The sequence below is a fragment of the Nilaparvata lugens genome, chromosome 4 (genome assembly GCF_014356525.2).
Source record: "Nilaparvata lugens isolate BPH chromosome 4, ASM1435652v1, whole genome shotgun sequence".
Classification (NCBI taxonomy): domain Eukaryota; kingdom Metazoa; phylum Arthropoda; class Insecta; order Hemiptera; family Delphacidae; genus Nilaparvata; species Nilaparvata lugens.
Window position 1 is genome coordinate 75,411,469 of NC_052507.1, and position 66,980 is coordinate 75,478,448.

A 66,980-nucleotide genomic window follows, 5' to 3' on the forward strand; every position below is an offset into this window, starting at 1 on the left:
GAAACGGGGCGTAGTCGCAGTTTTCTGATAAGCTTTATTTTCTCATTCCTATAATTGAAAACGTTTTTCTTAGATGAAATGAAACATTTCTGAATAATTCAAAATAGCTGAAACTTTACACTATTTTCTCTTTATTTTTTTTTGTGTTCAATTTTATAGTGTTTCGAAATTTAATTTAAACGTGGACAGCGACTGCGCCCCGTTTTGGAAAGCCAATTTTCTGACTCCAGCTGATTAAAGTCTAGAACTTCCCGAGCTCAGAAAACGGTCCTTAATGTCAGAGCTTAATTTGTGCCGTTCCGGTACCTCCCAGGACGACCGGAACGTAACATAGTTGCAGCTAAAAATATCAAAACTCACGTCCACACGCATGCGAATGAGTAAATATGACTGGCAATTTAAAGTATTATCCTTTACCATTTAATTTGATCAAATCCGTATTTGTTTCACGTTTGAAACTGGATTTTAAGGCTAAATTTAGTGAATTTTTCCGGGGGTGGTCCCCCGGACCCCCTTCTCCTGGGGGGTATTCCAAACCCCCTGTAGTCGGGCCATCCAGAGATCTGGCACCTCAAAATTTACAAATTAAGCACTGCTTAATGTCTACTTTGAAAATACAGTAATAATGAAAGTATCGTGTTATCTGTTTCATTTCTCTTGTTTATCTGAAGTAATTCTAAATTTGTAATAATTGATCCGGCACCTCAAAATTTACAAATCAAGCACTGCTTAATGTCTACTTTGAAAATACAGTAATAATGAAAGTATCGTGTTTATCTGTTTCATTTCTCTTGTATAGCTGAAGAAATTCTAAATTTTAAATAATTAAGTTCACATAAATTCAATGAGTTGAATTGATTCAGAATTTATAGATTATTCTTCCTATAGTAAGGTCCACGTTATAATGGCATTGAACAAAGATAGGAGAGAAACGTTGCCGATCCTCAGTCTTGTCAATGCCTTGTATAGATGGTAGCTGATTTCTATAAATTACCGTCTATACTGTACAGGTTTATTAATGTAATATTATCTGTTCATTCTCGTTTAAAATAATCAATTATATTTTATTAAGCAAGAAATTCTATTTTTCAATGATTTCATAATGAATTTTCATAACAAGATGACATAATTTGTTAATTATAATTATTAATTCTACATTGTTAAAAGATGATCTGGTAACAGAGCAAAGCGAGAAAGAGCTAGCGCTATCCGCTTTGTTGAATGATAGACAAGGATAGCAATACCATTGCTAATCAAACACTGCCATTATAACGTGGACCTCACTACAGTAGACATCTCTTCATAAATCACATCAATCTGAAATGATCGATGCTACAAATACCACTTTAAACCCAAAGTTAAACTTAATCAATCAAATAAAAAAATAACTATAGATACAAGAATTTAGCCTAAAAAATAATAAGTTAGAATTAAAGACAAATTAAATATGTGAAAATAATATACCTAAAAAAAATAATAATCTAATCTTAGTCATCTATTGGTTGTACTTCTTCAAGTTGAAGTTCAAGTTCAAACTTCAATATAACTATTGTATTTAAATATAACTTTAAAGTGAAAAAACACTCACATTCTTTAGTGTGGCGACGACCGTTTCGTGCTGGTGTTGCACATTCTCAAGCCCACACCAAAGAATGTGAGTGTTTTTTTAACTTTAAAGTTATATTAAAATACAATAGTTATAATAATAGTGAAAACAAGATGGATAACCAACAAGGGCAAACTTCAAGTTCGAGAACTTGACTTGAAGTTTAAACTTCGAGAACTTCAAAATTCAAGTTCGATATTGTGTGGCTCCTTTGAAAAGTTAAGCAAAATATTTATATAGAGAAATAGCACAACGTTACCTTATTTTTTCTCTCCCTATCATTTTAATAATGTACTTATTGTATGAATCAATAAAGAATGATTAATGGGAAAAGAATATTCTAATTATGATTTTTGTTTCTGCAATTGCAGGTGGTGTTTTAAGCCCAGAGGCTCATGACTTCTCTTTGGACGAAGGCTTCGATTCTGAAGATGACAGCGACCATTATGAGGACTTCTCGTCTGATGCTGGTAAGATTATTGCATCGCCTTAGTTCATTTAGTTCTTCAGTTATAGATCAGATATATTCAAAATTTTCTTGTAAAATTAGGCTTTAGCTGAGACTGGAAAATCATGCTAGCCCTGTAACATACCGTACATTTACAGCCAAGTAATGTAAGATATTTTTTGTCACACAATTAGTAAATAATATGCTAATGAGTTAACATCAACACATAAATGAATACTGACTAGAACATAATCTACATTAAATTCAAAATCCCCAGGTCTGGTAGCACAAAAGAATGTTAGTTTGTCTAAACTAGTAGTTCTGTGAACAGTAGACCTCACGCAGTATTCGCATCCACAAGTACCTGATGTCACTTGTTTTAAATGTTAACAAACTCAGTTCACGTTTGAATTTGTATTCATATGATATCATTCATCCAATCTTAAACCTCACTTCGTTCGGTCAATTAAAGTCTTGAATTTTAACGGTGATTTAGGGCCGGACCCGAACTTGGGATTTAGCTAAGTTCAAGACTTTAAACTTAGAAGTCAGAAAATTGAAGCTTGTAATCGATTTCCAACACCAGATTAATTGGCGAAATTTGGGCGAATTAATTCCTGCGCACCTCTCCTCTGAACAAAATTGAGACAAACAAATTGATACGACGTTTTGTCAAATTGTATAAAATTTCAATCTTTTCATGATAGGCCATATGACTGGATATAATTCAATTTGACATCACCAGTCGATACAGTTCCCAAAATCAATACATCCAATCCTATGGACTTGAACGATAAAATGAAGATATTTTGCATAATTTGGCAATACAGATATAGGGCCGGTTTCCGAGCTCGGGATTTAGCTAAGTTCTAGACTTCAAACAGCTGGAGTCGGAAAATTGGCTTTCCGAAACGGGGCGTAGTAGCAGTTTTTACTTTCCTACGTAAGGAAAGTATTGCTTTCCGAAAAAATTAAGGTACCCCAATTTCTAAATTTCTATACGTTTCAAGGTCCCCTGAGTCCAAAAAAGTGGTTTTTGGGTATGTGTGTGTGTATTAGTGTATGTGCGTCTGTGTACACGATATCTCATCTCCCAATTAACGGAATGACTTGGAACTTAAGGTCCTTCCCCTATAAGGATCCGACACGAACAATTTCGAACAAATGCAATTCAAGATGGCGGCTAAAATGGCGAAAATATTGTCAAAAACAGTGTTTTTCGCGATTTTCTCGAAAACGGCTCCAACCATTTTGATCAAACTCATACCCAAAACAGTCATTGAAAAGCTCTATCAACTGCCACTAGTCCCATATCTAAAAAGTTCAGGAGCTCCGCCACATCTATGCAAAGTGTGATTTTGGATTCACAATTAATAGGCTTCAGATACAATTTAAACAAAAAATTTCAAGTGGAAAAGATCTTTGTTTATAAGTAGACTTATAACACGTCAGGTGATCAATTTTCATAACGGCAAGGAAAGTTGTGTGAGTGCGCCACACCAGATTTTTATGATAATCTTTATTTTCTCATTTCTATTATTGGAAACTTTTTTCCTTGACGAAATTAAACATTCCCAAATAATTCAAAGTAGCTAAAACTTTACACTATTTTCTCTTTATTTTGTGTTCAATTTTCTAGTTTTTCGAAATTTAACTCAAACATGGACTACGCCTCGTTTCGGAAAGCCAATTTTCTGACTCCAGCTGTTTAAAGTCTAGAGCTTAGCTAAATCCCGAGCTCGAAAACCGGCCCTAAATGACAGTTAAATGCCAAGACAATCAATCAGACAAACGGATAACTTTAATTAACTCTTAATCACAGTTGAAATTCAACTAACTTCTGTTCTAAGTTTTTGATACTGTGAAGTTTTTTCAAATGTTTGGCTACGGTATTCAGTATGTTCTGTTTCTATCTGTTTTCATTGATTCCGATTGAGTGGCTTGTGAATGAATGTCGTTGACCTTGGAAAGATGTCTATACGACATATTTATAGTAAATTGTGTTAGGAAAGATAAGAAGAACAGTAGTGAGTGTTGTTAAAGGGACTCGATTGCGCGTCTAAATTAGTCGAAAGTAAGCGTGCCATTGTTTCGATGCGGGGGCTAACAGTCCATTGACATCTTTCTAGACTCAACATAATTACTTTGATTGAATGAGCTGCTGATAATAAATGAACAACTCTTTCTAATTAAATGAATTCGAGAGATAGGCTAGTCACATTCTTTCAGCTCACTTCTGATTCACTCTGCCTAAATTTAATTACTTTCTAACTATCACTGCGATTTGGAAATAACTAGTCCAGTCACTATATACATTGGTGCATGCAATTTATATTGTAGTTCTGATTTTTCAATATATTATTTGGGTACATAAGAGAAGTCCAGAACCAATTTCTTCATGCAAAATTTCCTTGTGCTTGATACAGAGTGGCCCAAAAACCTCGTATTTTCGGCTCATTTTCCAGTTTTCAGATTCATTAAGCGCGCCTCTCCACTAGGAAATACTGAAATGAAGTGCATCTAACGGGTGATTCTCATAGGACATAATCTCATGAACTTATGTCATTGTGTGAAATATCAATGTGAGGACAATGTAGTTGGTGATTATGGTTGAAGCTGAAAATTAGGTGTTTTTCACAATACAAGGAGCATTGTTGTCAGGTGTACCTGGAAATCTATATGAGATAGAGCGCTCTATCTAATCTCAGATTGTAGAACACAAGAATACGTCCAGAGGGATTTTGAATTATACATCTAAATGGTAACAATCGGAAAATATTGTTGATCAAAAACTAAAATTCATCAAAATTGATTTTTTCTTCAAATTTCACTCATTTTTGAAAAATCATAACTCAGTACTCATTGGAGATAAAGAGTTCCGAATGATCTCATTTTATTCAGAATTTTATAATCTAAAAAAAGCCGAGAACAAATTTTATTGTCCGATTACGAGATTTGGCAGAAATAGCTGAAAACTGGAAAATGAGCCGAAAATACGAGGTTATTGGGCCACTCTGTATCTAGCATAAGGAAATTTTGCATGAAGAAATTGGTTCTGGACTTCTATTATGTACCCAAATAATATATTAAAAAATCAGAACTACAATATAAATTGCAAGCACACCCCGGTTTTATGTCTATATTGACTGTACTATATAGTAATGCTCTTGTCTATAGTGAGGTCCACGTTATAATGGCAGTGTTTGATTAGCAATGGTATTGTTATCCTTGTCTATCATTCAACAAAGCGGATAGCCCTATCTCTTCCTCGCTTTGCTCTGTTGCCAGATCGTCTTTTAACAATGTAGAATTAATATCGAATTAACAAAATATTTTATCCTTATTATGAAATTATTGAAAAATATAATTTCTTCCATAATAAAATATAATTGATTATTTTTACCGAGATGAACAGTTAATATTACATCAATAAACCTGTATCAGCTACCGTCTATAGAAGGCATTGACAAGACAGAGGCAACGGCAACGTTGATATCCTATCTTTCTCCACTGCCATTAAAACGTGGACCTCATTATAAAAATTAAATTCGCATTTAACATGATAAATATTTTCATTTGGTTGATCTTAAAATCAATTATATTATTTGTTAGATATTGAATAAATAATTCTCTTCATATCAATCATCTTTATTTTAATACATTCAAGACTAAACTGTTATTAACGTCCTGGGAACTAGTGTATTGAAATCATATTATAATAATAATTATCATCTGTAACATTATTCAATTATGCATCTACGTAATTTTATTGTTCTTCTAATATAAAACAAAATAAAATCTTCGTAGAACAAATGTATGATTTCATTTATTTGAAGTGATACATTTCCACAATCAACTCATAATCTATTACTGTATTATTTTCAATGAAGATAATACTTCTTAAACTTGATAGCCTACGGCACGACTCTACTCTACTAGCTCGAGACTGTTTTCATTAGCATAGTAGTGGTAGAGTAGAGTGTGAAGCTGTGGTGGGGCAAGGCAAGTGGTAGAGAACCATCCCACTCTACTCTACCAAGAACTAGTACTCTACCATGAGCGTTTTCATTGGGAGAGTTCACAGGATAAGTTGAGCCTGGTTTTCATTAGTAGAGTCAATGGTAGAGCTCCCTGGTCAAGTACTAACTATCTTGTGAACCTCCCAATGAAAACGTTCATAGTAGAGTACTAGATTTTAGTAAAGTGGGATAGCACCGTGATATAGTACTCTTACCTTTTCCCACCACCGCTTCTTACTCCACTCTACCATTACTATGCTAATGAAAACAGTCACGAGCTAGTAGAGTAGAGTCTAATTCCATTTTCTTCTTAATAATAATTTTTATTGCCAAAGTTAATTTAATTTGAATTTTGAAAGTATTTATTGCCAAAATCAAAAGTACATACAAGCAGCAATATCTGTAACCTAGAATTAAAACATAAAAAACTAAGTACAATATGTGTGTTTATAAATCATTAATCCTAACTCATCAATTTGGCAGACTAGCATAAGATAAACTTGTTCGCTAGTGCCGGTTGCATTAAACAAAATAGGTAACCAAAAATAAATACAAAAGACAGCAAGACAGTGCTGGCCCATCTTCAACTAACAGCTTACCAAAACAATAAATCCAAAATCAACAATCCATATTGTAGGTAATTAACAAAATTAAATAAACTCTAATTTGAAACAGTAATTATCTTTTATCCAGTTGTTAACCAGAATTTTCTTTTTCTTGTTATTTAGATTATATCTGTTAAACACAAACTCCCCCGGTACTATATTAATTAATCTTGTGCTGATATAAATCAATTGCCTTCGAACTATTTTCAAGTTAGCCGGATAGGTCCAGTACCTATTTAAGGTTCCAGGACGAAGGGCATAAGGATTATCCTGAACAACAAAATAACCTTCATATTTATTTATATATTCAAGAAGCCTGAATATATATAATTGTCTCACAGTTTTTACTTCTAATTCCTTAAAAATTAGCTCCGTGCTGTAAATTCTTGGCTTCATTAAAAGCGTTTTTATTATTAGTTTTTGTACTACAAAAATTTGATTTAGATGTGAATCTAATGCACCACCCCATATAGTTATCCCATAGCTCAGAATTGACTCAACAAACGCATAATAAACAGTCTTTATATAATTCATATCAAGTATCCTTCTTAGTTGGTAAAATTTATAAGAGATATATTTTAGTTTTTTACTAATAAAATCTATATGACTATCCCACCTAAAGCAATCATCAATCATCACACCCAAGTATTTGACACTTAGGCTATGTATTAGCTTACATACATGTCACAATTCATTATAGATATAGTATAAATCATTCTATTAATTCCTTAGAAATAATTCGATAATGGATATCAAATTTAAACAAAACAATAGTTATCTCTGCAAGCAAAAGAGCAGCCGCATGTATCAATGCTTTTTGTAAAGCTTTTGTGGCTGGAGGGCGTTAATGAATGTTCTGTATTGACATTTTAAGGTTAGTTCTGTTCACTAGACAACACACTTTACCTACTATTCTCAACTGTAGTGAAAACAGTTACTCGACCAAGTAAGTAGAGTTAGTATACCAGTTACACGACCACTAACTCTACTAATGAAAACCAGGCACTATAATTCTATTTTATAAATTCATTTATTTATTTATTGCAGAGTCAGGCAGTGACGGTGAGGGCGGAGTCGGTGGCGGCGGTCGCTCGAAGAAGGAGCGCTTCTTCTGGCAGTACAACGTGCAGGCGAAGGGACCGAAGGGCCAGCGGCTGGTGCTCAAGACCCGCAGTGAAGATCCGCATTTCCTCAATCAGGTCACTGACCCCGTATTCAGTCCCGAATGCTCTGTGCAGGGCATCAAACACAGGTAAATAAATCTATCTATATAATGAAGTCGGCTCCAGACATGCGTAATTCGCCAAGCACCGAATGTTGAGCGAACTATTCTTCTCGCTATTTGCCGATTAACGAGCAGACAACTACAAACATGCGTGGTTTGCCGAGCACTTGCTCGTTTTGGGAATAGCAAATATTTGTCAACTAAATGTCATCTACCGTCAATAAATTACTTGATAGTTTTCCATTTTTATAGACAGTTTTGTTGTACATTGTGCATTTTCATCTGTTGTAATAATAATGTTTGTGTAAATAGTGGGAAGGCGCGGAAGGGCGACGGAAACGACCTGACGCCGAATCCGAGGAAGCTGCATGCCATTGGCAAAGAGCTGGATAAAAATAAATATTTTTATTGCATAAAAACTGTACATTACAGATATGGCAAACGTCAAATTATATAAAAACAAATAAAATACATGAAAATGATCAATGTCACAAAGTACAAAACACAAAAGTACAATAAGTTCACAGCTATTAATTGATAAGTACACAATATTATTGAAATGTATCCACTATTATCCATGTTTCCTTTATGGAATAGAAGCCACCATTCAATAAATATTTCTTCAAGTGGGCTTTAAATACATTTTTATTTGTTTTAACAGATTTATTTCATTTGGGAGCCTATTGTAAAAAAATATTCCTTGATAAAATGGATTTTTCTTTGCTATTGCTAAATTAACATTAGGTAAATGATAGTTATTAGCTGTTCTTGTTCTATGACTGTGGATATTGCTATTAGTGGGTAGAAAATTATTATCAACGGTGCTAAGGATAGTCTTAAATATGAACAAAGATGGAAATGTGAGAATACTTTCAATTTTAAAATAATCTCGGCAGGACTGATATCTCGTCAGTTTACACATACATCTAATGGCTTTTTTTTGTAAAGTGAATATTTTTCTACATTTCTTTCAGAAGAATTGCCCCAAACTGTTACTCCATATCTCAGATGACATTCAAATAAAGCAAAATATATGCATTTAAGTATATTGAAAGTACAATAGCGGGATAGTGTTCTTAAAATAAAAATCACTGAACTTAGTTTAGAACAAGTATGATCCACATGAGATTGCCAGTTAGACTAGAATCCAGATGAATACCTAAAAATTTACACACTTCAACCTCTGAAACGAACTCATCATCCAGCAATAAACCAATACAACATACACTATTTGAAAAGGTCATTCTAACAGTTTTACTAACATTAAGATGCAGATTGATGCTGTTGAACCACTGACAAATGTTATTGACTGATACATAAGCATTCAACTCCAGCCGCTCACAGTCATTCTCAGCATTTAGGATGCTAGTGTCATCCGCATATAAAGTAATATCAGCTCCTAATCCAAAATTATCAATAATTCTATTCACAAAGGTAACAACTGCTGTTTCTGTGGATTTTCCTTTTATGAATCCATGCTGGTCAACACAAAGAAGTTTGTACTTATTAAAGAAAGACACTATTCTATTTTCTAATACTTTTTCAAATATTTTTGAGAATGTGGATATAATAGACTGGCTTCTCCACACATCTGTCAGCTGATCACTTGTCAGCTGATTTATGATGAATAATTCTAGTCAGATTTTTACGGTAATATTGGCGTATGAAGGAGACTCCTTTTTCCTTTTATATTATCCTTGAAATGCAAAATTACCAAAAACCTTGTATATACGTCGACGCGCAATTAAAAAAGGAACATACCTGTCAAATTTCATGAAAATCTATTACCGCGTTTCGCCGTAAATGCGCAACATATAAACATATAAACGTTTAAACATCCAAACATTTAAACATTAAGAGAAATGCCAAACCGTCGACTTGAATCTTAGACCTCACTTCGCTTGGTCAATCATATTCGAATTCGTTGCTAGGAAACCGGAAATAAAAACAAAGTCTTTTACACACGCTCGCTTTTCTTTTTATTTTAACCTGATATCGTGATTATCTGTTTAAAAATCGTCCATGTCAAAATCATATGGTCAATTCATTTCTGTTGGTTCACTGGAGCATTTTTTCTCAATGAATAGTTTTGCTAATAAAATATGAAGATAAATTAAAACTCAGGGAGAATTTTTGATTATTTTATCTTTCCATGAAAATTACATGATTTCATTAATGGAAAGAAGAGATGAACGTTATGTACCATGTGTCCAAAATTAATGTAATCCGAAATAAACTATTCAAATAGTTCACAATAAATTTTTAATTAACTTGAAAATTTTGTTGTTCAAGAAATCACATCTTACTATTTTAACACTAGGGGCCTGTTTCATAAAAGTTACAAGTCCTGTGATACAGGAGAATCACCATCCCAATTACAAGCTCAATATAGCCGATAAAATCAGCTGTTCCTGTATTACAGGACTTCTAAGTCCTGGGGCCTGTTTCATAAAAGTTACAAGTCCTGTAATACAGGAGAATCACCATTCCAATTACATGTTCAATATAGTCGATAAAAACAGCTGTTCCTATATTACAGGACTTCTAAATTTTTATGAAACATGGCCCTGGGGTCTGTTTCATAAAAACTTAGAAGTCCTGTAATACAGGAACAGCTGATTTTATCGGCTATATTGAGCATGTAATTGGAATGGTGATTCTCCTGTATTACGTTACTTAAGTTTTATGAAACAGGGCCCAGCTTTTATATTTTATTATCAGCATGAATTGTGAAAATCCAAACACAGCTGTGTTTGAGAAGAAAATACCTAATATTAGAACCGTACGAATTAAAATCTGATATGTATGAAAGCCGCATTCGTTTTCGACAACGAACCGAACCGAATGAAACCGAATGTGTGTGGAGCTAGCCTAACAGAACATCAAGAAAGGAAGGTATTATAACAAACTGACGGATTATACACTGTGTTCCAAGATATTACAAAATTATCATTTCATCTTGAAATGAATTCTAGCTTTTACCCACTCATCTATTTCGTTAGTTTCTTACTAGTTTCTTTGTTACATAATATTTAATATCGGGGGACCGAGCTTTCCTCTGGAGTGTAAAAGCATAGAAAATTTGTAACGAAAGATTGAATTTATAGTTTATATTTATTTATTCATTTTCTCAGTCGTACAATTATTTTTACAGTTATGAGGAGGCACAACAGGCATATGCCCAAAACTGTCCCTTTTCAAATTTATACTGCAGTCCAAATCAAAATCTAGGTTAAGCTACTATCACTCATCAAAATAATAATTTATTCACACATCATCAATTACAAATAGATATACTATGAATTCGATTTACTCTGATTTACTATGTTCGCTACAATAATTTTTAATATACTATGTACTATTCTACACTAACAGCATCTAGTTACTATTTTGGGCTTTCTGAAGTAAACATGTTTCCTAAAAAAGAGAAATAAACGAAAATAAGTTTCTCTTGCTGAATTTTTCTTCTCGTGAGATCAGCTGGATGATCCCACACACATGCACTCGTTCACTCTCTTCCATTACAGTATCGACAGACTTGTTTTTCCAAGGACGTATTTATCCTTTAAATGTCCTTCAGCAAGTTATCCAAGAGTTGAGACCTAGTGCAATCGAATCTTCATATCATAAACCCACTTTGTTCCAAATTTCGTGAGAATCGTTAGAGCCGTTTTCGAGATCCGTTGAACATAAATACCATATAACCACATAACCATAATATATACAGAAATTGCTCGCTTAATACAATAGGATATTGATATAGTATATTCAAGTTTATGGCTTTTTTAATAAATTACTTGATAGTTTTCCATTTTGTAGACAGTTTTGTTGTTGTACATTGTGCATTTGCATCTGTTGTAATAATAATGTTTGTGTAAATAGTGGGAAGGCGAGGAAGGGCGACGGAAACGACCTGACGCCGAATCCGAGGAAGCTGCATGCCATTGGCAAAGAGCTGGATAAGCTTGGCAAAATCATCAACGATATGACACCTGTCAATGAACTGCCGTTTACCGCTCGAACCAAAACTCGCAAGGAGAAGAATAAGCTAGCGTCCAGGTCAGTTTACTACCTTCATATTTTCATCCTAATTGATTAGTTGAGGTTATTTTTGTCCGAATTTAATATTAATAGAAATATCGTCCAAGTATTTCTTTAAGGCTCCCAACCACAAGTCATCTCTATGAGTCTAAAGTACTAATTAGTCCAGTCAAATGGCCATTTTTCAGGAAACAGCCCCGAAAGAATTTTTCTCGACGGTTCTATATGTATTTTGGGGCGCTGAATTCGAATCTGAAATTTGCTGACACGCCAGAGGGCGGCTTCACCCCGAAAACCCCCCAAAAAAACCCAAAATTTCGGACTTTTTGAGTTTCTTGAGAAAATTAAAGAGAATAAAATTTCCAACAAATTCAGTGGTCGCGCAGGATTCTACCATTTATGATTTCGGAGCTACACATTTTCATAAAAGGGGTATTTTTTAAGGGGTTTTCAAAATTATGCAAACCTACCACTTCTACCCTATACAACTTGGATATTTTTCTAGTATAGATAAAAAACCACACATCACGTAAAAGAACACTTCTTCATGAACAGGATTCCTTAGGAGTCTTTGAATTTAGTAGTGGGGGGAGGGGGAATACACCCAAAATTAGAAAATCATGTCCTACAGCCAAAATACAAAATTTTCATTATAATACCTTTTCAATGCCTTCCTAACAAAAAAATAAATATTTCGGCTGAAATCATTTCACGAGGGTTATTTCCTGGAAGAATCACCCGTTAGAAACATTTAATTTTGTTATTTCCTAGTGGGGGGTACGTTATAAGGATACGTCAAATATCAAAACTTTAAACACTTATAACTTTTGACAGAATGATCAGATCTCCTCGTACTACAGCTCATTCTTCTCAGCTCGTCAAGGCGGTTCAAAATCATGTAGGCTATCATAACTGGAATTTGATGAAAAATTCCTCAAATTAAAGATCACAAGAAAGCTTGATATACTGTATACAGAGTGAGTCATATGTATGGGAACCCTTCAATTAGTTGGTGACTGTTGTGGATATAACACTGTAACTTTTAGGATAAGTCATTGGTCAAATAACTCTAAAATTTTGAATATAAACACCCATTGTGTGGCACATCATTATGTGGCCATTTCAAAACAAGAAAGATGGCATCAATCAAAATGTTCTATGATACTTTTATCCAAAAAGGCGGCTTTTGAAGTTTTAGTTTTCAAAGAAATGATTGTGAAAGGCCTTGAAAATGATGTATATTTAAAATATTTTAGTTACAACCCCTCATTTCTTTAAAAACTAAAACTTCAATCAGCCGCTATTTTGGATACAAGTATCATAGAACATTTTGATTCATGCCATCTTTCTTGTTTTAACAATTCCTTTAACAATCATCTTTCTTGATAGGAACTGAAGGGTTTCCATCAGTCATATGACTTCTCTGTATAAACTGTGATATGTTCCAAAAATAATGCATTACTTGACTGTTCTTACATTGATCTTAAGGGGCATCAATTCAAAATGGCCGACTGCTACTGTCCACTCAATTTGCAAAGCAACAATGATCGTGTGATTTTGTAGGATAATGGAGGACACGCTTCCGTTTTTCCTCAATAAAACTAGCAAATAATGCTTTGAATTAAAATAACTAGTAGTTCTGTGAACAGTAAACCTCGCGCTCAGTAAGTTACATTGGCCTGTTGTTATTTTTTCTCAAAAATTAATAAATAATTTATCAATTTAAAATGTCTAGAAAAAATCCCAAATAAACATAGAGCTTTCTGTCCTATCGTACCGTGACGTGTCGTCCCGGAATGTGAGTGTGAGCGCTGTTATCAGGTCTGGCTGCAACTGTCTACAACGTTGATGGAAAGATACATTTTCAAGATGTTCTATGTTTTTGAACGGGTAGTATTATAGTCAACTGTCTACTAACGTTGATGGAAAGATACATTTTCAAGATGTTCGATGTTTTTGAACGGGTAGTATTATAGTCCACTACACAGCTGATTCATGATGAATAATTTCATGAAAATCTATTACCGCGTTCCGCCGTAAATGCGCAGCATATAAACATTTAAACATTAAGAGAAATGCCAAACCGTCGACTTGAATCTTAGATCTCTTAGATTATTGAATGAATTAATCTACTAGAAATGTTAACGACAAAACTGTAACATTTAATCATAATTTTATTACTGTTCTCAATAACAATAACTTCAATTGAAATGTTATGTTTTCCTTTTCCAGAGCTTGTCGGTTGAAGAAGAAGGCTCAGCATGAAGCGAATAAGATAAAATTGTGTGGGCTAGAATGTGAGCACAGTAAGTAGCAATGTTTCAGCTCTTTATCTTATATTCATGGAGAGGTGGATTATGACAAATTTTACTGTTTACATTTTGTATTAAATGAAGCCTATATTATGTAAGGGTTGTTCTAATTAAATGATAGAAATTCTATGATTGACTCACCTTAGGGCCTCCTTGACGTTTATTTGCTCAAATAGCCAGTTGAGTAGTAGATACTATAGGCTATCGTAGGTGAGCCAGAACTTAACCTTACAAGATGATATATAATACCACTAGTTTGAAATGCTCACAGAGACCAGAACACTTGTATCAGATATGCAGCTTATTATTTTTGCTCAAAGCGATTGGGACAATATTCAATAGGAATATTTGTGTCGACAACAAGTTGGCACAAGAAAATTTGTATTATTAAGTCTCATGTAACGACTTTTTTTTAGATAAATTCAACTGCCTGACTTGAAAACTAGTGGCCACTAAATCTATTACTTACGTGCCCTTCGGCTAATTTTTGTTTGGGAGTGAAATTAATTTTTTTGCGTTTAGTTCAATTCAATGTGTTGGGCTAGCCTACTAACTTTACATTCGTGATAGATTATTGAGCAAACTAAATTCAACTTGGATTTTACTTTTTATATCATTTGAGTTTCTAATTTTTTAGCTCTAACTATAATTTACATTAAGAAAACAAATAAAACATTTAAAAATAGTTGAGATCAATTTACATATCACAGCCATTCAGGAAAAAATCGGAACAAGAACAGAGCATTAGAAAATTTTTCTCGTTTCTTCCTCAAGAGTCAGCTGACTTTTGAATTACCAACCCAATGAGAATATAACTATTTTATGAATTTATCATTTTAGTTGTGACGATCATAATATTAATTATTTTGCTAGCTTATTGAATTCACAATTGCCTTTAAATTAACAAATACCATTATTATTACTTTCCAATTGATTACTTTAAGTCGATTCGTGATGTCATCAAGTTGACTGGACCTATAGCTGCTTCTGGCGGCCTATTCAAACTATTATTTATTAGCTTAGTGAGGTGTCCTTTTCTGAACTGTCTCTTTACAATATTTAGTACATTGCTTTTTTCACCGCCAGAAGGGGTTGAGAAGATCTCTAAATACTAAAGGGCGAGTCATGGAACTTCATAAACAACATTTGCTTTTGTAAATGATATCCAATCTATGTACCCTTTTTAAAATTATTCAGTCACAACATGTTTCGGCTATATGATGTCATTATCAAGTGATAATCATTATCATTATCAAGTGATAATCATTATCATTATCAAGTGATAATGGCATCATATAGCCGAAACATGTTGTGACTGAATAATTTTAAAAACGGCACTTAGATTTCTATTTTCATTTATATTCAAGAGTAGCCCTAAAGAAAAATGACAACATTTGCTTTCCATGCTACTTTAAAATATTATTGAATGAATTAATCTAGAAATGTTAACGACACAACTGTAACATTTAATCATAATTTTATTACAGTTCTCAAAAACCTACCTATAAGATTTTGCTAACTGATCTGAATTCTAACTGTTTAAGAAGGTAGAGTGGACAAATCCTGGATAATTAGGGGTTTTTAATACCGGGTGCGGCAGCAAAACTTCCTTTTTTGAAGTGAACGCCATTCAGTCAGCTGATGTCGTAGTAGAGTGAAATTGGTCTCGTTAGAGAGGCTAAACCATAACATTTTCTTCCCGACATGTTTATTCGTCATCATGCATTGGAACAATGAGAAGCGTGCATTTGCCGTTGAGACGTATTTTTCGAGCAGATGTTTTTTCATCACAACCCAGCGCGCTTTTCAATATCGCTTCAATTCAGCCCCTTTGGCTACTGTCCCGGACCGAAAAACATCTGTTAAGTGGGTCATCATGCTCAACCAAACTGAAAGTGCAACAAGACAAAGAACTGAAGTCCCTCGGCCCATTAGGTCACCTGAGAACGTTGAGGCAGTGAGAGTTTTAATGTTGAGATCACCACAGCGTTCAGCGCGCAAACATGCGTCTGCTCTTGGACCTTCCGATCGTTCTGTGAGACAAATTTTTTCAGGATGATCTTCATTTTCATCCATACATTTCATTTATTTATTTATTTACAATGCATATGACACTAATGTAAGAACATTGAAAGATAAAATAATAAGGTAGTCCTTGTGCTATTTTTCTTCCAAATATATAGGTGACAAAGTCACCTTAGAATTTCACGTGTACAATTTTTATAAAATTTTGGTCCAAAATAAACATTTAAACTATAAATTTTGAATTTAGATGGCTTAAATTGATAGATTAATTAGAAATATTCCACTCAATTACCACTTTCAACGAATAATATTGAGCTATTTAAGAAAATTTGGAACTATTCAAGAAACACAAACTTGTAAACACTAAAGCTCAGCTGGCACAAGATGGCAATTATGCAGGGACTTTCAGAACGTGACTTCAATTGAGGGAACACTTTCCAGGACGTCTTATCTCAATTAGGAACTATTTGGAGTGGCCAGCCCGATCTCGCGATTTGAACCCTTGTGATTTTTTACTATGGGGTTTTTGAAATCCCTTGTTTAAGTGAACCGTTCAAGGACCCTACAAGATTGGAAGTCCAATATCAGGGAAGAAATTACTAAAATAACGCCTGCAATGCTGGCAGGAGTCATGACAAATACCAGAAAGCGGTTTACTCAGTGTATTGGGACGTCACCTACCTGATTTGATATTCAAAACTAATTGAAACAAAACTGTATATATGTGTCTACATTACAAAAAATAAAAATAAAATTTCTGATCCATACAATGAGTTCTATTCACTTAAAAAAAAGGAAGTTTCACTGCCGCACTCTGTATAACCTAGAAAATATAATGGCACTCACCATACTAAACTATTAATCCTTTACGGTTGAAATTTTCGCCACACTATACTGATATCATCACTAATTGGCACAACTATAATGAAATTTATTTTAATCTTCAATTTTTTTCTGCAGAACGACTTTTGGCTGGAATCCAGCTGATGAAACAATTGTACATATCGAAATTCAACGGTGAATTGAACGGAGATCCTCAGGAGTTTGGAAGGCATACTGAGAAAATCACCAAGTCTGCTACCAGTGAGTCATTGCATTTCTGTCACTTCAATATTATAAGTGAACATGAGCTTCACCCACACCTGTCATGCACCGTTCCGATCCTACTCATGTCCGATATTTCTATGGGGTGGCGGGACAGATCACATATGTGGCATTGGAAGCTTATAAACAAATCATTGAAATTGATATTTAATTCTAGTATTCCTGATGAAACAATTAATCTCGTAGAATATACAGGACTCTACAACTTTGAAAGCACATAAATATTTATTGAAATTACTTACAGAATTGAGAAAGGTGTCATTTTGTTACAAAACACTTCAAGTTTAAGGTGTGGGTGTTATTTTGGTTGGATGTGACAGCCGTTGGTAATGCGACATACATCCCACCGATAATCGATTTCTTGCCACACTCGTACCAGCATATCAGGCGTAACTTGTGCAACCGCAGCGACCCGAATGTGATCCGATTTCGGAGGTCATTAAGATCGACTGGTAGAGGTGGAACATGAACCTTATCCTTGATGAAACCCCACAGGAAGAAATCCATCGGTGTTAAATCCGGTGAGCGAGGTGGTCATGCAATTGGCCCTGCACGACCAATCCAGCGAAGTTGAAAGCGATTGTCTAGAAAATCCCAAACTTCTCCGTGGAAATGAGCTGGTGCACCGTCATGCTGAAAGTGAAAGGGCACTTGTTCATCTTGTTCAGCATAACGGTGCACCAGCTCATTTCCACGGAGAAGTTTGGGATTTACTAGACAATTGCTTTTAACTTCGCTGGATTTACTACTTTGCAGGGCCAATTGCATGACCACCTCGCTAACCGGATTTAACATCAATGGATATCTAACTGAGGGGTTTCATTAGGGATAAGGTTTATGTTCCGCCTCTACCAGACAATTTTAATGACCTCTGAAATCCGATCGCTGGTTGCATCTTAGGCCAGTTATAGAATAGACACGCTGGGAAGTCTAGCCTCTGAAGCCAACATCTACTGCCATATCGACCTATCGTGATGTCAGCATCTGATAGAAAACTTTCAGATTGTGTCTATTTCAGATGGAAGTAAATTATTATTTATGAAAATGGTAAACTCCCGCTGAAATAGACACAATCTGCTATGGAAAACAATGTAAAAAACTCAACAGAAAAGCTTTCTATCCGATGCTGACGTCACGATAGGGCGATATGGCAGTAGATATTGGCTTCATCGACGTTCAGTATGAATATACAATGAGCTGTGTCTATTCTATAACTGGTCTAAGGGTTGCATAAGTTACGCCTGATATGGTGGTACGAGTGTGGCCAGAAATCGATTAACGGTGGGATGTATGATGCATTACCAACGGCTGTCACATCCAACAAAAATAACACCCACACCTTAAACTTGAAGTGTTTTGTAACAAAATGACACCTTTCTCAATTCTGTAAGTAATTCAATAAATATTTATGTGCTTTCAAAGTTGTAAAGTCCTTTTATAATCTCCCTGTATTGATAGATACGATATCTTTCTTAAGATTTTTTACTTTCCTTGCCCTATTACCATAGGTAAGGAAAGTATTGCTTTCCGACGAAATGAAGGTACCCCAATTTCTAAATTTCTATACGTTTCAAGGTCCCCTGAGTCCAAAAAAGTGGTTTTTGGGTATTGTGTTTTTGTGGGTGTGTGTGTGTGTGTATGAGTGTATGTGTACACGATATCTCATCTCCCAATTAACGTAATAACTTGAAATTTGGATCTTAAGGTCCTTCCCCTATAAGGATCCGACACGAACAATTTCGATCAAATGCAATTCAAGATGGCGGATAAAATGGCGAAAATTTTGTCAAAAACAGGGGTTTACGCGATTTTTTCGAAAACGGCTCCAACGATTTTGATCAAATCGTTCTGAAACCTAACCTAAAATAGTTATTGATAAGCTCTATCAACTGCCACAAGTCCCATATCTGTAAAAATTCCAGGAGCTCCGCCCCATCTATGCAAAATTTTATTTTAAATTACCAATTATCAGGTTTCAGATTCAATTTAAACAAAAAAATTCCAAGTGGAGAAGATTGAGCATGAATTAATGTGTCCAGTAACATTTCCACCTAAAATTTAAAATAAGCTCGAAATTCGAGAAAATGTTATTATTTCAATTAAAAACTGTTGGCAACTTTTGATTCTATTAAATCATTCACTATGAAGAGATAGCGGACTTCGTGTGTCTCCAGTGTTATTGTCCTGTCACCAGCAGGCTCATATCTTTGTATAGTAGTTATGAGATGCGCGTGAACACTAGCGTCAGGTGATACATTTTCATAACGGCAAGGAAAGTTGTGTGAGTGCGCCACACCAGATTTTTTTGTGTATTTGAGAAGTTGTGTTTCTTAAGATTCATAAGATTTAGCGTTGATTCATACAATCAAAGAAGTAGTAACTGATTATTCTCTGTTTTTCAATTTCAGAACTGAAGGTTGCTGGTCAAACCACAGATTTTGTGAACAGAATTCTGGATAAAGTGAAGAGCGGGGTCGCTAATGGTGGACTGGACGAGATTTAATCGCATAGAAAAGCTGCAGTGCCATATTACACATGCATTGGCTTGGCTTGCTTCTCACCCATCAATCTAACGCTAATATCTACTCTGGTATGCCATATATATATAAATGTGAAATACTCAAACATGCAACTCATTGTAATTCGTCTAGCTATATCTTAAGAAAGAGTGAATTATAGTCATATATTTTTTTAGCGTTATCGGTAGTTTTTAATTAAGATTTACAGAAAAATATTATCTGCTAGTATATGATCAAATTATTCAATAAGATTACATTAGTTCAGGACAAACACCACAGAGTATATATCATAGCGCTCTCAAGGAATATTATGTAGTTATATTAAAATCGCATTTAGAAGAGCAGCAATATTTCCAAGGTTTTTCCATCCTCGATTTGGAAAACTGTGTGGTATGAAAGCAAGGTGAAAAGATAAAATTAAACATACTAGTAGTACTGTGAACAGTAGACCTCGCGCCTCCCCTGTCCATACTTTCAATCAGCTGAAGCCAAGCTTTTTATATCTGTATCTTACCGTTTCTGTAAAAATGCAGATATATTCAGCTGATTAGAAGTGAATTGCTCATGTTCGCGGCGCGTATATCTGTACGCACCTTTATATGTGAGTCCACCAAGCAAGAGTCTTATTATTTAATTTACTCAAATTCCTAAAGACAAAAATTCCACTCGCTATTTTATTTTTTAATCTTATCCTATTCCCCCCAACCCAGCCCTTCTTCCAGTTTCACTCCTAAGAAGTCTGTCGAGCTCTTGACTAACAATTCCGACTCTCCAATGAATAATTTAGGTAAAAGTAAATTCGTATGGCTTTTTTTGGTGGGGAGTCCCTTGCGGGAAGGTCCCACCGCCTGAATATATAATTTAAGCCGTCAATGGACCTTACAACTGTCATACTTCAACCGGGACCGACAATAATAACGTGCCCATCCGATAACACGGGAGTGATCTGGTTAAAAAACTTTTGGTATTGAGAGGGTTTGAACCCGGGATCGCTATGCTCCTACGCAAGCACTCTATCCACTAGACCACGGATCACTCCAATAATTTAGGTGTTTCATTGTGTCTTAACCTCCTACTCTGATGGGTTTGTAGACACATATGTGTCTAATTTGTTCTATAATTAAAATAATAATAATATAATAATATGTTTTATATAATATGTTTATATTATATGTTTATATATATAATATGTTTTATATAATTTGTTCTTGAGGCATTCAACATCAATTTATTATTTGCAAAATATTGGCATAGACTATTCATCTTGAAATAGAATTCCAATTAGTATTGGCTCTGTCACCAGAGTCGTATCATCTGCAAAAATATAAAGATTCTCAATGGGAACCGACCCTGCAACATCATTCACATAGATCAAGAACAACAAAAGGATCATGTTGATCTCAATCGAAATTTGTTGCTCTTCTAAATGGGTCACTGAAACAAAACTAGGCCTAATTTCACATGCACCATATCTTCATTATTAATCATACTAGGTATTTTTGAAACAATCTAATGTTATTTACCGGTTTTGCGACAATAAGGGTAGTAGTTTTTTTGTAGGAGTGTTGGTATGATTTCTACTTTTATTACAGCAGTAGTTTCAAGTAAATAGAATTGAGTTAGTATGAGAGAATCTAGTTTTCACGTTTTGATATTTAAGTCTTACGTACCCGAATAATTGATTCAATATTTTTACAAATGATAAACATCTTTTCTCTACCCTGTTCTTAATTATTTTTTGTTTACAATAATTTGTAAACATAATTTACAATGTTTTTATATGTTTACAATGTGATTAATGTTTATATGTTTACAATAATTTGTAAACATAATTTATAATTTGTAACATGCCCCTGTTTTCTCAACATATTTTGAAATTTTATATCTATCATTTTCTATATACCGGCTTTATTATTGGTAGAAAAAGTTATTTCAATCGACCGTATTATCTACACTTCGCCATTTCAAATTTCAGTTCAGGATCAATGTATTATATACATATATTTCATTCTCAATCAAGAGACACCAATGAAGTTGATTTGAATGACTGGAAATTATTCAAAGAATAACTAACAAATTACTCTGTTTGTTTGTTTGTTTGTTTTCATCATTCAAATCTTTTGTAATGAATATTTCACCCTGTATCAATTCAAGCTTGCCGTAGTTATGACTACATGAAGTTCCTTTTAGAATAAGTATAATTTTTTAATAATATTATTGACAAAAAACATCAATTTCTGTCGTTGTAATCAATCCAAAATTGTTGATTTCATACTGAATTTTTACTAACAAGGGATCAACAACTCACAAGCTATGAAAAAGGAAAACATTTTCTTATGTAAACTATCCAAAATGTCTTATAAAATACTCAAATATCTATATATTTCATAAAAAATACAATATTTAATTCTAATATAAATCCTAAATAATAGTTTTTCCTTACAATTTATTGCAAATACAGATATTAGGCCTATTGTCTATTTCAATTTGAGATAAGTCAATAAGTCAGTCTAGTTTTATGAACTAGGACCATTAATATTTCATGAAAATTGCTATTTTCCCTTGTATGTTAGTTTGTCCTGTTTTGAAACTAATTGTGTATTGTCAAGTTATCAAAGTCCATATTGATTCATATCGTATTATTGATATTTTATTTTCTTGTAAAGTTAGGTATAAATCTTTAAAAATAATATACACTCTATTCTGACTATTCAATGCTCTATTTGTCTAGCTTCAATTTTGGTTTGTAACTAATGTTATTTTACTGGATTGTGTACAATTGAATCAATAACTGAGTATGAATGAAAGCTGACAGACTAAATGGCCCGGTTGCACAAAAGCCGGTTAAATTTTAACCGTGATTTATTTCACGAGAACCAATCAGAGAAATCCTTTTTGATAAGACGGCTTCTCTGATTGGTTCTCGTGGAATTAATCACGATTAAAATTTAACCGGCTTTTGTGCAACCGGCACTCAAGCTTAAGAAATAATTTGAATAAAATGAAACCATGTTCCGTATCCATATTCAATTCAGCCAAAATCTTTACAAGGTCTACAAATACCTAATTTAGTACAAAATTCAAATAAATCTCCTTATAACAATAATATTACATTTGATGTAAATTTTCTAGTATCTGTGCCCATACCAATTCACATGAGTAAAACATAATTATGTTCTGTTACTTTATTATCATGGGTTACATAAACATTTGAGTTCTGTTACTTTATTATCATGGGCATACAAGGAAAATGCACTAAGTGTAATTTTTCCAAACTTTGATTTTTGATTATTTTCTATGTTTTCTATAGAAACGTCATATATGACGTTTCTATAGAAAACATAAATTATATTATTGACAAGCAGAAGACAAAGTGCCGGTTGCACAAAAGCCGGTTGAATTTTAATCCTGATCAATTTCACGAGAACCAATCAGAGAAGTCTTCTTTTCAAAAAGGTCTTCTCTGATTGGTTCTCATGAAATTAATCAGGATTAAAATTTAACCGACTTTTGTGCAACCGGGCCATTGTCATCTATACTGAATTTATGTAATGCATAATGTTTATCCTTTATTTTCATACTCAAGATAAATATGATCTAGGAATCTTGAATGGATGTTTATCTTGACACTCTTTTATTGATAAAAGCTATGTACTACCTATCCAAAACATTTATGAATTATTATGAAAAATGTAGGCAACTTTTTTGTTCTACACTACTTTAAAAATGAAAAATCAATTATTCTTATTTCATAAAACATTCTCCACAAATATGTTATTATTGGAAAGTTTTTATTGATAAAGAGTTCTCATAACTTACTTTTGTTTTCAATAGCTGTCAGAAAAATAATATTCAATGTTTATGGATATGTATCTATCATCATTCTTTGTTACAAGTATTTAAGAAATTTATCTCCGATCTATGTTCTGTCGTCATAATTATTATTATTGTCTTTTGTAAATATTCTTATAATAGGTACCTGATGTAATGCAGCTAGATCTTGGCAAGACCAACTCATTATAAGTTCTGATTGATTGAAATTTGAAATAAGAAATTGATGCTTTTTGCTGAATGTTGTCAATTGAACTATAATTTTTAAACGAGCTTAATACATCATATTTGAACACCCGAAGTTGGATTCAACTCAACTGCTCAATACTGCAAAAAACGCCGCCTTGGGATTATTTGGAAATTGGGAATATTATCAATTTTTGAAGTTTTGTCAATTTGTAGTTATAAGACAACTAATGTTTTGATTATTAATTTTTATCTAGAATAGTCATTTAATCAATAGGTACTAGAGTCATATATAGTTATGTATATTGTATTCAATTATAGATATTAAACAAAAAATATGGAAAGGAATTTTTGGAATGAAATCATTATTTGAGCTGAGTGAGCATTTTATCATGAGTGATTATATTATGTGATATCTGTTAGTAAGAACAAATTGAGACAAGTTTCATTGATGTTTTTGAAAAAATGATGGTTTAGTGTGTATCAGTAGTAATTATTTTAAGTTAATAAGATTTTCGTTTCCACTCAATTTTTTAATTCAATAAGTAGTATTAGGATTCTTCGATATTCTTTTTCATCTTGCTGAATAAAATAGTTTAATAAATAGAAGTACACCATGTGTTATGCATATTGCTCTTCTGTATCCAAGTATATTATTTTCTCAATTTAACTCAAGAATGATTGATTGAGTAAAGCTGCGTTTACACCAACTTGATCCTTACAGATTCTATTAGATTAAACCGAGCTTAACAAACACATATGTTAATCGTGTGTATGATAATTTATGTTCAATCTAATAGAATCTATAAGGATTTGGTGTAAACACAGCTTTAGGAAGTTGATGCTTGTTTAAAATTCAACATTTAAAATTTTACATGTATCTTTAATTGTCACATAACATAGATCTGTTTCGTTGACCATACAAAATTCATGCTACAATGAACCATGTTTAAAGTGTACTGTAGCTTTAAATTGTAAATTAGTCTGATCATATCTATTAAATACATCGACAATATGTTTTATTTATGATAGTAATTGTTATTCCCTGTTACACTTAACTTAAATCATCAATATTCTAAGCAAGCATTATCCTTCATTTCAATATACGTTATTTTTGCAATTACAACATTGTTTTTAATTATTAAATGCGTCAGTTTCTAACTCTTTTAAAAATTAATATTTTTATTTCTGATTCAAGGTTTATATACATTATCGTAAACTAAACTACAGCATAATATCAATGCTTCAGAATTTTAATGAAAGGTTACTTAGCAATCATACTTTATCAATAAAATCTATCAAAGATTACAATAACATTCTAATAAGAATTTTAATGAAAGATTACTCAGCAACCATAATTTATCAAAGATTTCAATAAAATTCTCAAGACCACTACATAAACTCACTTGGTTCTATCAATTTCGTTTAGAGTTTGTAGTACTTTTCGCATGAAATTTCACTTCCTTGTAATGTTTTCTTTTACAGTAGTATGTTTTCGTTGGTATGAACATTGTTCATCGATATGACTTGTTCTAAGGGTTGAAATAAGTTTAGTGGCTAAAATTATAATAATTTAAAGTCACATATTCTAGATGGACTTCTTGTAGAAATTAGTCTGAAAGTATTGGGATTTGAAATTGGTGTTTGCTGGATTCATTATGAATGAAGTATGGATTAAAAGTTAACTTTTCTCATAAGTACTCCTTATACATAAATGTCATTTTATTCAATAACTTAGTTGTATATCGATGTGTAATTATATAATTATATGTATGTGTAATCACTTAGACTCCTATATCAGTCTTAATTTAGATTTTCTTCGTATCTCTAAATAGTTATACCTATAAAAATATTTCAGTAGTCTATCCACTGTTAACTTGCTTCAAGTATAGTTTTCAATCCACTTACAGATTGTTTATTTTGTATAATTCATCCATTTTAAGATCAGTTTCTCTTATCCTTGTTATGTTAGAATTGTTATGTTATTTGAGTTACCGGTATGTCGAAATATTAAAAAGACATTACAAGTTGTTGCTTCCTACCTGAAAAATACCATCATGTGATATGTTGAGAATTTGTCATTCCGAAATAGAAATTTAGTTGATTTGGTACAAATTGGAAGTGTTATAATCGATTTAAAATTGTAGAGTTGAAAATTTTATGAGTTCAGTGTTCAGGAGTGTTCAGGAAGAGATAACCATTTTGTTCTCTGCTCACATTCTATATCATGCTGAAATCTTTCAGCTTATGTTGAAAACTAAGCTTTGTCCAAATGGTAAGGCCTTAAATGGACTCGTTAAGTTAGGCCTAATGTAGATTGTATATCACTCTGCAGTAACTTTCATCACAAAGAGCCCCTTCATGTTATCCAATATGAACTAGATTCTACAAAGGTAGAATCTCTGTTCAGTTTGAACATTATTTTTAAATCTTAGTATCAAGATTTGAATTTATTTTCGAGTATCCTACTCTTCCTCAAAAGTTTTAGACCAACCCTCGTGTATTGTTCCATAATTTCTATTCTGTGAATGTCATGCCGTCGATATCAGTTATTAATTTCTAAATCAATTAGATTTCATTGATATCAATGATTGATTTTCAAATCAATAATTTTATTGTACGTTCTGCTACCTGAGATTTGTGTTGATATGCTGAGTAATAACCTTGGTGTTACCTGTTCATGTAATCTGTTGTATCAATATTAAGTTTTGTTTCAAATGATTTACCAGCAATTTTTGTTACTATTATCAGTAATTTGTTTTAAATCGCTATTAACTGGGATAATAATGTATTATTGTAAACTGATGGCCTCATTCAAGCCACTACCTCCGTAAACAGAGGAGGTAGTGATTCAAGCATACCTGTTTCAACTAAAATTTTTGACAAATATTCTACTGTTATAGTTCATTAAAAAATGAATAAACTGTTGATAAGTTTCTTGTGTGATTCAACACATTAAAATATACAGTTGTTACTTATTTTTATCGATAGCATTACTTTGACAAGATCTGTATAAATAATGATTTAAAAGTTACAGTTATGTACAGTATTTTATTTTTAGTGTTCTTATGTTAGATAATCTAGCTCTGTTCACCAGTTGTATAGAAGCTCTTCAAGAGTCAAGAATTGGTTCACATCGATTAATTTGTATTGGCAAACAAATTATGATATCAAGGGAGAAATTTAATACAATAAAGTTCTCATGTATAGGCTAGTTCATTTTGAATTAAAGGCTGTGAAAGAGGATGAAATTTTTTTCTATTTTTTGTTTCCTTAGATAGAACGTCGAGTTACCGAGTGTTTGATGTTCTTAATATTAAATTTCTCAAACAATTACCTTTCGGAATAATATTGCCAAAATGGTGGGTCAATGTAGTAGTTATGATGAGAACTCAAATTTTATAATGGTTATTTATATTTTACTGGAAATTGAGAATTTATAGAAATAAAACTCATTGTATGTATATTGCTTTGTTTATTTATTGTGTATCCCAATTCCAGCAAAATCCGTTTTCCAAATACAGTAAGTGCCGGTTTCCGAGCTCGGGATTTAGCCCCTAAAACTAAAATAAAGTGACTAAAATAAAGTCCCAGACTTTAAACAGCTGGAGTCAGAAAATTGGCTTTCCGAAACGGGTGTAGTCATTGTCATAGTCACTTTTGAATTAAATTTCGAAAAACTAGAAAATTGAACAGAAAATAAAATGAAGAGAAAATAGTGTAAAGTTTCATTTTGAATTATTTAGGAATGTCTAATTCAGTCAAGGGAAACCGTTTCAAATTATAGAAATGAGAAAATAAAAACTACGACTACTGTTATAAAAGCTGCGACTACGCCCCGTTTTGGAAAGCCAATTTTCTGACTCCAGCTGTTTAAAGTCTAGGACTTCCCGAGCTCGGAAACCGGCCCTTAAAGAATGTCTTCAATGGAATATTAAAAAAAAAATGAAATAATATTGTTATAGGATAGGTAACCATTATAGTCATCGTACCGTACTCTTTTATATGCCTCTTATTCATATGTTGCAAAAAAAAACAATACTCATAGGCCCGGTTGCACAAAAGCCGTTTAAATTAAATTTCAATCGTGATTAATTCCACAAGTACCAATCAGAGACAGAAGCCGTCTTTACAAAAAAGCCTTCTCTGACTAGTTCTCGTGAAAATTAATCTCGGTTCAAATTTAACCGGCTGTTTTGCAACCGGGCCATAGTCTTCGTACAGTTTCTCAATATTACATCCATCAAGCTCCTGAAATTCTTGATTTCGGTGTAATAACTTTCATGAATGGTACTGCTTAACTTTAGACTCCTGACTAAACTATCATAAAACTGGAAAAAATATTAACTCTGGTAATAAATAAATTTGGTAAAAAATATTAACCTACCTTGGTTAAATAACCACAAGATCTGGATTTTTACTGTGTTGAAGTTTATTTCAGTTGTAATTTTTTAAAAGAATTTTGGCAAACAATCACGCTGTAATTAATATTATAAAGATTGCGTAGCAATATGCCTTAATCTTACTTGGAATAATTCATTCATTTCAAATAATATTCCATAATAAGGGTTTTAAATGCTATGAAAAAACCTCAAGGACGGCATGTGAAAATAATCACTGATACCTGGTTCACTAGAGTTGTACAAGGATGGTTTTAAGAGATGAATGAATCGCTTAAGGTGGAGGTTTTTTTATTTACTGCGAGATTCAAAACACATATTATGAAAATGTACGGTATGTGACAAAATGATAATGTGGATTTCATGAGGTGGCAATTTAGACACTCAGGCGCTTGCGCTCGTTTTGACTTACAGCATTCAGGCACCAGTGGGTCGCCAAGAGTCCGAGAGTATCGGGGGGCTTTAATAATTGTTATTGCGTTCATTACATTAGGGCCGTCAGCCGAGACACCAGATTTTGGCGGCCGGCTGGTATCTCACTCGGGTCACCAGCCCGGCAGTCAAAACTGGTGTTTCACTGGTGTCCAAGTTTCAATATTTATGCTTTACACTCGGCCACCAATGGTTGCTCTCTGGCGACCCACTGGTGACAAGCATTATACTAATATTTGAAGGCTGATACAATGTACTGTATATTATATGCTATTATTATGATAAGGTACGAACATAGGGTAGCCTATTATCACCAAGATATTTTTGTCTGTCACCAGAATTTTCTCTGAAATGATGATTCCACATGCTGGTAAAGTAGTTAAGTTTTATCACCCCGTCTCAAGAATAGGCTATATGGCAGATACAACTTCATTATCAATCCACATTTTTCATGATATAAGTTATATGCTAGGTATATAATAATTAGCCACATCATCATAGGTAATTTTCTTATTTTATAGTAGGCTACGGTAGCCCTAGCCAAGTAAATCATGGTTTTATTGATTGTTGGCTCTACGGTTCATCTATTGAGCAATTCATAAAATGTTTTATCAATAACCTATAATATGAGTGAAGTCTACTTGAAATAAATAAATGAATAATTAGGCTATAAATATCCCATTATCATCCGAAATTTCAAAACGGAAACCACAAAGTTTTCTTTTGTTTTGTGCTGCTATCTAGGTTAACTTATATTTTTAAAGGTCCAACCTCTAAATTGCATTTACCGTACTCGTATTGGGTTATCTTTGCTCTTCTTTAAATTAGTCGTAAAGATAATGCATTTTCATGATTATTAAACCATAGTAATTGAATAATTAATGAGAAAGCCTTTGTTTTGTGTGAATATAACCCAAATGTATGTCAATTTTAGCATTGGGTATGTTAGCTAACAAAAGTTCTTTAGTCAGTTAGCCGTAATGGCTGACTTGGACATTCTGTCTCAGTTGAAAATATTGAAAAATTCTAAAATATCTGTAGATGTAGATGAGGTATTACCAGATATTCTGGTTGTATCATATTCTTTTGAAAGTAAAGTGTTCAAAGGTGTTTTGTTGGACTCCACCAAACGGTAAGAGAAAATTTTATTTTTGCAGTAATTTAGCCTACCTCCAAGCAATCTGTACAGCGAAAAGAAAACATCAATTATCAATATTTCATTTAATAAACGGATTCAATAAAACCAGCCTCAAAAATATGTGTATTACTGAACAAGGGAAAATTGTCCTTGAAATGTAAAGTTATTCTGGTTTAATATTTTATCCTAGCCTAATTGTTTTTGCTTCAACTTGGCTACATTTTCTCGTTTTCCTAACTACATATTCAATAATTTAATGGTGCTCAACTAGCCAATAGTTTTATTAAATAAAATGTTGCATATAAGAGCGAACCTGACAAACATAGGCTACATCAGACCTGAAATTATAAATAATCAGGCCTAATTAGGCTAGATCAGGTCCTGAAGCTTGAACTTACATTTGGAGTTACGGTAATTAAAAATGTAGGTAAAGTAGCCTACGGTATGTAATTAATTATACTTTCAGCCAGGAAATATTCCATTCATTAAGCAGCACAAGCAAAGTACCAATCAGAACATAATAACCTTCCTTATCACCTCAACCGGAAAAGCTATCTACATCCTGGATGGGACAGGCTTTAAAACTACCAACAATATTCACAAAACATTCCTTTCAATGGCTCTAAAAGTATTGAAAGTAAGCTTAGATTGTGTTGGGGGAAATTGATATTTAGGGAATATCCCCCATAAATGGGAGAATATCGTCAATTAATTCCCATTTGAAGAATATGTATTCTCTGTATTACTATTTTTCTAATGGTTGTACTTTATCTTTGATGCCGCATCCACATGTTGGCCCAATGAAGACCAATGATGGCCAGCGCCAGTGTGTGAATGGGTGATATGCCAACGCTGGCCTTCATCATTACCATGCCTTCATTGGCCTTCCTAAAGCCGCATCTACATGTTGGCCCAATGAAGACCAGTGACGCCCAGCATCAGTGTGTGGATGGGTTTTGCCAACGCTGGCTATCGCTGGCCTTGATTATGCCACATTGCAGGCTGGGCCAGCTTACTGGGCCAACATGTGGACTATGCAAGAGAGGAAAATAACGTATATTCAAATAGAAAAACGTTTATAACGTAAAAAAATTGAATACTCCGTTAAAAACTGGATTACAACTCGAAGACATAATATAGAAAACATAATTTCGAACAATATGTGAGCTCACTTACCCAATGTATTTGCACCCCCACTCTACGGCTCAACTCACTTACGCGACTCAAGTCGAGAAGAGACTCGACTCTAGTCGAGAGCATGTGTTTCCAAATGGTGACGCTCAGACCAGTCGTGGGCAATTAGAGTAAATGGTTGGAGAGTCGATTCGTTCAAGTTGTAGACCATACTTCAAACAAATTCTACCTTTTCCAAGTTTGTATATCCTAGAAGCGATATGCTTTATTGATCAAAACAAGGATAAATTTAAAACTGGTGCACTTTTTCACAATTATGAAACTAGACATAGAGAACAGTTGCTAGATGATACGCACCACACTACATTATATGAGAGAGGAGTTAAAGTGCTGGGATTCGATTGTACAATAAACTACCAGCCCTTTAAAGATCATCCACAGGTCGTAAATTTAGAGCCTTGATGAAGAAGGAATTGTTAAATATTTGTGCATACTTGATTGATGAATTTCAAGCTTATTATGAGATGCACAATTAGTTGTACAGTTTTATGTAACTTATTCGTACAATATTATTGACTAATATTCATTGACAAATCCAAATACCCCTTTTATAGGTGGTCAGTGGACGAATGGTAATAATAATAAAAGTCGATTCTAGCTCCGCGACTGTCACCATTTGAAAGCACAATCATGCTCTCGACTTCAGTCGAGTCTCTTCTCAACCTGAATCGCGTAAGTGTGAGTTGAGCCTAAATTCAATGTATTACTACTACACCTGCTCTAGTACATGTGTTTCCATAGTTGAGTAGTTAATTTCCAAAAAAATCAATTTATTTATATTTGTAGTAAATTTCATATACCTATTGTGTTTTCGAATATTATGTACATTTTATTGATAAGATTGCTTGTTTGTTAATGGAATAATAAATATTATTATTATTATTATTATTATTATTATTATTATTATTATATTAGCCTATTATAAGTATTATTATTAATATATATTTATTTATTCACAGGAATTTGCCTTGCGGTATCAATGGACCTGCCAACTTTCCAGACCAGATATTCAGTCCGAAACCAGAGCACGGCGAGGATGACAAACTGTTCACAGTCAACCAGCGGTTCACCTACTTCCAGCCGCAGGGCGGCGACAAGGCGGCCAAACCGGGTCTGGCTACCACCAACCACTTCCACATGCGTCGCGAGATCCGGCCGCCGGCGCGATTCCGCGGCGCCAAGATGACGGTGCGACTGCGGCCGCGTCAGGTCCTCTGCTCCAAGTGCCGCAGCATCTGCAACGAGAACTCTGAAAACGTCGACCATTCTGCCGCCCGTGGCAAGAAAACGCCGCCATTCTCCGAGAACCAGACTAGCAACCTGGACACGCGGCTAGCGCCCGCCACCGCGGCGTCCGCCGCCACACTCATCCCCAAACTGTCCCGCCTGAAGCCCAACGAAATCAGCAATGCCATCAACGGAATTGTGTCCAAACCTAGTCTAGAAGTTAACTATTGGTTAGGCGGCAACGCTACCCCTAAACCAACCGAGACGGACTTGGAAGAGGACAGCGATAGTAAGATGGTGCTGCGGAAAAAACGCAGCGTGGGGTCAATGGAGGATCTGTGGGACGAGAGTGTGTTCGAGGAGGCCGCCAAACGCACCAAAACAACGCCTGTGATCAAGATATCGTTTGGGGGTCAGGGCGAGGGTGAAGTGGTGAAGATACCGTCCAAGTTGCAGAACTGTAGTGAGAGTGAAGCGGAGGACAAACAAAAAGCGGCTTCCGCTAAAGCGGCGAAGCGGGCCCTAAAAAAGCCAAGAAAGAAGCGAGACGAAAACTGAATCCGGGCAGTTCACCAGTCTACCGCAAACATCGACACAAAGTGAAACACAAGAAGAAACGCAAACTCGAGAACGAAGCGACGGCCGTCTGCCGGCAGACGGTGGCCGAAATCAAGGACCGCTGTTTAAAGCAGAAACTATCGATTAGTCTGAGGAGGCTGAACGCGACCGCTTACGCGAGTGGACCGCCCGGAACGGAGGCGGAGAGTGCGGGTTCGAGTCCCGCCACCAGTCATAGCTCCGAGGAGGCGCTGCCTGACTTCCCACCCTCCCCGTCACCGCAAGACGACGGCAGTCACGTGGTCATGGCGTCTACGCGTAACAGCGACGGTCGTCTGCTGGCGGTCGGTGATATTGTGTGGGGGAAGATACACGGCTTTCCTTGGTGGCCTGGAAAGGTTAGTTCTGAAACTAGTGTGGTCCACGTTATAATGGCAATGTTTGATTAGCAATGGTATTGCAATCCTTCTCTATCGTTCAACAAAGCGGATAGCGCTATCTCTTTCTTGCTTTGCTCTGTTGCCAGATCGTCTTTTAACAATGTAGAATTAATACTCAACAAAATATTTCATCTTGATATAATTTCTTGCTTAATAAAATATAATTGATTATTTTAAACGATTATTGATTATTTTATAATTGATTATTTTTACCGTTCATATTACATCAATAAACCTGTATCAGCTACCGTCTATAGAAGGCATTGACAAGACAGGATCGACAACGTTTTTCTCCTATCTTTCTCCACTGCCATTATAACGTGATCATCACTAGGCCTATACATCATTTTATTTTATTGAGATATAATTTTTCAAATGAATAGAATTACAATATTTTGTCTTTTCCACTTTTTTAATATGCACCATCTCGGTTTAAACGGAGGTGAATCAGCTGTTGGTTTAAACTCAAGATTCAAACACATTATAATAAATGCGTCTATACCTTCATGTAATCGTAGATTAGCGTTAGGTGGTGCATATGGCCCTTATATAGTTCTATCTATACCAAGCTTTGATGTTCAATATAGGTACTGTAGGTAATTTCGACATAAGCATCAAAATTGAAGTTATTTATTAGTAAAGCTATCCTATAAGCCTGGTGTTCTCTTCACTAGTAGAGTTAATGGTCGATTAACTGGCATACTAACTCTACCGAGCTAACTCTAAGTACTTGGTCGAGTAGGCCTAACAGTTTTCACTACAATTGAGAATAGTAGGTAAAGTGTGTTGACTAGTGAAACAGAACTAACCTAAAATGTCATACTTTTAAATAAATTAACACTTGAACACTTATCAACTTAGTGTTGATAAAAATAAATAGATATCAATTTTTTGCCGGTAACGTCAAATACATCTGATCATTAAAAGAGATATCAACTTACTACTTTCAAAATTACTTGAACGCTATATCTCAGCGTATTTGTCTGTGTTGCACCAATGTAGTGATTTTTTCAAGATGATTGTTTCATTTTCTCATTTGAACTGTTCCAGGTTCTGAGCTAACTTTGAAGGATGAACCTCGGGGTCTCGAGCCCCATGTGGCGTGGTACGGCTCTTCCACGTCCTCTCTCATGCCTTGTGATCAACTTAGTCCATTTTTAGAAACTTTCAAGGTAAATTTTCAATACATATTTATTAGCAATACAATTACAAATCATATCTATAGTAAGGTCTCCACGTTACAATGGCAGTGTTTGATTAGCAATGGTATTACTAATTAGCAAATGGCCCTTACTATAGATATGATTTGTAATTGTATTTGCTATCCTTGTCTATCATTCACCAAATCGGATAGCACTATCTCTCTCTCGCTTTGCTCTGTTGCCAATTGTCTTTTAACAATGTACAATTAATAGTTAATTAACAAATATTTAATCTTAATTATGAAAATTCATTAATAAGAAAAATATAATTTCTTTCTTAATAAAATAGAATTATTTTAACGAATAAACAGTTAATATTACATCAATAAACCTGTATTAGCTACCGTCTAGAAAGCATTGACATGACAGAGGATCTGCAACGTTGTTCTCGTAGCTTTCTCTACTGCCATTATAACGTGGACCTCACTGTAGCAATGACCACTTTGAAGTGTTCGCTTCAATGGAAGCTATATCAATTGGTTGAGTAACGCTGGCAGTTGCCTGGTTAATGGCGAATACATAAATAAATTATAATAATGAATATAGTTATTTGTGCAACTAGTGCGCAAAGTAACAGTTTGCTGCACCGAAAGAAACGTTTACGCCCGAGCCGTAGGCGAGGGCGGAATGGTTTGTTGAGTGCAGCAGAGGAACTTTGCGCACGTATTTCCATTAATTTTTCCTACAGTTACCATTGAATATGAAAAGTGGGTAATTATGGGTAAAATTGCCTGAAATCCATCAAATGTTTTTCTGTGTAATTTTATTATTGATAAAAACCTTAATCCTAAAATCCTAAAGTCCTCGTTGTCCTTGGTTATAATATCTAATTAATGCTGTGCTCGTTGTACCTCTGCTCACTATAGCAGCCCAGTCACTGTTACCAACTTCATTTTGATTTTGCTGCACTGTTGCTCCAAATAACCTACTAAGTATTTTGCGTTGCCATGTGCAAATCTGGAGTGCAGAAAAATTTTTCCCGCACTAGAGCGGAAAAGTGATTCTTTGCGTTCTGTAATCAGTGCAGCAATGGCCACTTTTCAAGGTAACTGTAGGAAAAAATACATTTTTGTCATACTTACTCAATTGCAGCTGTTTTCCATGCATTAAATCAAGCTGGTAAACAGCTGTTTGCAGAAGAAGAAAACATGTGATTTTCATTACAGCATACTATACTGTAAAGTGATCATTATGTTCTCTTTACAGCCAAGTATGTTAGGACTCTACTGAGTCCTAATAACATCTGAGTAATTAATATATTGACTTTAAGAATTCATTTAAGGAGTATCAAAAGTCATCTGAAATCTTATAATTTAGGCCTTTATATTTTATTTGAGCTCAAAGGGTCTGTCTGTTATAAACTAGGCGCTACGGGCTAGGTCATGTTTATAGAATGCAGTAGCTCGAGCAGCAGCAGCAGGTAATGATTCCTGTTTCTCAGTAATATTATTCTTTCTCAGATAAGTATGACAAAAAATATTGTACGTTACTTGTACGGTAACGTATTTACCGCATTCGTATGATAATTCTGCCCTCAACTTCGTTTCGGGCAGAAACAATCATACTTATGCGGTAAATTATCGTTACCGGACTTGTTACGTAAAGTACTATTATTGTTATGGACCAATATAGGCAATTGACAAAGTCATAGTAATACAATTACAAAGTAATAAAGTCACAAAATCATGAATGATTGCCATTCACAAACAAGTGAAACAAAAACATTCTTATAATGTTATAACTTATTATAACTTAATATATAACTTAAGGTTGGCACGCCTGATGTGCTAGGTGAAACTGTGGTTAACGTCGGCTCTGAGTTAATTTTCAATTTCAAATAGTTTTAAGTTAAATTAGATGGTGTTTTTGCTATGAGTGAAACTACAAGTTGTGTTGTGTTGTAGATGCAAAATAATTACAAATACTTTCATCTTATCTCTTTGTAGTGTGAAAAGTTTGTTACGACGGTGAGGTTAGGTTGGGTTTCTTGAGTGACTTATTGCTGCTGGGAAAAAGTTGGCGCCTTTTTGGTCCCACCTGTGTATTGTGATAAGTACAGTTTTGTTATCGATTCATTGACTGACTGTGTAACGGTTTGGATTGCTACGAACATTTTTCACAACGGCGATAAAGGATAAGAGCTTATCAATGATAGTTATGGGAACGGTACACTACTGTACCGGTATATAGTAAGCTGAAGCATTTACGGAATCCTATTATCTCATCTCCTGTTTTTGTTATCTGTCGTTCGAGTGTCAGCTGTGTTATTGACACTTGTTGATTCCACCCATTTCGTAACCATAGACTGCAAACTTTCAAATACAGATATGGATAATGAACGATTAATAAATAATATGAACTCAGAAATAAAATCATGTAAAACATCCAAGGGCAACCCAGCGATTCTGTATAAGGGATTCAAGTTCAGAAAGGCACCGTCAACTAGTAAGGGTGATGTTTGGCGATGTTTAGCAAAAGGGTGTTCTGTCTCACTCATAACAAACAACGATTTGTCTATTGTGCGGGATGTTTCGGGGTCGCACTCGCATGACTCGGTGGAGGACAACGAAGATAATGTGTTACTGACTTCAGCACCAGACACACACGATCATTCCAAGCAGGCAGATCTTGAACGGGAGAACGAGCGATTGAGAGCGCGGATGGAAGTACTTGAGGAGCAGTGGAGCGCCGCTATAAATCGTTCAATGGAGCTGGACATCCGTCTCATGGAAATGTCATCGTCCGAGTCGCAAGTGCAGAAGAACGAGGAAAATGTTTCTCCAACGTCGCATGGCAGCGCCCTCATCGACCGATTAAGCGCCTTTCTCAGATCAGAGCTCCTTGCTGATGCTGATATAGATTGTTTTTGTAATTACCTTACTGAATCTTTCCCAGGCAATTACATAGTCTTACCGGCAGTTACAACAATGATTATTAACGATGAAGGAGCGGATTTATCGTTTCTGAATAGAATAGTTGATCAGAATAATGTTATTGTTTTTATCGTAAATGATAGTCTTCAAGCAGGATCTAATAACGGATGGTCAGGCTCACATTGGAGCATATTACTATATGACAATGCCCAAAAACGTTTTTATAGTCTAGACTCAATGGGTAGTTATAATGATAGGATTTCCACAGCATTGATTGGAAAATTGAGCTCTATATTCAATACTAATGAACTGATTAAACTGCCCTGTATTCAACAAACTAACAATTTTGACTGTGGGATATTCGCTTTGTATTTCATAGAAGAGGTATTTAAATTTCGTAGAATAAATAGGACAAAATGTTTTAAGGAGAGCCTATTGGGAAATTCTCATTTTGATGCTTTTGGTATAGATGGAGATTGCTTAGTAACGTATGTAATTTCTAAAACCCAAGTCAGATACATACGTTAGTCGCATGTATCATCACACAGATCAACGATTGATGTGGCTAATTGTTCCACTTCTGAGATTACCTCAAATCACGCAAATAATTATGAAATTGATCAGAGTAATGTGAGGGCGGATAGGAGAAAACGTACCAAGGGAGTAGTGAAAATTTTTGGGAGTAGCCATGGCCGTGACATTGTTAATTGCTTTGAATCTGATTTCAAGCATTCAGTCAGTGGATTAGTTAAACCAGGGGCGAAATTCAATTCGATTGCAACTAACATCATGAGTGATAGTAAGGATCTCTCCAAAAGCGATCATGTAATTATTATGGGAGGGGCCAATGATGTATATTGCAATCAGTCTTCAGTCTTTCTAAAAGGTTTACTGCCTCTTCTTCTTGTGATGAATTTCACAAATGTCCTTGTTACCACCATACCTATCCGATATGATCTTCCTGACTGGTCCTGTGTGAACCGCGAGATACGAAAAATCAATGGTAAAATAAAAAGATTTTGTGACAAAATTAATCATGTACGAATTATTGATATCACTGACCTTGAGAGAGACAAGTTCACAAGGCATGGGCTGCATTTAAATAGAAAAGGGAAGATTGCAGTCGCAGAAAAAATAAAAAATGTTATTAACGGAACACATGATAATGACGCAGCCATAAGTTTAGGATTTCATAGCTTTATGGGAAACTAGATTACGGTCCTGCTTGTGGAAAGCAAGAAATTAAACGATTAGTTAGGCAGGACCAAAGAGCTCAATTAATAGAGAATAATATAAATAAAACAGTTAACATGAATTATAGGGATGATTATGCCATATCTTGTCAGACTGAAAAATATAATAATTCGGTCAGCTTTACAACTAATAGGCCTACGTATAACCTCTCTGATTTTCCAATTGGTAGTACTTGCAACAATCAATTTCGGTCTAAATCAAAGTCAGCTTCTCTGATAGTCAAGGTTGTCCACCAAAACATACGTTCGTTGAGCAATAAAATAGATAGATTGGAAATATTCATTGACTTGGAAAAACCAGACTTTCTCATACTGACTGAGCATGGCCTAAAAAATAATGAACTGGGTTGTATCAATATAGAGGATATGCATCTCATTGATTGTTATTGTAGAGTTAATAAGAGCATGGGTGGTGTTGCAATTTTTCACAAAATAATCTGCAATAAACAGCTCCGAAATATTTCTGAACTAAATGTGAGTGATCTCTGTGAGGAGGGTTGCATCGAACTAGCATGTTGTAAATTCAATATAAATAAGGAATCATACGTGCTCCTAGGTGTTTATCGGCCTCCTAATGGTAGCATACATTTGTTTTTTAACAATTTTATAAATGTTTTAGAATATCTGTCGAACAATATTGGAACTAAATTAATATGTGCAGGAGATTTTAATGTTGATTTTTTGGTTGACTCTTTGCAACGTAGAACTTTTTTGAATATTTTGGATCAATTCAATTTGGAATATAACGTCAGAGTTCCCACTAGGATAACAGTAACCAGTAAAACGGCTATAGATAATATAATCACCAGCTCTACATTAATGCATAAGAATATTAACGTCATAGATTCTTGGCTTTCTGATCATACAGCCCAGTCCATTGAATTGCATCTAACAAAGGTTTTTCGTATGGACCAACCAAAGAATGTTACACGCACCACCTTCCGTAATTGTAGTGTTCATAATCTGGCCAATTTGAGAGCGGTTTTGTCTGGAATAAATTGGAATTTCATTACCGAGGAAAAGGACACAAACAGAAAATACGGTTATTCCATTGCACCTTCCTCCACTACTACAATATTCATTGCCCTGTCATGACCAAAGCTCTACCCTCAGTTAGGAAGTCGCGTAGTGCTCATTGGATAACACAAGAAATTAAGCAAATTAGACTATTGCTTAAATTTGCAACGGGAAATGCGCATTCTATTCCAATTTCAATTTATCCCTCATTAAAAACATAAAAATGTATTACGATCAGTTAGTAACTGAAGCTAAAAAACGTTACTATGGAGATATGATAAAAAATTCATCAAATAAATCTAGAACAAGTTGGAATTTAATTAATCAATTTAGAGGTAAATGTACTGGAAAGAAAATTGAATTTTTAGCGCTTGATATTGAGAACGTACTTATGACTAACCAAGAGGAAATTGCAGCTGAATTCAATAGCTTCTTTGCGACTACTGCTCAAAGAATAAATAAGAAAATGAAAAAAACACAACATTTATCTAATAGAACTCCTGATAGCGTTCCTAGCTCCCATATTTTGCCGCCTGATCACTTTATTCTAACACCTACAAATGAAGAGGAAATCTCACGCATAATCAATAACTTCAAGCCAAAAAGTAGCACAGGACATGATGACATTCCGTTGAAGGTATTAAAGATCTGTTGTGAGGCGATTGCCCAGCCGCTTGTTTGCATTATCAACTCCATGTTCGAGAGCGGGGTATTTCCCAAAATTTTGAAGATTGCCAAGGTACTTCCACTTTTCAAAGAGGGCAGCAAACATGACATTAACAATTATAGACCTATTTCGTTATTGACAGCTTTTTCAAAGATTTTTGAAACGGTGATTCTTACTAGACTGGTGACTTATCTCTCTGAACATAATCTAATTTCACCAAACCAGCATGGATTTGTAAAGAACAGGTCAACTAGTACAGCCCTCATCGAAGTTTTTGAAGGTATAATAAAAGATATCGAAGGTGGCAACTACACTTCTGGAGTAATGCTCGACCTATCTAAAGCTTTCGAGTGTGTAGATCATCAGTTGCTTTTGGAAAAATTAACTAGGCTTGGTTTAAGAGGAAAAGTGCATGATTTAATAAGATCTTACCTTTCTGATCGGTATCAGTATGTTTCAATTCATGGTAGTGACGGACAAACAGCTTCAAACCTAATCAGAATATCATCAGGGGTACCACAGGGATCTATTCTGGGACCACTTCTCTTTATACTGTACATAGATGACATCTGTTCACTTGTTCCTCTTAATAAACTTACCTTATACGCGGATGACACATCTTTAATTTTTTCACACAAAAACTTGAATGAGATGGAGATTAATTGTAACTTGATATGCAATAGAGTCGTTCAATTTTTCAACTCACTTTCCCTCACAGTTAACTCAAAGAAGAGTAGTATCATTGACTTCAGCCGAAGACATAACGCTTTTGAACCTCAGTTGTACATAGGGGACGATGTTATTAGCAATACAGAGTATGTAAAATTACTTGGTTTAAAGTTTGATTCAAAACTTGCATGGGATGAGCATGTAAATTTTATTATCGACAAGGTCAGTAAAGGCTTATTTGTTATCAGAAACATTGTGAGACTTGTTCCAATGTCAGTTTCAAGAATGGTATATTTTTCACTGTTCTATTCACATGTGGCTTATGGCATAGAGTTGTGGGGAAGCACTGCAGAGTTACACTTTTTAAAAATATTTAGACTACAAAAAAGAGCAATCCGCTACTTGGCAGGGCTGAAGTCCAATGATTCTTGTAAACAGGCTTTTGTTGATTTAAATATACTTACGCTACCATCAATTTATATATTCAAACTGTTAATTTTCACTCACAAGCACTTATCTGATCTGAACACAATTGCTGATATCCACACTTATAACACCAGAGGGAGGAATAAACTGTCTTTGAGACAACACCGACTGCATCTGTACGAGAAAATGCCCTCTTATATTGGAGCTAAGTTGTTTAACGACTTACCTACCGAGCTGCAGTCCTTGTCTGACATAAAAATTTTTAAGAGTAAAGTATATAAATTCCTGGTTTCACAAGCCTACTACAGTGTGAAGGATTTTAGTGATAGAAGGTAGCATAGTTTGTAGGTAGGCCTACTCTAGTCTTTCATGTGTGCTTTTTATTGTGTATTTATTATTGTTACTTATTAAGACCTGACGTTATTCAACTGTATATTATAAAGTGTACTGTGTTGAATAAAAAGATTATCTTATCTTATCTTATCTTATCTTATTATAATCGAAACTAATTTAAAAACATATTCAACGAATGTTTTCTTCTATTTTAATATTGAAATAATGGGCTCTCCCAGAAAAGCTAATGCTTGAGCTCTGGAAGAGAGTTCAAAAATGTTAAAGGTAATTAGAATGGATGTCTAAGACAATTTAATTAGTACCAGAAGAAACAATATGCAATATAAACACTAGAATATAAATTATATTTTTATATGAATCCCATGCGATTGAAAATTTGAATGTCAGTCACCCCAGTTGACAAAGAGCTATACAACTAACAGTGGCCAAGTGAGCAGTTATCAATCACATAAATTCCCACTTTCTGAACAAAATCTGAAGTCAGTTTCTTTTGTATGGCTCAAATTACCATGACAACATTAAAAACAGGTTCACGTATAATGGCAGTGGAGAAAGTTTATTTAGTTTCATGATATTTCTTAAGGTGCGTACAGACTTTCGCTCTGCTCCGCAACCGAACGTCACTCGAGCAGAGCGATTGATGATCGACCGGGGAGCAAGAGTGGAACGCGAGAAGAGCTAACATCTCCCGTAACGTTCATGATCGGTGCGACTGCGGAGCGATGGCGGAACGAGGGCGGAGCGGGTTGGAAGCGCGTGTATCTGTACGCACCTTAAAACAAAGCTCCAGCAGCTTCTTCTATAGAGTACCCCCCAGAATTTCACATTAATTTTATGATGAACGGGCGTATAGTTTCTTTCGTGGGCAGGAGGGACTATGGAGCGACTAGGATATAATGACTATGAACTATAAATTATGCATTTAGACTATAGGCCTATAGTGAGGCTCACGTTATAATGGCAGTGGAGAAAGATACGAGAACAACGTTGCCGATCCTCTGTCTTATGGAGAAAGATACTGTATCTGTGGAGAAAGATACGAGAAGAACGTTGCCGATCCTCTGTCTTGTCAATGCCTTCTATAGGCGGTAGCTGATACAGGTTTATTGAAGTAATATCAACTGTTCATTCTCGTTTAAAATGATCAATTATATTTTATTAAGCAAGCCATTATAATTTTCAATAATTTCATAATGAACTTTTATAATTAAGATGAAATATTTTGTTAATTATAAATTCTACATTGTTGATAGACGATCTGCTAACAGAGCAAAGCGAGAAAGAGATAGCGCTATCCGCTTTGTTGAATGATAGACAAGGATAGCAATACCATTGCTAATCAAACACTGCCATTATAACGTGGACATCACTATATATACAACAGTTACCAAGTAAACAGTTTTCTATCACATAAATGACTATTTCCTTAACCGAATGTGAAGTCAGATTATTTTCTTTAGATTAGACTCAAATTATCAAGATTGTATTGAAAATAGTTCTGTAGGCGAATGGATCGAGACGTTATGGAAGTTTGAATAAGAAGACTATGGCGGATTATGTAATAAAATAGTTACAGTGCAATTTACTGAGACCAATTTACTATCTTGAACTGTCCAGCTTATGTACAACATTTGTGAGGCCTTGGAATATTATAGTCGAGAATAAACTTTATTATGTCAATATTGTTGAATATAGTTTGCTTTGATTGGTGGATTTGGTATGCTTGACTGTTTGACATACTTTTTACTTTCCTTGCCCTATTACCATAGGTAAGGAAAGTATTGCTTTCCGAAAAAAAAATTAAGGTACCCATATTTCTAAATTTCTATACGTTTCAAGGTCCCCTGAGTCCAAAAAAGTGGTTTTTGGGTATTGGTTTGTATGTGTGTGTGTATATGAGTGTATGTGCGTCTGTGTACACGATATCTCATCTCCCAATCAACGGAATGACTTGAAATTTGGAACTTAAGGTCCTTACACTATAAGGATCCGCAACGAACAATTTCGATCAAATGCAATTCAAGATGGCGGCTAAAATGGCGAAAATGTTGTCAAAAACAGGGTTTTACGCGATTTTCTCAAAAACGGCTCCAACGATTTTGAACAAATTCATACCTAAAAAAGTCATTGATAAGCTCTATCGACTGCCACAAGTCCCATATCTGTAAAATTTTCAGGAGCACTGCCCCATCTATGCAAAGTTTGATTTTAGATTCCCAATTATCGGGCTTCAGATACAATTTAAACAAAAAAAATCAAGTGGAAAAGATTCAGCATGAAAATCTCTACAATTTATGTTTAGTAAATTTTCACCTAAAATTGAAAATAAGCTCGAAATGCGAGAAAATAAGATTATTCAATTGCAAACTGTTGGCAACTGTTGATTCTATTAAATCATTCACTATGAAGAGATAGCAGACTTCGTGTGTCTGCAGCGCTAATGTCCTGCTACCAGCTGTCTCAGATCTTAGAATAGTAGATTTGATATGCGCGGGAACACTAGCGTCAGTTGATCAATTTTCATAACTGCAAGGAAAGTTGTGTGAGTGCGCCACACCAGATTTTTTGGTATTGATATGAAAATTAAAAATTCAAGGACCACTTTTTCAAAAGTATTTTGTTTCGACTTATCAATGCCATTTTCCAGTGAGTAAATGAAACTTCTTTTCATTTTCACTTACTTGGAAATGTCATTAATATACAGAGGGGAAATAAATTTGAAATTACATTTGTTCAAATGCTAATTAATGAATAAGTATTATGAAACGAATATCCCAATTAGATGCTGTAAATCACCCCGAAGACTTCTGCTACTGCAAATATTGACAACAAGGTAAGATGTAAGGCTAGATGGAAATTCGATAAGCGCTACTATAAAAAAAATATTTTTCAGCCCGGGAATCGAACCTGGTACCTCCTAATTGCCGGTCAGGAATGCTTACCCTTATACCAAACTGACAATCTCTGGATACCACACTGACAATTAGGAGGTACCTGGTTCGATTCCCGGGCTGACAAATAATTGTTGTATAGTAGCGCTCATCGAATTCCTATCTAGCTGTTTACCCTGTTGTCAATATTTGCAGTAGCAGAAGTCTTCGGGGTGATTTACAGCATTTAATTCGGATTTTCGTTTAATAATAATTTTTCAATAATGTATGTTGTAGTCCAGGCAATAAATGCTCAAAAAAGGGTATAGAGGGAAAAGTTGGGAAGACAATTTTTGACCCCACAGTTCTGTTAAGGGTAGTAAGGAGGTAAACATATCAAAAGTCACCTACCCCTACCCACTGTGCTTAGGGGGTGAGGGTGGTTTAAAGGTACCATTTTTTGGTTTATCGCATAAAACTCAAAAACTATCTATCTTAAGGACTTGACTGTCATATAACAAATTAAAGCTTACATAATTTTCTACAATATTCATTCTACAACTTTTTTATAGTTTTCGAGATATCCGCTCTTGAAGGTGTGACTTTTTTGAAAAAAAAAGCACGTTTACCACAAATTTTTTCCTATTTTTGCTCATAACTTTTTAAAAATCGATGGAAAAAATTCATGTTAATTATGAGTTTATAGAGAATTTAATTCTCTTCAAATTGATGTAGAATTTCACACTTACGAATTTCCCTACACCTTAGTGTAGTGCAGCAGCTTTAGTGTTGAGTGTGAAATCTCCATTTTTGCAACAATAGACCAATTGACAATGGAATTTGGAGGGAATGTTTTAAACAACATTTTTGACTTTGCAGCTTTGTTGAGACTAGTTGGGAGAACATATCAAAATTCCCCTTTCCTAACCCATGTGCTAAGGGGATGAGGGTGGTTTAAAAGTTTCATTTTTCAGCGTTTTGCTTCCACGCTCATATCTTGAGAACAATGCGTTCAACAGACATAACTAACTATTCAAAAATAAAGCTTGATAAATTCTCTAGACTTTTTGTTCAGTGGGTTGGATACACTTAGCACAGTGGGTAGGGGTGGTGACTTTTGATATGTTTACCTCCTTACTACCCTTAACAGAGCTGTGGGGTCAAAAATTGTCTTCCAAACTTTTCCCTCTATAACCTTTCCTTGACTGGACTATTGAAACTTGTCGTGAGTTATAAAATGAAGTTAATAGTTATTTGTGCAACTAGTGCGCAAAGTGACAGTTTGCTGCACCGAAAGAAACGTTTACGCCCGAGCCGTAGGCGAGAGCGGAATGGTTTCTTGAGTGCAGCAGAGGAAATTTGCGCACGTATTTCACATTAAGTTTTTCCTACAGTTACCATTGAATATGAAAAGTGGGTAATTATGGGTAAAATTGCCTGAAATGCATCAAATGTTTCTGTGTAATTTTATTATTGATAAAAACCTTAATTATTGTCAAATTGAATAAAAATGTTGTCCTTGGTTATAATATATAATGTAATAATTTGCGCGTTGTGCTTCGTTGCACCTCTGCTCACTATAGCAGCCCAGTCACTGTTACCAACTTCATTTTGATTTTGCTGCACTGTTGCTCCATATAGCCTACTAAGTATTTTGCGTTGCCATGTTGCAAATCTGGAGTGCAGAAAAATTTTTCCCGCACTAGAGCGGAATAGTATATTTCGCACCTAGGGCCGAAAATGAGATATTTCCGGCTCGAAATCGGTTTTTAAGTCCGAGGCCGTAGGCCGAGGACTAGAAAAGATTGAGAGCCGGAAATACATTTTTTTTTGCCCATGGTGCGAACGCTATTTTTCGCCACACCAAAAAAAAACTTCCCAATATATAAGAAATTGAAAAATAAATAAAATTCAAACAGCCTATTTTGATAGTTTGAATCTTGGTTATGACAACTTTTACTGTCAATTAATTTCAATATTACTAATTAATAATTTACAATAATGACCATATTTTTATACTATTAATATTAGACGCGAGCTTTGCGCCCGGTGCAATATCATGGATAGATGGATGAATAGAATTTTCATTACTATTTTGAAATAATGTGATGAAAAAATTAATATAATTGCATATTTCACAGTTTTGTCTCAAAATATATCTAAAAAATTGATTGAAATTTAAATTACAGTAACTAATATAAAAAATAGGTAATAAAAGTCGAAATTCATCGACAAAAAAAAGTCAATGACCGAGATTCGAACCTAGATCATGTTTGTTATTCACTGAGCTTTGAGTTCTGATTCTGACTGATGTATTACGCCTTTACGCTCTCGGCCATTCCGTACTGTTGAACGTTGGGGCCTGACTGATAACCTTTAGCATACACGTAATACTGTAATACTAGACTTCTAAAAAAGTTTACTTCACTCCTAAAAAGCGTACCGTACAACAGACTTTGGCTCATGACTTATATTATTAAAATTAATATTATTATCTGTCTCACAATAAAATTTTCACTCTGAATTAAGTCAGATAACGTAGGCTATGTAGGCTACTATAATAATAGAGTATAGCGCAAATTTGAAGCCGGTTTGCTGGCATTTTCACAACAAAATATTGCTCTGAAAATAGTTAAATCATAGAGAAAACATTCGAAGATTCAATCTTGAGTGGGCCTAATGTTTTCTCTATATGGTTTATATTGAAGAAAAATTATCTAAAAGTTTTAATAATGAATTACGGAAAAATTACTAGGAATTTTTCAGTCAAGGCTGAGTTTCACCAGTAGGCTTACCTTAACTTCAGATCTGTGCTGTATTTGCTTATTATTATTGTTGATTGTATGCATTAAGAAGTGGAATTCGATAATAAAAAAGAAACAATTATTACTCTACCTCACTTTTAAATATTGATACAATTATTGTACTTTGAATTCAAATTCGATTCTTTGCGTTCTGTAATCAGTGCAGCAATGGCCACTTTTCAACGTAACTGTAGGAAAAAAATATTACTTTGATGTTTCAATTTTTACATAATACGAGTAGTTAATGTTTGGTATTGGTTTGCAGTCTCGATTCAATAAGAAGAAAAAGTCGAGTCAGTACAAAGAGGCGATCAAACAGGCGAGTAGCGAGGCGACCTCCAGTCGTAGCAGTGCTGCCAACAACGATGTCTCGGCGAGCAGTGCTGCCAACGATGCCACCATGCCCCCTGTTCTCACTCAGCTGCTCTGCGCTTCCCCCACTCAAGTTCACGTTGTTTCCTAGTAAGTGCCATTTACATACAAACACCAACATATTTTATATTAAGTACTAGCTTACCCGGCGAACTTCGTACCGCCAAAAAGTCAATGTATCTCAAGTCACACTTGACTTTATTTGGTGAATCATGAAATTTATCTGACAATCAATATTTTCATTTACATCTCAATACGGACTTCCTATGTGCTTAGTCATGCAGCATTTATTATTTCCACATTGCAACATATTCTCGATCAATTGGTAGTAATATCTATCAGTAAAGTGTTGAATTAAAAAAATAGATACCGGTAGGTTAAATCAGTGTTTCAAAGATGAATTTAATGTTTTCATAGTTGTTGATTGTCAATAGATGGTCCAGGAAATATGCGATGAGTACGATGAATTACACAGAATTTCATATTTTTTCCATCTTCAATTTTAGGATGAATATAAGCTAAGCTAAATTAAAAAAAATCAATTTAGTCTGTCATTCTTCAGTAATTAATGATTGCAATATGAACAACTCTCTTTCATGAGATGAATAATTATTTTCCAGTTTCTCAATGATAGGGGAGTGATAATTATTTGTATAAGTCTTCCAAGGAACGATTATCTACAGCTGGTACCAATCAACTACGGTACACTAACATCTTCACATTTTAAAAATGTGACCGGTGTGGTCATGAAACCATGGTCGTGTACCGAATAAAACTGTAGAATTTGAGAACATATTTGTGTTTTTTTATTCAAGTACATTTAAGTTTTTAAAAGAAATGTACGTAAAATATACAATATGTACATACATATTTACACAATAAAGAAGTCTGTGCAGTCGGCACCGCTTCGGAATAACGAGTACGTCGGATTAAAAAGTGTCGGATTATCGAGGGACAGCTGTAATTGGAAACTTTTTTCTTGACGAAATGAAACATTCATAAATAATTCAAAATAACTGAAATTTTACATTATTTTCTCTTTATTTTATTTTGTGTTCAATTTCCTAGTTTTTCGAAATTTAATTTAAACGTGGACTGTGTCTACGCTCCGTTTCGGAAAGACAATTTTATGACTAGCTGATTGAAGTCTAGAACTTAGCTAAATCCCGAGCTCGGAAACCGGCCGGCCCTTAAGCCTGGTTTTCATTAGTAGAGTTAGTGGTAGAGCTCCCTGGGCAAGTACTAACTATCTTGTGAACTCTACCAATGAAAACTTCCATGGTAGAGTACTAGTTTCTAGTAGAGTGGGATAGTTTAGACACTTGTCTTCCCCCACCACCGCTTCTCACTCTACTCTTCTACTAAAATGGTAATGAAAACAGTTTGAAGCTAGTAGAGTAGAGTCGTGCCGTAGGCTATCAAGTTTAAGAGGTATTGTTATTTATTAAAGAGTATTAATAAATGTTTAAGTGTTAATTTATTAAAAAGTATTGACATTTTAAGGTTAGTTCTGTTCACTCAGACAATCTTCTATTCTCAATTGTAGTGAAAACAGTTAGGCTCAACTCACACTTACGCGACTCAGGTCGAGAAGAAACTCAACTCTAGTCGAGAGCATGTGTTTTCAAATGGTGACACTCAGACCAGTCGATTCTAGTCTCCGCGACGTCACCATTTGAAAATACATGCTCTCGACTATAGATCCACGTTATAATGGCAGTGTACGATTGACAATACTGTTGCTGTCCTTTTCTATCATACAACAAATCAGATAGCGCTATCTCTCTCTCGCTTTGGAATGTTGTCCGTTTGCCAGAAGTATCATCCAATTATTCTCTGAAATAGTATCTTGCGTCACAAGGATGGGAAGGGGTCTTTTGCAGGCGAGAATGACGTTTCTAGTCGAGGCGTTAGCCGAGACTAGAATTTCATTCTAGCACTGCAAAAGACATTCACGTCCAAGTAACGTACACTATTTTTTGTCATAATAATTAAAGAAGAATAATTGAGAAATAAAAAACATTACCTGCTTGTGCTGAAGCTACTACGTGCATTCTATAAACATAAACCTAGTTTACAAATTCCGAATCAGGAATTTTGTGGAAATTGACAAAACTTCCACCTGGAGCGCTGAAGGTGGTGTTTTTGTGGCAGTTTTGCAGTCCCTATTTCGGAACTAGGAAACATACTCGACTGTAAAGAAAACATGGTTTCATTAAAGTTCAGTATGCTGTAATGAGAATCATATGTTTATTTGCTCTGCAAACAGCTGTTTACCGGCTTGATTTCATGCATGGAAAACAGCTGAGATTGAATGACTATGACAAGAATATAATAATAACTGAATCATCAGGAGATGAGGAAATTCTCTAAATTTTTAGCTTGATATTCAAGAAATTATTACATACAGAAGGGGAAAATGGTGGAAAAAAATTTTATTATGTTGTATGGATAGGCAGTGGCAGAAGCAAATGAAAAGAAACAAATAGAAACAAATAAACAATTTTACACTTGCATTTTCACAATGGTGAAAGTAATATTATTATTATTTATACAGGGTGGCAAAGAATAACGGGAACTTTTAAAAACGCCTTAAAATATTAGTGGGAAAGGCAAAAATGATTTTATTTAAACTAATGTAAAGTTCAAGACTACTTGTAATTTGAGAATTATTCATAACATCTATCACATTTTGACAATTACTTCTTCAAGATGGCTTCCTCCTGCACGAATACACTCTTGAAATCTGTGTTGAGATTCCTGAACGATTGCTGCAACATTTCAGCTGCGATATTGTTAATTTCATTTTGAATTGTCTGTTATGATTCAACCAATTTTCGATTCCAAGGTTAGAGGTTGTGAATGAAAGTCCTACATAATTTCGCTCCTGGGTTTTGGACGATTTTGTGTTATAAATAGTCACGGATAAGTACAAATTTCGTGTTAATTTCATTATTAATTGTTTCTTGATCACGTTTTATCATTTTGTTTTAGATTTTAATTTTTAATTCTATTTTAATAAGCCAAACACCGTTTAGAGGTTATTTTGAGGTTAGGTTTTCGAGATTTAAAAATAAACATAGATAGTTTACTTGACTAAAATTATAACCAAATTAAAATCCTATCATTTATAAATCAATTATTATTATTGCAAGTAATATAATTTCTTAGATAGGAAGATGAGCTCAAGTAGAACACCGAAGGTTAGTAATAGAAATGTACACATAGCGGGAGTACTTACGCGTTCCCAAAACCAAAATTCAAAAACGCCAAAACCAAAAACCCCAGTTCTTCAAACTACTTTAGCCGAAAAAGTTGCTCAACTACAAAGTAGCCACACTAATTTAAAAAACCAATTAGAAGTAACTCTAAAAACGTCTGAGGAAGAAAGGTTAGGGATGGTAGAAGAAATTAAATCTTTGGAACTGATTATAAAATTACAAGATGAAGACCATAAAAAAGAAATACTAAATCTAAAAAATCAATGTAGTCTAATGTCGGAGGAAATAAAGAAACTAAAATCTAAATTTGATAATACTAAATGTATGATAGAACCTCCGTCCAAATGCAAAAAAATAGAATCTAACCTAAATGATGGGAAATGCTCTGAAAATGGTCGAAATAAAACGTACAGTGAGGTTTTGAAGACAGCAACCAAAAATATAGCTGAGGGAAATAAAGATAGGAAAGGGAGAGTTCTGCTACTGACGTCCAGTCATGGACGTGATTGCAGTGATCTCCTTGATAAAAGATTAAAAAATAAATTTGATGTCCAATGTTTTTTCAAGCCAAGTGCATCAATTAATGCAGTTGTAGAGTCAGCTAGGGAACAAACTAAAGACTTTGATGAAAATGACTATCTAATTGTACTGGGTGGCTCAAATAATATAAATGAACCTAACTTGAATCATCTTCCTCAAGTAACAGAAAAAATCAAGGAAATTGTGCCACTCAGCAAAAAAACAAACTTAATAATAAGTACTATTCCTAATATGTTTGATAGGCCAGAATTAAATGAAGCAATCAATTCGACAAACAAATCAATCCATAATACAATCAACAGCCTAAAAAATAAGAATTCTAAACAACTGGGGATTTGTTTTCTAAATGAAAGGCTGAAAAGACATAACTTCACTAATCATGGGTTGCATCTAAATCGATCTGGCAAAGTAATCTTCTGTAATAGATTGGCAGAGCTGATTGAAAGCCGTTTGCAATCCTCTGGTTTAAAAACAGTCAAAAAAACAAATAACGATTTTTTAGTAAATTGGCTCAAAACAGGGAAAGGGAAATAGCTACAAATGCTAGAGATAGAGTAGCACAAGATGGTAAGGTTTTTAGTATTTATCATCAAAATATTCAGTATCTTCGCAACAAAATTGACAGATTAGAAGTATTTCTTAAACAGCAGGATCCTGACATTGTTATTTTCACAGAGCATGGCTTAAAAATAAAGGAAATAAATCAAGTTAGGATTCCAGGCTATTCACTGAGATCAGAATTTTGTAGAGTAGCTCATAGAAGTGGTGGTGTATGTATATTCACTAGCAATGCTAACATACCCAAACTTATGAACTGGATTTTGTTAAGAGATTTTCTGTTGAGATGGATTTAGAGGTGACGGGACTAAGGTTAAAAATTGATGATCGATTTGAGGTAGCAGTGTTAGGTATCTATAGGTCACCAAATGGAGACTGGCAAAAATTTTGTGAGCTGCTCCATACACTTTTGGAAATTACAACCGCTCGTTTCACAAATGTTATAGTGGTAGGAGATTTCAATACCGATTTTGCCAGGCAGGATAAAATGACAGAGGATATTAGAGATATTATTAATATGAATAATTTAGAAATTAAGGTCCACGAATATACAAGAGTAACTCGAACTTCACAGACAATTATTGATAATATCCTCACAAATATAGAAGGTTGTAATGTCAGGTTAGGTAGCTCAGATCTATCAGATCATAACTATCAAATTTTAGATGTTAAGTTGCAGGGCCAGAATCCAAGCAGAAAAAAAACTTTTGTGAAAGAAATTCAGCAATATGAGCTAGGAAATATAAATTGTTTGAAGCAGGAACTGCTTCAAGAAAATTGGAGTAGTGTTTATAACAGTTGTAACCTAAATTACAAATATAAGCAATTCATTGATACTCTAAGATTTCACATTAGTGTGTGCTGTCCGATAAAAAAAGTCAAAGTAAAAAGTAAATTAAACAAAGTAGATGAATGGATAACTGAAGATATTCTTACTCAAAGAAATATTGTTAGGGAAGCTTATGAGGAATTTAAATTAGTGAGGGATGTTCCGAGTGAGGTCAAATACAAATGTCTAAAGAAAAACTATGCAAAAGAAGTGAGGAAAGCTAAGTGTAAGAAAACAGCTGAAATATTAACAACTAGTACCAATTTTAACTCTGCTGTTTGGGAGGTAATTAATAGAAATAGGAGAGCAGCTCAAAATATACAGTTACTAATGTCCCTAGGATAATCGATGAACATGGAAATTATATGGATGATAGTATAGACATTTGTAACTTTTTCAATAAATATTATCAACAGGTTGCATATAATCTCCAAAAGTCACTGAACACTAATACTTATAATACAACTACATTAAATGCTGAGCCAATTGAAAAGGTATTTAAATTCATCCATTATCAAGAGATGAGTTGTCAAGAATAATAAAAAATTTGAATAACAAAAAAACAGTAGGGTTGGATGGGGTCTCAAGCAAAATTTTAAAAGAATGTGAAAATGAATTACTGGACCCTTTATTGCATCTCCTTAATACTTCACTAGAGCAGGGTATTTTCCTGATGATCTGAAACAAGGAAAAATTTTGCCAATTTTCAAGAGCGGTGATTCTGAAAGAGTTGAAAATATAGACCCATTAGTATTCTAAATGTAATAAGTAAAATTTTTAAAAGAGTAGTTTTAAATAGGTTATTGATGCACCTGGAAGAAATTAATTTCATATGTGATGAACAGCATGGGTTCCAGAAAGGGAAATCTACTAAGACTGCAATAGTATCCCTTGTTGAAAGACTAATAGATATAATAGATTCAGGTGAGAAGGCAGCCGCAATATTTCTTGATTTATCCAAAGCTTTTGATTGTGTGAACCATAGAATATTATTGGAAATACTAAGAACTGTAGGTGTGAATGGTATAGAGCTAAAATGGTTTGAATCATATCATAGGTAGAAACCAGTGTGTTGAGCTTACCAAGGTGGATGGGAATGAAATAGTAAAAATTAAATCTCAAAAACTGGAGGTCTAGGCTGGAAGTGGACCTCAAGGCTCAATTCTGGGTCCCTTACTGTTTCTGTTGTATGTGAACCAATTACCAAAAGAGTTAAAAGATCACAGAGCTCTGTTGTTTGCTGATGACACATCGCTTATCTTTAACAATTATTTATTAGATAGTCTAGAAATAAATGCTTTTACTGGAGTACAGTCAATTGTCCAATTCTTGAAGCAAAGGCAATTAACAATAAATAGTAAGAAATGTCAATTCCTTCAATTCAAAAGTAAATATAATTCAGTAGAGGATAGAGAAATAAATGTGTTTGTAGAGGAAAATGAATAAGACCAAGAAGAGAAAGTAGCATTCTTGGTAATTTTATTGGACAGGAGATTAACATGGCATCCTTACATTGAGAGGATATGCAATAAGATATCATCTGGGGTATTTGTCCTGCGGCAGCTTGCTAGGCTGAATGATAAAAAACTACTGTTAACTGCTTACCATGGACTTATACTATCTCATATTAGGTATGCTATTTTAGTTTGGGGTAATTCATCTCAACAAAATATGGACAGAGTGTTTAAGATTAAAAAGAAGGCACTCAGATGTATAGAGAAAGTGAATAGGTTAGACTCTTGTAGGCCTTTATTTAAAAAGCTTGGTCTATTAACTGTGCCATCTTTGTATGTATATGAAGTTGTAATGCATGTGAAAACGAGTGGTGTGATCCAGAATTCAGATGTTCATGAGTATAATACGCGAAACAGAGCAGATTATCATATAATGGGTCACAATAGTAGGTTATTTGAACAAAAACCAGATTATATTGGTAGGAAATTTTATAACAAGCTACCTCAAATCTTGAAAAGTAATGATGATTTGAAGATTTTCAAAAAACAAATGAAAAAATATTTAGTTGATAGAGCTTTTTATAGTGTACAAGAATTCCTTTCAAACCTAAACTAGGTTGAACTACTTAGTGTTAGAATTATTATGTAATAACATGACTTGTCTTATACTCCATGACTGGAGTCTTTAGGACGTAATTGGTCAAGTTATTGGTCAAGTTGTGATTTGGTCAACGTTTGATTTGAAATAGTTCTACAAACAGAAAATCGCTGGTGGACAGATCATGTGACCAGGAAACGCAGATGTTTCAGCGATCAATGAGGAATTGTCAACACAGATTTCAAGAGTGTATTCGTGCAGGTGGAAGCCGTCTTGAAGAAGTAATTGTCAAAAAGTGATAGATGTTATTTATAATTCTCAAATGGCAAGTCATGAACTTTACATTAGTTTGAATAAAATCATTTTTACCCTTCCCACTAATGTTTTATGGCGTTTTTAAAAGTTCACGTTATTCTGTGTCAACCTGTATTTCAAGTCTAGTTACCTCGAATATCAGAAAAAAATATATGCATTCCTAATTCTTACCTGTATTCTATGTGAAAAAATATTACCTCGTTAAGAATATCAAAGTTCTAATCAAATTTTTGTTTTTCAGGCTGAATTCTAAAGATAGCCGACCTCTAGATTGCCTGCTAATTCATAGGAGGTTGAAAATTTTGAAGCAATTTGAAGCGACGCATCATATCATACTGGACTATGGTAATTAAATTTACTTCCCTTTAGCCACTAACTATATCACTACCATGTTGATATAATGCAATTTGCTACTATTTTTATATTAATCTTAGACGCGAATTATGAAAATTTCACCATTTAATATACTGCCATTTAATAATTATTATGAAAGCATAGAGACAACTTTTGTGATGCTTATAGTTGATAACTATAGTCAGGTCCACGTTATAATGGCAGTGTTTGATTAGCAATGGTATTGCTATTCTTGTCTATCATTCAACAAAGCGGATATCTCTTTCTCGCTTTGCTCTGTTGCCAGATCGTCTTATAACAATGTAGAATTGATAATTAATTAACAAAATATTTCATCTCAATTATGAAAATTTATTATGAAATTATTGAAAAATATAATTTCTTGCTTAATAAAATATAATTCAGTGAATGAACAGTTAATATTACATCAATAAACATGTAACAGCTATTGTCTATAGAAGGCATTGACAAGCAGAGGATCGGCAACGTTGATTTCCTATCTTTCTCCACTCCCATTATAACGTGGACCTCACTATATTGTAAAGTACCACTGTCCTCTTCAATTGTCTAATTATTTTGCAAAAACTGTGATTATAGTAACGGCCAGAGATTTGGGTGTTTCAAATTCAAATTGTTCATTTTATTTGACATAATTACAATTAAGTAGTAATGAATTATACAGATGGAAATTGAAGAGAAATTTACAACTTTTAATAGAAATTAATAATTTTGAAATTAATTTATTCAAATGCTAATCGATGAATAATTATTATTAAACGAAAATCCAATGTTTAATGCTTTATTATTATTATTAGCGTATGGCTTTGAATGGTGGGGAGACCCAAGGGTAGTAGTTCCACCTCGCCGTATATAGTACAAAGTTCCCTAATGCGAAACCGGACACTAAGGTTATAGTCAGCACAATACTTTAAATTTACACTTTTCACTTCGGAATAAAGTTCATATTGATGTTAAAAAGTCCAAACATATACAAAACCGAAACAAAACACAAAACCACTTAGCCAAATTTAGAAAATATTGAATTTAGACAATAAATTTAGAGCCGAAAATTTATAGCACGTACCAATTTTGCCATGGCAGCGTGATAATGCTGATAATGTTAGGAATTATATTTACGCTTGGTTTTTATGCCAAAATGCCACAGAAAGTGCTAGAAAAGGATACCGCTATCTGCTTTGTCGAATGATAGACAAGGGTAGCAACAACAATGTTAATCAATTAAAAGTTGGACATCACTACAGCCGTGGGCAGGCGAGGCTTATTACATTACACTATTGATTTTTTTGCACAAATCTACAGCTTTAACAATCATAATGAGTGGTTCACGTTTTTCGTATTATCATAGAGAAAAGGTAGCATAAGGTATATCATGGTATAGGGCGTTGTATGTTTCAAATTTCACTGTTAACTCAACAAGCCGATAGTCCTAGTAGTTGTTTTTGGTGAAGCTATGTGACGCTGGTAGTCTCTCAAGCGGTGTCGTTCTTACACTCTCACCCCAAAAAACAGTAAGTGGGGTTTCACACCAATGCTGGGCCGAACCGAGCCGAGCGGAATCCGCGTGCGAGGTAGCTATGAAGGATTTAGTCGGGAGCATTCAAATCAACGCCGAGCCGAGCGGAATCCGCGCGCGCGGTAACTATGCAGGATTTAGTCGGGAGCATTCAAATCAACGCCGAGTCGAGCGGAATCCGCGTGCGCGCTAACTAAGCAGGATTTAGTCGGGAGCATTCAAATCAACGCCGGGCCGAGCGGATTTGTGCAGTCGGCTTGACGCTCAACTTGAGCGTTTTCAGCCAATCGGATTCTACCTTCTTTCAGTTTAGTTCGATCTTCCCATGTAGTGAGTTGCGCAGTATTTTGTATTTTTGTATTACTGAGAGAATCGGCAATCGGCTTCAGTGCGAACGCACGCAGATTCCGCTCGGCCGAACCGGCTCAGCTTTGGTGTGAAATCCGCCTAATAATAGACAGTAATCGGCTTGAGTCAACAAAAATCGGCTTCAACATATGCATATGCATTCTTAGGACAAAGTTAATTTATAATTTTTCACTCGATATATTAAATACTAATAGACTCAAGTAAGTTCTGAAGCCACTGACAAGCCTCTTCTCATGAACTTGTGTCAGCCCTCCATGATATGAGTGTTGGACACTCAGATATCAGGTGATTCATTGATTGAATTTGTCCATATTGACACAGAGGGTCAGAGGTGTATCCCCATGCTGTCGTCAGCTCAGCACACCTTCCCACCTGCGTCCTGAACCGGTTAAGGCCACACCACACTCTACGTCTCAGCTGGGTGCCAGGGACAATGTCATTGGGGTCATCCACAAGACTTCTGTTCTCCCTGCAACCATCTCAGTCTCCATAGCTCCTTCTCACTTCTTATTTCTTCCTGCTCATCAAGTCTTAAGTATCTTCTTGACTTGAGGCGCCTTGGTCGAGGGGAAAAATCTCTAGAGACTGGGAGACCCTCATGAATGTGTTGCAACTGGGAAATGAACTTGTTCATCTTTTCAAGCCTTCTGAGATCTGGAGGCATGATATTACCAAACACAGGCAGCCGAGTGCATCTCGAGACTGAGTAGTCTCTGTTGGTCTCAATGTCCCACTAATCTTCCTTATAGTTTCATCGAAAACTGTATCAATTTTCAATCAATCAATCTTTATTCAAATATACATAAAAATGTACAAGAATGCGTCAGTTAAACGTCTCAAAGTGTCAACATAAACGACCTATACCGTGGGATTTTATTTATTGGATAATGTTCTTATGTTATATTTTCTCCATGGTATCACCATAAATGATACAGTATCATCTCAACTTGTTTTAATATTACATATCAATGTTTTCATTTGAATAATTATGTTCAAATGACTTTTGTCGATGCAATCAATGTATGTTTATGACAATAATACACATATGATTTGATTTGTTTATATGAATAACTTTATATAGGTACAACACATAAATTTAATACTAATGCTTATAATATTTAATACGTATGCTATATTTTCTCAATGATATTACTCAGACATTTATGACCAAGAAATGCTTCATAGTTCGAACTTTAAGGGCCGGTTTTCGAGCTCGGGATTTAGCTAAGTCCTAGAATTTAAACAGCTGGAGTCAGATAATTGGTTTTCCAAAACGGGGCGTAGTCGCAGTCATTGTCATAGTCATGTTTGAATTAAATTTCGAACAACTAGAATATTTCCTTGACAAAACAGCTGTTCTGAATAGCGAGTTGTGTTTTTTCTGGCTCTAAATTTTGTCAAATTACGCAAAAATGTTCCAATTAATGGTGATATGAGTGTGATATTTTTGTTTTTTATTCTGTTTTTAACCATCAAAATTTAAAATTCCTAGTTTTCGTTGTTTTTTCAGTGAAAATGGACTAAATTTTAGAAAAGTTAAACCATAACCCTATCTCGGACTTTTAAAATTTTATCTAAATTTGGGAGAAAATGGTACAAGGATTATCCTTAGTTTCTCTCTCCCAATCAGTGCTACTTTGTAAAAATTATAAATAAATAGATAAAATTGAACACAAAATAAAATAAAAAGAAATTAGTGTAAAGTTTCAGCTGTTTTGAATTAGGCTATTTAGAAATGTTTAATTTCGTCAAGGAAAAATGTTTCCAATTTATAGAAATGAGAAAATGAAAACTACGACTGCTGTTATAAAAGCTGCGACTACGCCCCGTTTTGGAAAGCCAATTTTCTGACTCCAGCTGTTTAAAGTCTAGGACTTGGCTAAATCCCGAGCTCGGAAACCGGCCCTAATATTACTTGATTTGATGTAATCGTATGGGAGGAGATTTTTTGGTATTTCAACATAATGACAAAAACCCGACAATCCATTATATTTATTTTAAACCCACTTAAAATGAAAGTTTATAAAGGAGTTTACTGACATGTCAAGTGTTTTTTTTTTTTTTAATGAATATAGTGGATTGTATTGTAGTTTTCTCTACATGATTCTTGTCTATTATAATAGAATAGATTTTTATTTCTTCAAGTATATCCATTATACAATCGGAAACGTTACAATGTTCTAAAGAAACAAAAATCAAAACCAATTAAAACACTTTTCATATGATTGATTTAACTCATACATAAATGTGAGAAGCATATATATAATTCAAATACGTTCTCACACATTAAAATAATTGCCAACCTAATACATTATGGAATTTGTAATGATAAATTGATGAATTAATTATATATGTAAGAATTCCCTGGCCGTTACTCCAATTGAATTGAATGTGTGAAATTCTTGGTAACCCCTTCCTCCGCCAAATAACTGCCATTTGTCAATTCTTTGTTAAGCCAATATTCAATCGAAAGAGAGTTTTTCTTATCGATAAAATCACATCACTTCCGTTTCATATCAATGCAGTATTAATCGATATTTCCAATCCTGTTATCCTTTACTTGTCTTTCACACTGATATTTTATTGTTATTCTTAGTGATGGTTGCACAAAAGCCGGTTAAATTTTAACCGTGATTAATTTCACGAGAACCAATCAGAGAAGGCCTTTTTGATAAGGCGGCTTCTCTGATTGGTTCAGAGAAGGTATCTGATTGGTTCTCTGATTGGTTCAGAGAAGCCGCTTTATCAAAAAGGCCTTCTCTGATTGGTTCTCGTGAAATTAATCACGGTTAAAATTTAACCTGCTTTTTTGCAACCGGGCCTTAGTATTTATGAAACCATTACCTTATCTGCTAATCATTGTTATAGTATAATTATTTATAATATTTGGTTGAAATCCATTCACTCATATCTAAGACATTGTTGGAAATATATTTTTAGTTGAAAATATTGTTGATAGCCAATCTGTTTTTGTATGATTTTAATGTAGTTTGTAATACAATTTCAAATAGTTGCACATAGCTACTATCCAACATTGCATAGCTTAACCCAATACAGTCGTGGACATAGTTAATTTATCCAAAGGGCCGGTTTCCGAGCTCGGGATTCAGCTAAGTTCTAAACTTTGAATAGCTGGAGTCAGAAAATCGGCTTTTCAAAACGGGGCGTGGTCGCAGTTAAACTAATGATTTTTAAATTAAATTTCGAAAAACTAGAAAATTGAACACAACATAAATGAAGAGAGAATAGTGTAAAGTTTCAGCTATTTTGAATTATTTAGGAATGTTTCTCTCGTCAAGGAAAAACGTTTCCAATTATAGAAATGAGAAAATGAAGATTATCATAAAAACTGCGACTACGCCCCGTTTCGGAAAGCCAATTTTCTGACTCCGGCTGTGCAAAGGCTAAAAATAAACTTTCTACTGGTGATATTTTTCAATGTTTTTTGATTTGTATATCATCAAGCTATCAAAATGAAAAGTTTTCTCAGAAAAACATTTTTTTTCAATCATAACTTTTTGAGATATGAGCGCCTAGAGTTGAAATTTTTGGGACAGAACATTTCAAATTGGATAAGAGATAAATCCAAGAAATTTTGAGGATGAATTCTCCATGGAATTGTTGATTTAATAAAAAAAATTCTGAAAATATCAATTTTTGAGAAAGTTATTCAATTTACTAAAAATAACCAAAAATAACTTTTAGTTGAGTTATTTTTGGTAAATTGAATAACTTTCTCAATAATTATTGATATTTTTTTAAATCTTGTTTTATTCAATCAATAATACCATGAAGAATTCATCCTCTAAATCTCATCGATTTGTCTCTTACGGAATTTGAAATGTTCTGCCCCAAAAATTTAAACTTTAGCCGCTCATATCTCAAAAAGTAATGATCGGAAAAAAATGTTTTCCTGAGAAAACTTTTCATTTTGATAGCTTGATGAAACACAAGTCAAAAAACGTTGAATAATATCACCAGTAAAAAGTTTATTTTTAGCCTTTGTACAGCCTTAAAGTCTAGACTCTAGAACTTGGCAAAATACCGAGTTCGGAAACCGGCCCTGAATAATCTATTGAAATTATTCTCATTGTTTGTATAAATAATTGATTCAACAGCCCAAAATCACTGGTTGGTTAAATATATTTAGATTTTCTGTGTTGTTTCGTGGTCTTATTTGTTGTATGCAAGTTTTGAATGTAATAGGTTTAAAATGTATCTGAGAGAACTGTATATTCTTAGTTTAAAAACTAGTTTTGTAGTTGAAATATGGAATATGATCAACGAGATTACAAAATGTAACTGTATTAGAGATGGATAAAATTTCTGTGAAAATATTTGAAGTGTAAGAAAGGATTGCGTCGAATTCAAACCATAGAATGCGTACATTAATTTGATATGGCTGATTTTTTTTAACAATAATATTTATTTATTTATAAAATTAAATTATCTTAATTTTTTATGGAAGAAAATCTAAAATTTTTCCTCTATCCCGTCAATGACGATGGAATATAGTTTGCAATTTTCCTGATCCAAATTTAAAAAAATCATATTTCAAATTTATCACTGGTGAGCTTACTCAGAAGTCAAAACTGTAAATAAATACATATTTAAAAACTTTATATATTCTCGGTCGTTTAGCAGTTACAGTGCATTTCTAGTCAACTAAATTGAATACCAGTAACTTCTCAATCATAATCTTCCAGATTTCTCTCAATCCGGATTTCTAGTTTCAGGAAGAAGGAAAATTCAACCTAATTAAATTGATATTGAACTGAATTAAATTTATACAAATAATCTTAATTTTAAATAGAATTCTATCATTTGATATAAATCACCCAATTAGTCTTTGTGAAATTTCATAATTTCTTCCAATAGTATGGTTATTTAACACATTTTATAATCTCTATTATTCCATTCCTTTATAACTATAATACATCTCTATTCTTTCTTATTTCATCTTTCTTTCATTAGTATGGTTTAACACATATTGTAATCACTCTACCATCTCTTCTTAAGGCTGTGCAAAGGCTAAAAATAAACTTTCTACTGCTGATATTTTTCATAGTTTTTCGATTTGTATATCATCAAGCTATCAAAATAAAAAGGTTTTCTCAGGAAAACATTTTTTTTCGATCATTGCTTTTTGAGATATGAGCGCCTAAAGTTCAAATTTTTGTGACAGAACATTTCAAATTCGGTAAGAGATAAATCCATGAGATTCAGAGGATAAATTCTTCATGGTTTTGTTGATTTAATAAAACAAAAACGTTTTGAAAATATTAATTTTTGAGAAAGTTATTCAATTTACTAAAAATGACCAAAAATAACTCAAAAAAAATTTATGGTAAATTGAATAACTTTATCAAAAATTTATATTTTCAGGAATTTTTTGTTCTATTTAATCATCAATACCATGAAGAATTTATCCTCTGAATCTCATGGATTTATCTCTTACCGAATTTGAAATGTTCTATCCCAAAAATTTGAACTTTAGGCGCTCATATCTGAAAAAGTAATGATCGTAAAAAATGTTTTTCTGAGAAACCTTTATTATTTTGATAGCTTGATGATATACAAATCGAAAAACTATGAAAAATATCACCAGTAGAAAGTTTATTTTTAACCTTTGCACAGCCTAAATTTGAATATATTTGTATTCATATAAAACCTAGAGTTTTAAAGTTTTACATTTGTGATACCATACCTACAGTGGAAAAACAATGTTATGTCGGCTGCAGTTTACTGTGTAAACTGTTACATTGTAAACTGTTACAATGGTACAGTTTACTGAAATCGTTCATAGTTGTAAGTCGAGATGTAGTTATTAAAATAAATCTGAGTACTTTTGATAATTACTAAGAACACCATTTTATTGTATCAGGCTATGTTGTTGAAAAAGGTATCTAGAATAGATTGATAACATGTCAGCGATTTTCTTGGCCATTTCTTCAAGGGCTCTTCCGAGCTCGGGATTTAGCCAAGTTCTAGACTTTAAACAGCTGGAGTCAGAGAATTGGCTTTCTGAAATGGGGCGTAGTCGTAGTCTACTTATAAATTAAATTTTGAAAAACTAGAAAATTGAACAGAAATGTTCATTTAGAAATGTTTCATTTCGTCTAGGAAAAACGTTACCAATATTATAGAAATGAGAAAATGAATATTATCATAAAAACTGCTATAGTGAGGTCCACGTTATAATGACAGTGGATAAAGATAGGAGAACAGCGTTGCCGTTTGTCTGCCTTGATTAATTACATTTCTATATTGTTAAAAACGGACTTGGCAACGTTGGGGAGCTAGAAAAGGATAGATCTATCGGTTTTGTCGAATAATAGACAAGAATAGCGACTCAAATGTTAATCGAATACTTCCATTATAACGTGGACCTCACTATACTAGACTACGCCCCGTTTCGGAAAGCCAATTTTTTGACTCCAGCTGTTTAAAGTCTAGAACTTAGCTAAATCCCGAGCTCGGAAACCGGCCCTGAGAATTTATTTTTATCAGACACTACTCAACATTATTTTCCTTGTGTTTATTGTATGTATTTTGGATACAGGTTAACCGCAAGTCATGGAATAATGGAACTATCTAGGGTCGCTTTCTAAAAAGAATCGAGCTAAAATTCTAGTTTATACTACACCTTTTCCAACTGTATTTGAGAAAGTATCAATTGTAATTGAGAATAGTCATTTGTATTTGAGAAAACGTCAGATGTGAATGAGAATAGTCAATTGTATTTGAGAAGTCATCACTTGTAATTGAGAATAGTGAATTTTATTTGAGAAAGTATCATTTTAATTTGAGAACATAGAAAGTGTTTTTCAAATATTTACATGTAACACAGTGTCAGAAATACAACAGAGTTATTATATAGTGTTTCGTCATGGAAAGCAACATCAATATTTAATATTCCAATAAAACGTTAAATTTTTGAATGAAAAATTATTTTTAAGCCCCAAAATCCATTGAAGAACTGCCGAATTGTTTGATCAAGAGATTCAATTGATTGATGATGAATTTTAATTGCACTGTAAACAGAGAATTTGATCTTCATAAAGTGCAATGTTTCACAAATTGTTTGGAGACAAAAGCCGCGTTGCCAATACATACATAGAAATATTACTGGCTAGAAATAATTCGTAAACAGTACAGGGGAAATAATTTCACCATTGAAAATATTAATTTTCACACATGCAAAGTTTATGATAGTAATTGGAATACTGTGTACGTAGTACAGTATCCTTTCCTGTCCAAATAAAACCTGTAATAGGCTACAGAAGAGTCACGGCATGTCAATTGGAAAATTTTCTCATTTTCAATTGATATCTTCTCATTTACATTTGACGATTTCTCAAATACAATTCACTATTCTCAATTACATGTGATGACTTCCCAAATACAATAATTGACTATTCTCATCTAAATCTGACATTCTCTCAATTACAAGTGACTATTCTCAAATACAATTGATAATTTCTCAAATTAACTTGATACTTTCTCAAATAAAATTGGAATAGGTGTAGATGACTAAATTGAAGCACATTGGAATAAATGCGATGAACGGGTTCAATAGTTAAACCAACTTTTGAGAAAGCAAACCTCAATTTGTTTCATTATTCTATTATGCAAGTAAAAATTTTTCGATTAACCTTATGATATTATTTTGTCTACAACATTACACCGGTTGTAGAATCGTTGATGGCACCAAAGAATTGTACATAATAATGTTGAGCAATTAATGTTTGTATGACCATGAAAAGACTGATTTTATACTATGTAAAAATGTAATGAGCGAAATTTGATTTGCAGGCTAAGTTGAAGTTAGGTGGATTTGCGTTATGATATTATTAGAGCTAATGTACTTTGTGATTACAATGATGTTGTAATTGTTGGATTGTATCAGAGTAACCTGGTGTTGAAATCCAGTTCGCACAAAGATGCGAAACGTGTCCGGGAAGACGACGGGAGTAAGACAATTTTAACCCGTCATTGTCCCGTATACGATTCGCACAAGGCTTCATTCGACCAGTAGTCTTAAGCTAGTTACACACACATCGATTTTTGGACGTTTAATTTTTTGCCAACCTTTTGAATTTTATCAGATTAAATGGAACTTGACAAACATAATCTGTTTAATCTTATAGAATTCATAAGGACGACAAAAAATCTATGTGTATGTAACTATAGTGAGGTCCCACTTATAATGGCAGTTTTAGATTGGTAATTGTATTGCTATCCTTGTCTATCATTCAACAAATCGGATTGCGTTATCTGTTAGATATTGAATGAATAATACTCTTCATATCAACCAACCATCTTTATTTTAATACATTCAAGACTAAACTGTTATTAACGTCCTGGTAACAGACTAATGTATTGAAATCATATGATAATAATAATTATCATCTGTAACATCTCCCTCTTTAAGACTTTATATGAGTCATATATTATCCTATATTCCCATTTTTATTTTTCATATATGAATTGTGTTTCTTCGCTGAACACCTAATAATTCAATTATTCTTGTTTCATTTTATTTTCGACTGCACCATTTTAGATATTGAATAAATAATACTATTCATATCAACCATCTTTATTTAAATACATTCAAGACTAAACCGTTATTAACGTCCAGGTAACTAGTGTATTGAAATCATATGATAATAATAATTATCATCTGTAACATTATCTCTTTCTGGCTTTGCTCAGTTGCCAGATCGTCTTTTAACAATTAAGAATTAATAATTAATTGAAAAAATCTTTCATCTTAATTATGAAAATTCATTATGAAATTATTGGAAAATATAATTTCTTGCTTAATAAAATATGATTGATTATTTTAAACGAGAATGAACATTTAATATTACATCAATGAACCGGTATCAATTATTACCCTCCATAGAAGGCATTGACAAGACAGAGGATCGGCAACTTTGTTCTCCTATCTTTCTCCACTGCCATTATAACGTGGACCTCACTATAGTATTAGGTCGTTTCCCCCATAATCCCGCCATTACAACATGATTGAACACTTCGAATATAGGTGAAATATTGCTAAAGTCAGTTGTCACAAAATTTTTAAAACTTGTGCAAAAATGTTAGAATTAACTATAACTATAATACAAATTAATAATGTTTGTTCTGTCTTCTGCGTACTATACCGTTTTGGTGCTATTTATTATAATTTGATCATTCCAACTTATTTATTATGTTAGACGAGGATCTGCCTCAAATATATCAACTCCCTTGTGTATCACATTAATAATAGCCTAGGATAATAGTGGAAAAAGTAATTTTGTTTGGAAATATATGTTTTGAGAAGGTAGTGCACCTACATGGCATACTGTAACTGCGTTACTATTTTGATTTGCAATTGTATTTAGTT

At 34.0% G+C, this 66,980-nt stretch overlaps 2 protein-coding genes across 4 annotated transcripts in view; both read left to right on the forward strand.

The window, feature by feature from the left end:
- The window catches only part of LOC111048761 (protein CREBRF homolog), a 33,255-nt gene extending 12,869 nt beyond the window's left edge, over window positions 1-20,386 (forward strand). For all 3 annotated transcript variants that reach the window (XM_022334723.2, XM_039426458.1, XM_039426459.1), the window contains exons 3-8: window positions 1,978-2,076; window positions 7,726-7,930; window positions 11,786-11,962; window positions 14,177-14,250; window positions 17,242-17,364; window positions 19,794-20,386. In XM_022334723.2, the coding sequence (XP_022190415.2) occupies window positions 1,978-2,076; window positions 7,726-7,930; window positions 11,786-11,962; window positions 14,177-14,250; window positions 17,242-17,364; window positions 19,794-19,888 (773 nt within the window). In that variant the 3' untranslated portion in view covers window positions 19,889-20,386. The remainder of the gene's footprint in view (window positions 1-1,977; window positions 2,077-7,725; window positions 7,931-11,785; window positions 11,963-14,176; window positions 14,251-17,241; window positions 17,365-19,793) is intronic.
- A 9,097-nt stretch (window positions 20,387-29,483) lies between these two features.
- On the forward strand, window positions 29,484-56,506 carry LOC111048760 (PWWP domain-containing protein 2A). Its single transcript, XM_039426460.1, is given in 6 exon segments — window positions 29,484-29,885; window positions 32,045-32,832; window positions 32,835-33,272; window positions 34,361-34,482; window positions 47,711-47,907; window positions 55,574-56,506. Coding segments are annotated over 6 exon segments (1,698 nt in total). The 5' UTR covers window positions 29,484-29,733; the 3' UTR covers window positions 55,575-56,506.
- The last annotated feature ends 10,474 nt before the right edge of the window (window positions 56,507-66,980 follow it).